Below are 72,089 nucleotides of genomic sequence, written 5' to 3' on the forward strand. Positions count from 1 at the left end.
TTAAATGATTCAGAATATAGGAAAGCCCCCTTTTTTCCCCATCTTATTCTGAAATGCTAACAAGACCCTAAAACAAAAACAAAGATACTATAATCACAAGAAACTAATATCATTTGAAAACTGAAGCAAAGAAACCATTAGCAAAATGAAATGGCAGTATATTTAAAGGATACTTAACTATTATTCCAAGATGTCAAATCTGTTAGTGAAGTATATTACACTAATAGAAGAGGGAAAAATAACTCTTCCAAAGTTGAAAAGGCATGTAATAAAATTTACTGTCACTTCATGACTAAAATAATAAGCATTCTTTGGAAATTGGGCAGATGGTACCCATCAAAAATAAAAAGTATTTTTGACTAAGTTCAAACTTTTATAGCTTCCCTGTAGTCTATAAATTATTAGATTATATAAAAATTAGGACAATAAGGACTCACATTTAGATGTAGAAACAGGATTATGCCCTTTACCTGGATTATCTCATTTAATCCTCACAAAATCACAGAACCTGGAGGGCTATTATTGTTTCATTTTTCCAGGTAAACAAATCGATACTCAAAGCAATTAAACATACTCAGAGTCACAGAACTAGTATTAGCTGATAGACCATCAAATAGAAGCCCCCGTCCTTAGAATTAAGCAGGCCAGAGAAAGACTTCTAATTTCATACCAATTTCAATACTGTATCACTAATAATTACATAGAATACTGTCCCTGAATTCTGCAGCCATTTTTGCAATGGCACTCCCATTAAAAACCTTAGATGAATGTTCCTGTAAAATTGAGTTCCACTTACTCTTTGATACCATCTGTGATCATATCAGGAGGTGTTAATTGTTCTTTTGTTAATATCCAAACTAATCCTATTAAGGCTAACAGTGGGAGTGTGGCCTACTACAATTTAGTAGGAAGGTCCAGAACATAAAAAGAGATCTGGTATCCATTTACGCCTCTAAATAATACACTTTTTAACTGCAATGAAGTGGTCAATTCCCCAAAGACATTCTAAGCATCTGCCTGAAGTGTTAAATGAGTTAGTTCCCCTATCAAACCAATTAGAATAGACAAATTAACTGGAAAGGAAATTCATTGTGTAATATTATGTACAATTTACTGGCTTAAATAAAACCCTACCTGTAAGATAAGAGAGGCTTCTCTTCTGTGTAGAAAGATGGAATTTCTGTTGGTTAAACATGGCATACACCAATTAGGAAAAATAAAAGTTAATTGTATTCATTCAAAGACCTCTCTAGGCATTTGTAAGCAATAGACTTGAACCTTTCCCTTTATGTTTTCTTGGAGGCCGAAAGAAAATCCAGGGAATAAGCTTTTATAAGGCTTTTAAAAGAGGACATATACTTTACTTCCTTTTGCTAGACTGATAAAAGCTTGCCAAAAAGAGGATTTGGGAATCAAAATATCAAATTTGGCAATTTAGCTTGAATTATAAAGTAATCCTTTTTACAATTTTTACGCAATTGAAAATAACATATATCTATATGTACCTATGGGAATTTGTGAGTATAAAGAGTATAAGCAGCAAATTTTAATATACATTATGTAATTCATACTTTGTATTTATGCTAAAATTAGGTTCATTAAATAAATGGGGATTACATTTATTAGAAATGCACTGCTACCAAGTTAAACTATCATTAGAGCCTAGCAAATTGACCAGAGAGCTAATCATTTGTTTTGCTGATCTCTCTTTTGATGTGCTAAGAGCCCCTAATAAGGATAGTTAAAGCATTAAGCTGAGAACTCAAGTGTGAAAACTAACATTATCTCCTAATTTGATGATAGACATTAATTGTGGCTTATATTTCACTGTTAATGATTGAGAGAAATTTCCACATTTGCATAGCTTTTTAGTTGCCCACATAGTAGTCCTCTAAATTACACCCCAATGAAAGTTGAGTAGAAAGTAGCTACACATCTAAGGCGTGATTCTGGAGACCCGGGATGGAGTCCCATGTCGGGCTCCCTGCATGGAGCCTGCTTCTCCCTCTGCCTATGTCTTTGCCTCTCTGTGTCTCTCATGAATAAATAATAAAATCTTAAAAAGAGAAAAAATATAGGATAGACTTTTAAAAAGTTCTTCTATTTATATTTAAATGCCTGCAACAGATTGCATACAGATCTGTTTGTTTGGGTTGTCTTCTAGAAAAGAAGGCCACATGCTCACAAATAAGCAAAAACACCATATTACCTAGGGAACAGGGAAGGTTTGAATTGTTAAAGCTTAAGTGTGAGCAAACATTTTTTTTTCCATTCTCCCAAATGTATTCACAAAGGTAAGTAATCATATTCATTGCATTATTATTATTTTTTTATCTTAGAATTAAGTTCAGAATGTTGTCCTGATGCATTTCCAATACTAGGAGTACATATGTTCACACACACACACATGCTCACACATTCCTCCATGTGTATATACCCACATAAACCCCATCTCTACATTCATGCCCACATATTCTTTCTTGCTATGCAATCCATTCCATTCTTGAGCTAGGATAGCAATAGAAACATGCATCTGCTTTTTAAAATCCCTACATTCCATATAGGTCAAAATACTAATTAACTTCCTTCAGCAATCTATATATTCTTAGACATATAAAATGGGTATTTTTGTCAATTTACTGCCTTTTTGCAGTATGCAAACTGAAGCAGAGCTCACATAATCAATTTCTTTTATTCTATCCACTTTCAGTGAATATGTGAATGTATCCTATAATTTCTAGAAGTCTTTATAATCTTAGTAATATTCTTCATAATATTAGACTATTTCTTATATTATTTTAAAAATAAGTTTCATGAAGACTTTATATTAAACCTGAATTACTCTCAAAAGTAAATAGGAAACATTGTTTGGGACATCACTATTGAAATTCTATAATTTTGATTTTTCTGTAACATTTTCAAAATATCAATATCATTGTATTCATTCCTTTTAATACTCATTATATCTACAATCTATTATGTGTCAGATACTTTGCTTGATTCTAGGCATACAAATATGAAGAAAGTTTTCTCTGTTTTAACAGAGCTATAAGCTCCACTGAATGAAGTGGACTAATTTTAAATACCATTTATTAAAATAGGAGGACCATGGATAAGGACATGAAAATGTGAAGACCTACAAGATAGCTCTACAATTGACTGATTACCTTCTGAGCACAAGGAAATGCTGGAATGATGAATGTTAGAAAAGTTAAAGCTAAAAAAAAATTTTAAATAAAAAAATAAAAAGTTGAAGCAGACCTTCAAAGACACAGTCTAAACTGGAATCCAGAGTCCTTTGCAATTGTTTGTGATAGATCTAACTAGTACAATTTTCTAGAGTCTCTTACCCATATTCAAGCAAGCTGAAAGCATATATGTGAGTATGTGTATGTGTTCATTATTATTTAGATTGCATTTTGGGATTTTAGTTGTTACGATAAAGCAAATGCTTTGTGTTAAACAAATGTTCATTAGGATAGCTAATACCTGTACACATTGTATAATACCCTATATGAAAGTGTTTATTTAAGCGAATTTTGAGGCAGTAGCAACTCCTTCCAATTTCTCTTGGCTCTGATATGAGGTCTTTTCATAGAACATTCCTGAAGACATTAAGGGGGCTAAAAAGCATTTGACTTAGGTTTTCTTAGTTGGCGTTCCTATGTAGCTGATGGTAACCATAATTCTGGCTCTGAAAAAGAAACAGTGAAGAAAAGAATAGAATATGACTTACTGAGTGCATAGAAAGAAAACAATTTTTATATTAGTTAAACGATATGACAAATGTACAAGTTCCTTTCTAAGAGTGAAGATATTATAGTTATAGAAAAGATGGTAAGAAAGTGCTGAGAATCTGGAGTCTACAATAGTTTTTACTCTGATTCCCTTTACAAGAATGGATTATTTTAAAGATTATTTTAATGAATCTTTTAGTGTACATTAAATTATTAAAATCTAACACATAATATTTTTATGGTACAAAATAGGGATTCATAAGTACAACAGTAATATTTCCCTTAACACATGAATCTGGTTGATTTTCCCAAATTGAGCCCCTCACAGAATGAATACTAATGTCATATTCAGTATGACACTATCAGTACTCTTGAAATTAAGGAATTCTTTATCTTTAGCCTTAACATCTCCCATATACCTCAAAGCACCCCTTGATGAAAGGCTCAATTTACAATTTTGTAAGCCTAATTTAAATGTGTTTTATTTTGTTGTTGTGTTCTATTGACATAGATAATAGCTGATTACAGAGCACATATGTGCTAGTGTGCATATAATTTTATGGAATTATAAGAATATTGATTCTGCATTATTGATTGAGATAACAGGTAAGAGATCTTTTTATGTGTGTTTCTCATAAAATCATACTCATTTAAACTGCTTTGATTATATATCCTGAAGATTAGCTAATGTCATAGTATATTTTTCTAAATCATGATTTTAGATAGTTGTACAGTATTTCAGCATATAAATATAACATAATTTATTTATTCAATTCTCTAAATTTTTAGATTACCTTTCAGATTTTTTGGATTTCATTCTTATAAATAATGATATAATGAACATCTTTACATATAAATTTCTTGTACGCATCTGATTATTTTATTAAGTTAAGGAACTATATTTAAAGGTAAGAACATTTGGATAGCAAAATGATTCTTGTCAAATAGCTCTCCAATATGGTTGTGCAAGTACAAGCACAATGTAGAAGTACACCATATCTAGGTTATTGTGTTTTCCATACTTTTATTAACAATATGTATTAAAAGCAAACTCGTACAACCACTGTTGAAAACAGTATGAAAGTCCCTCAAAAAGTTAAAAACAGAGGGGCATCTGAGAGGTTCAGTCAATCAAATGACTCTTGGTTTTGGCTCGGATCACAATCTCAGAGTCCTAGGATTAAGACCTTTGTCAGCTTCTGGCTCAGTGCAGTTTCCTTGTCCCTCTCCCTCTGCTCCTCCCCTCGTGCTCTCTCAAATAAATAAATAAATAAATAAGTAAATAATTTTTTAAAATATTAAAAATAAAACTACCCTAAGGTCTAATAATCACACTACAGGGTATTTACCCCAAATTACAAAAACACTAACTCAAAAGGACACATGCACCTCTGTATTTATAATAGTATTATTCACAATAGCCAAGTTATAGGAGCAACCCCAACTTTGGTTAATAGATGAATAGATAAAGATATGGTATATACACACACACACACACACACACACAATGGAATATTACTCAGCTATAAAAAGAATGAAATCTTGCCATTTGCAACATTGGGAGCTAGAGAGTATAATGCTAAGTGAAATAAGTCAGACAGAAAAAAACAAATACCATATGATTTCACTCATAGGTCGAATTAAGAAAAAAAACGAATAAGCAAAGGGATAAAAAGACTGAGAAAGACAAACCAAGAAACAGACTCTTAACTATAGAGAACAAACTGAATGTTACCAGAGGGGAGGAGGATGGGGGGATGGGTGAAAAAGGTGATGTTGATAAAGGAGCGCACTTGTGATGAGCACCAGGTATCGTACAGAACTGTTCAAACACTATATTATATTCTAAATCTAACATAACACTGTATGTTAACTTTACTGGAATTAAAATAAAGTAAAATAAAACAATAGGTATTAACATTTATAATTATCAATACGACAAGCAAAAGGTATAACTTTTAAATTATGCATTTTTTCAGCTCTAAAAATGTTGATAACTTTTTTATTTTTTGTGTGTTCTTTCACATCTTTACTTTGGGGTAGTTTTATCTTTTCACAATGTTCCTTAATTTGGAGGCACTAAATAACAAAACGGAAAAAGGAGACACTTTTACAAGTCAGGGAGAAATATATATTTTTCCAATTTACTATATGTATGTATTTGGGCTCACTGCAAGCATTCAATAAATTGCTGTCAATTTTTGGCCTTAAATGAAAACTTTAACACCTTTATCAAGTGATAATTAATAGCTGTAGGTCCAAACCTAATTCTAGTAAAATACTTACCACAGATTAAGCAATAAACATAGAGTTCATCTAAATGTAATTGAAACCACATATTTCTATGTATCTTTCAAAAGTACCTGAAGATATTATTTATAAAGCAAGATTAAATGTAGAATTAAATGACATTATTTAAATTAAAAAACATTTCCATTTTAACAAATATTTTCTTTCCTCTGAGAATAGAAGTGGCCATTTTAGCTTACTCATTGTGTGTTAAGAAAGAAGCTCATATCTGAGGGACACCTGGGTGTCTCAGCAGTTGAGTGTCTGCCTTTGGCTCAGGGCATGATCTTAGGATATGGGATCAAGTACCACGTCAGGCTCTTTGCAGGGAGCCTGCTTCTCCCTCGGCCTATGTCTCTGCCTCTCTCTCTCTCTCTCTCTCTCTCTCTGTGTGTGTATCTATCTCTCATGAATAAAATAAATAAAATCTTAAAAAAAAAGAAGCCCATATTAGAAGGAGAAAATTAATCTGTTAGAATATAGATTACATGATGCATTTCAAGTAAAGATATGACCTCTGAGTTTTACTCCAAGGATGGATGAGAAACCACTGAATGGTATTAACCATCCAGAGGATTCACATTAGCTGACTGGACTTTGGAAAGATCATACTCTGATCCCTGTCAGGAGAGTAGATTGTCAGGCTAAGTGAAAGCTGAGAGATAGTTTAAGAACTTACTACTAATGTCCAGAGAGAAATAGCAATAGAAATAAATAGCAATAACTTGGACCAGGATGGCAGCACTAGAAAAGGAAAAGGAGAGAAGTAAATATCTTAGTCCTAGTCAATCAGTCTTGTTGATGGGTTAAACATAATAGGAGAGAACTTCACAACAACTCCTATACATTTTTGGCTTAGCACTGATGATGTCATTTATGAAGATAGAAAAGACTCAGGAAAAAGTGAGTATGGAAGTGTGAATAGGTGTAGGTTAAGTGCTCATTTCCAAGAAGAAACAAAAATGGCTGTTGAGTTATTCTGAGTGCAAAGTCAGATACTATGATTCCAATAATATGGCAGATCTAAACAGGAATTTATAAATATTATCTTATATGGAAACAGGGTCTTTGCAGGTGTGGTTTAATTAAGAATTTTGTGGGGTGCCTGGGTGCTGCACTTGGTTAAGCATTCCACTCTTAGTTTCAGCTCAGGTTATGATCTCAGGATCCTGGGATATAGGCCCCCTTCAGGCTCTATGCTAGGCATGGGGTCTGCTTGGGATTCTCTCTCCCTCTCTCTCTGCCTCTCCTGATCATGCTCTCTCTCTAAAATAAATACATAATTTTTTTTTTAAATTTTGTGATGGGGAGATTTTAAATCATATATATCCTTAGGAAGGGGTAGGGGACAGAGGGAGATTACACATACATAGAAAGGAGAGGTGATGTGAAGATGGAGCTGACAGAGATTGAAAAGTGTTGGTCTTGGAGAGTAATGTGGCCACAATCAAGGAATGTCAGTAGTCATCAAAAGCAGAAAGAATTAAGGAAAAGATTCACCCCAAGAGCCTCCAGGGAGTATGGTCATGCTCACAGCTGGATTTCAGTCCAGTGATAATGATTTCAGACTTCCGGCCTTCAGAACTGTTAGAGAATAAATTCCTGTTGCTTTAAGTCATTGAAATGTGTTGTAATTGGTTATATCAGGCACAGGAAACAGAAACAGATTTTGATACTGAGAGTAGGGTGCTGCTGTAACAAATTCCTGAAAATAGGGAAGTGCCTTTGAGATCGAGTAATGGGTATAGGCTGGGATAATTTTAAGATACATGATAGAAAAAGCCTAGATTGCTTTGAACTAACTTTTGGTAGAATTATGGATGTTTAAGGCACTTTTAGTAAGGGCTCAAAAGAAAATTAAGCACATGTTATTGAAAATTGGAGGAAAGATGATCCTTATTACATAGCATCAGAAAGTCTAGCAGAAGTATGCCCTATCATATAGAAAGCAGAACTTATAAGCAATTAACTTGAATATTTTGCTGAGATGTCCTAGCTAAGTGTTTAAGCGTAGCCTCATTTCTTCTTATGGCTTATAGAAAATGTCAGGGAACAAGGAAAACTCAGGTAAGAAAGTAATAAGCAAAAATAAACCAGGGGTTTGATTTGGGAAATTCTCAGCCTCTTCTGATTGTAAAAGATTCTAAAATTATGAGATTTACTGTGAGGAAAATGAACTCTGAATATAAAGCTATGGGTATTGCTGGGCAACCATTGGCCACCGCCTCAAAACAATCAAAAGTTCAGAGTAGTCTCTCACAGAGGGCTCTTAAAGAGCATAAGCATGTGACTCATGGACCAATTCAATCATTTCAGCAGAAGCCACAAATAAAGATGGGATTATCCAGAAAAGATATATGGAGGGCTCTTGTCTATTGCTGGAAGTCCCTGTGACATAGAGGATCCTAGAGACCTACAAGATTTGAGAAATATTTACCAGCAGGAAACACTGCCATCTTTGCCTGAAAGCGACAAAGAGAAGATAACATGAAGGAAATTCAACTCCAGATATAAAACCAGAGATCCAAATGCCAGAGCCATGGGTATGAGTAAAGGCTAAATCTATGTATGCAGAGGCCAGAGTCGTGGGCCAAAAGGCAGAGCCTCAAAACACAGAAGATTATTCTTAGCCCTTGAAATCTAATGAACACTGCCTGTTTGGATCCTGAAATTGCTTTGGAGCTAGTGACTCATTTTTCCTTCAGTTTTACCCCTTTGGGATTGGGAATGTAGATAGCTGTTATTCTAGGCCTGCCCTACCACTGTACTTGAGAAATGGATAAGTTGATTCCTAGTTTCACAGATCTAGAAATTGAGAGGAATTTTGCCCCAGAATGGATCATATCTGGACTCTAATTCATTTCTAAATCAGATTATTTAGATGATGCATTTTAAGGCTTTTGAGTTCATAATATTTAGAAGAGATTTTACACTTGAGATGATCTTTCATGACTTGAGGCTTCTAAAAATGTTGGGATAGGATGGATATATTTGCATGTGGGATGAATTTGAACCTTTGTAGACCAGATGGTAGACTATGGTAGGCTAAATAATGTCCTCATCCAAAAGATAGCCATATCCTAATTCCTGGTGTCGTAAATGCTACCTTTTATAGCAAAAAGGGACTTTTGAGATTTAAGTAAATTAATTAATGGAGAAATTATTCTGGAGTTTCCATAATGGTCCTTCAGTGTAATCACAAGTGTTCTTATAAAAGAAAGACAGAGATGGGCAGCCCGGGTGGCTCAGCGGTTTGGCATCTGCCTTCAGCCCAGGGTATGATCCTGGAGACCCCGGATCAAGTCTCACATCAAGTTCCCTGCATGGAGCCTGCTTCTCACTCTGCCTGTGTCTCTGCCTCTCTCTCTCTCTCTCTCTCTCTCCTCACTCTCTCTCTCTCTCTCTGTGTCTCTCATGAATAAATAAATAAAATCTTAAAAAAAGAGAGAGAGACAGAGACAGAGATAAACTGGAGACTTAAGAGAGGAGGGGATCCCTGGGTGGTGCAGCGGTTTGGTGCCTGCGTTTGGCGCAGGGCGCGATCCTGGAGACCCGGGATCGAGTCCCACCTCGGGCTCCCGGTGCATGGAGCCTGCTTCTCCCTCTGCCTGTGTCTCTGCCTCTCTCTCTGTGACTATCATAAACAAATAAATTAATTAATTAAAAAAAAAAAGAGAGAGAGGAGACAATGTGACCATGGAGCAGAAATTAGAATGATGTAGCCACAAGAAAAGGAATGTTAACCATTAGTGGAAAATTGAAAAGGAGGAAACAAATTTTTCCCTACAGCTTCCAGTGGGAGGTGGCCCTGCTAAGATCTTGATTTCATCCCAGCAATACTAATTTTGAATTTTCTGACTTTCAAAACTGTGAAAGAATAAATCATTGATTTCAGCCACCCACTTGGTGGTTGAGAAATTAGGAGGAAAGTTTTTGGTTTTTTGTTTGTTTGTTTGTTTTGTGTGTGTGTGTGTGTGTGTGTGTTTAATAGAAATTAGGGAATAGAAGTCTTAGATTATCTGACAAATGAACACAAATTATTTACTCATGCTACTCTTCCTTCTTGCTTTCTATCATAATTCCAACAAATGTTTTGGTAGATGCCATGTAGGGACATCTGAAAAAGGGTTTTATTTGCCCCATGGAAGTTAACTGCAGCATTTAAAAGAAATATAACTCTATACTCAAATTTCTAAAGTAATATCAAATATAAATTTGATCACATTGTGACTACTTCTCTCCAGGTAAATAATTCTCAGTCTTCTATATAAAAGGATACATTTAGTCAAAGGAATTTGTTTGAATGAGACACAATCAATTCATCATAACAGCAAACTAATGTGCTAAAAAAAAAAAAAAGGCAATGTGTTTATGACTGGCACATCCACCCACTGGCATAGGAAGAAGTCTTGAAGTTGGTCAAATCATCATTTAAGTCATTTGGCTGACTGGCTAGACCCAAATTCCAGTAAACACATCCTTGGACTCCGTGCATAAGGCTTTAAAGACTTCCACTCCTGCTGGGAAAGCTGCAGGTCATTACCACATAAAACTGCCTCTGCTGTTACATATTTCAAATTAGTATTTTTTCTTCTCTCCCCTCCATCCGTTTCCAGACTATTGGTGCCCTTCCCACTGTGCATAAAATTAAGCATTAGATGGTTGCTTAGTAATCATGATGTGGTTTGTTTGTTTATTTTTGGAAGTGCATATAGGGGGTGCTTTTACAATTATCTTTATTCTCTGTAATTAATTTCCAGAGCATTAAATGTAAATTAGCCCTCTGTGTGAAGAGTCAATGCTATCACCTAAGCATGGAAAGAGGTTCAAATTTCCCAACTATGGGGAGAATTTTCTCTATCTCATTCTATTAACTCATTGTGGAGAGAAACACTAATGTTAAAAAAGAGAAAAGGAAAATTTTATGAAGGTAATCTTGCTTTCTCGGGCTTCATCTCTTCCCAAACTCATAATTGCTTTCTATAGCTTGTGGTGAATCCTTGGAGGACCAGCACAGGATGTTGCAGTACAAAGTAAGCTAAGATCCACATTTCCAATAGGTCAGAAAGCCCTAGCTTGATGACTATTAACCTCAGTGGTCAGTTTATTCAGAGCAGAGCATGGAGCAATTTCAAATGCACAATGAGCTCAGGTGCCTGAATGTGCTTAGAATTTCTTTGGCATTTTAAGGCCGACTTTAGCAATTTCCACATGAAATCCACATAGTAGAACATTATTGGAAAAGCAATGTGAAAATTTTAGTCACTATGCTGCCCTTTCCTTTAGGATGAACTGATGTGAATCACACACATTTAGTATGATTAATGTACAACATATCTTGTTGGAATATGTCATGTCACATACAAGTTTCTGTGGTAATCTTTTTGTTTTAATCACCAGTATTTCTTTTTTTTTTTTTAAAGATTTTATTTATTTATTTATGATAGACACATACACAGAGAGAGACAGAGAGAGGCAGGGACACAGGCAGAGGGAGAAGCAGGCTCCATGCAGGGAACTTGATGTGGGATTCGATCCCGAGACTCCAGGATCACGCCCTGGGGCAAAGGCAGGCGCTAACCCATTGAGCCACCCAGGGATCCCCCTAATCACTGTATTTCTGAATCTAAAATGGAACTGTCTACAGGAAGAATCCAAATTAGTTACTCCCCCACGTTTTTCTCTTGTCAATATACCAAATATGTTACTAAAATGTATATTTAGAAGAAGAGATAGCCTTAAATAATGTGAACATTTAAAGCCCACGTTTTTTTGCATTAGTCATGCGGCTAAGAGAACTCTTTGGTCTTGCTGGTAAACAAGTGTCAGCCTTACAATCCCAGGACCAGTTTCATAAAAGTATGTCACTCAAATGCTGTATTTATTTTACAGATATTTCTAATTCTATTCTAAGTGTTTTGTAACATTTTGATGCACAAATCAATACTGGAGTTCTGATAGAAGCTTATGGAAAAGAATCTTGTATCAATTCTCTGCCTTTTTACTTTGCTCTTACCTTTATCTGAATACATTTCAATTATAAAAATAACAGTAGGCCTATGGGGTGCCTGGGTGGCTCAGCAGTTGAGGATCTGCCTTTGGCTCAGGTCGTGATCCTAGGGTCTTGGGATTGAGTCCCACATCGAGCTCCCTGCAGGGAACCTGCTTGTCTCTCTGCCTGTGTCTCTGCCCCTCTCTGTGTGTCTCTCATGAATAAATAAATGAAATCTTAAAAAAAAAAATAATAGTAGGCCTAAAAATACAGCAAACATTACAAGTAAAAGATGACCTCTTTGTTTCCATGCATGCTTCTTCAAAATTCAGGTATATTGAGAGACAAGGTAGAAAGTGACTAATGAACTATAAAATATAGATTTCATATCTCTAGTTTGAAATGTGTTAAGATCTTATGTTCTGGATTGCAATATACTAGGATCCCTGTCCTGCGACTTGCTGACTATGTGTCATCAGGGCAATCATTTAACTTTCATAAACCTCAGTTACTTCATTCATTAGTAAAAGAGAAAGACAGTTATCTACTCCTCGGGTGGTTGTGAGGATTTATATTATGTGCTGTCTGGTACATAATAACTCAATAATTGATATCAGCCATTAACACTGATTTTCCATGGTACCTAGATAACTCTTGCATATGTTAAATTTAGATGTCACCTTAGAAATAATTTAGAACAGGAGACACAAGCCCAAATGTCTCTGAAGCCCAAGTGCGTAACATAAAAAGTAAAACAACTAGTGTGCAAAACAGACTGCCTGTTCTATCTAAAAATTAAAATACTCCCAACTCCCCCCTTCACCTTTATCCTCCTCCTCTAATATACATTGGTTAAAGAGAATACACAAAAAAGCCAAATTAGCCAACGGCTATTGGTATAGAGTCCCTGATTTAATTTCAACCCTCTCATCTCACAGAGCGTAAAATGGAGACATAGATAGATGGTCTTCCCCAAATCTGTATGTTTAATTAATGGCAAGAGTTCATTCATTTGCAGGGCAATATTCTTCACTATGAATAATCTGACCACATATACAAAATTTTATTTGTAATTTTAAAGAAAGAACTACTTTATATGCTGTATCTTTCTCTGAAGCCTACAACAAACTACTCCCCATAATTTTCCCAGAGTTAGGACATCTCTAACAGCAACTGGAGGCAGCAATCTAATAAACCTAAAGGAAAAAAAGTGGCCCTATTCTAAGATATTGTTTAGTGGGTCACTTGCTATTAACATCTTGGATGTATACAATGTATGGTTCTCAACTTCACTAAAGACTAAGGATGAAACATTTGCCTAACGATACTGTTTCAATCTGCTTTAATCACCAAGGACATATCTTTTGCTCAAAGTAACTTTGCCACTCAATTTACACGTTTAATGCAATCCCTATCAAAATACCATGGACTTTCTTCAGAGAGTTAGAACAAATTATCTTAAGATTTGTGTGGAATCAGAAAAGACCCCGAATAGCCAGGGGAATTTTAAAAAAGAAAACCATAGCTGGGGGCATCACAATGCCAGATTTCAGGTTGTACTACAAAGCTGTGGTCATCAAGACAGTGTGGTACTGGCACAAAAACAGACACATAGATCAGTGGAACAGAATAGAGAATCCAGAAGTGGACCCTGAACTTTATGGGCAACTAATATTCGATAAAGGAGGAAAGACTATCCACTGGAAGACAGACAGTCTCTTCAATAAACGGTGCTGGGAAAATTGGACATCCACATGCAGAAGAATGAAACTAGACCACTCTCTTTCACCATACACAAAGATAAACTCAAAATGGATGAAAGATCTAAATGTGAGACAAGAGTCCATCAAAATCCTAGAGGAGAACACAGGCAACACCCTTTGTGAACTCAGCCACAGTAACTTCTTGCAAGATACATCCAGAAGGCAAAAGAAACAAAAGCAAAAATGAACTATTGGGACTTCATCAGGATAAGAAGCTTTTGCACAAAGGATACAGTCAACAAAACTCAAAGACAACCTACAGAATGGGAGAAGATATTTGCAAATGACCTATCAGATAAAGGGCTAGTTTCCAAGATCTATAAAGAACTTATTAAACTCAACACCAAAGAAACAAACAATCCAATCATGAAATGGGCAAAAGACATGAAGAGAAATCTCACAGAGGAAGACATAGACATGGCCAACAGGCACATGAGAAAATGTTCTGCATCACTTGCCATCAGGGAAATACAAATCAAAACCACAATGAGATCTCACCTCACACCAGTGAGAATGGGGAAAATTAACAAGGCAGGAAACCACAAATGTTGGAGAGGATGCGGAGAAAAAGGGAACCCTCTTACACTGTTGGTGGGAATGTGAACTGGTGCAGCCACTCTGGAAAACTGTGTGGAGGTTCCTCAAACAGTTAAAAATAGACCTGCCCTACGACCCAGCAATTGCACTGTTGGGGATTTACCCCAAAGATACAGATGCAATGAAACGCCAGGACACCTGCACCCCGATGTTTCTAGCAGCAATGTCCACAATAGCCAAACTGTGGAAGGAGCCTCGGTGTCCATCAAAAGATGAATGGATAAAGAAGATGTGGTTTATGGATACAATGGAATATTCCTCAGCCATTAGAAACGACAAATACCCACCATTTGCTTCAACGTGGATGGAACTGGAGGGTATTATGCTGAGTGAAGTAAGTCAATCGGAGAAGGACAAACATTATATGTTCTCATTCATTTGGGGAATATAAATAATAGTGAAAGGGAATATAAGGGAAGGGAGAAGAAATGTGTGGGAAATATCAGAAAGGGAGACAGAACATAAAGACTGCTAACTCTGGGAAATGAACTAGGGGTGGTGGAAGGGGAGGAGGGCGGGGAGTGGGGGTGAATGGGTGATGGGCACTGAGGGGGGCACTTGACGGGATGAGCACTGGGTGTTATTCTGTATGTTGGTAAGTGGAACACCAATAAAAAATAAATTTATTAAAAAAAAAGTAACTTTGCCACTAGGTGGAAACCTTTAAAAGATGATGGCTGTTTCTTTTTCAACATTATCAGATTTAATGCTAACATGGATGTTAGAAAAAGTTTAAAATCTTTGTTTCCTTTAAATTAAAAAAGGGGGCTTTAAGAGGCTCTGAAACAATTGGAAATGTAGTTCAATTTAAGTCTAAGTTATCTTTAAAAGTATTTTTTTTGAAAGAAGCTATTCAGAACATAGATAAGCTAAATGTTTACAATGAAGTTTATTTCTAAAGCATTTGGAAAAGCCTTATTGCTTTTGTCTATTTTCCATATCTTTTGCTATGCCTTAATATGAGTTTATTTTGCACTTTCTAGTAACAATTTTATATAATAGTTGGCATATTTAAATTGTCCACATCTGCTTCAGAGATTCATTAGGCATTTACCTATATATTTATGTGATTTAGCACTTGGTACTCTATCTCATGAAATTGTCTGTTCATGCTCTGAGCTAGATTCAACTTTAGAGAAGCCAAAACAAGCACCCTTGGCTGTGGGTATAGATTATACTGCCATGATTTTAGCTAAAAGTCTGCTTTGCCCCATTATTAAAATGCAAATAAAACTTTTAAAAAGTTTTAAGCATATAAACATGTCCTTATGTATTCATATTCATCCACTCAGAACCTAAAGCTACTTGGATTTATTTCCTAACCAAAACATCAAAATCTCCATTTTTAAAGTTGAAATCCATTAAAACATTTTAGTTCCAGAAGCAGGAAATAGCTGACACAGATTCCAGAATAATTTCTTGGTATTATTTAGAACACACAGGAACATATATCTGTTACTGAAGCACATAAGCTAACTGTGGGGCTGGATTCTTACAACTTATTTGCAGAGGATTTGAGGGTAGCTGATCCTTATTCTCAGAGCCACACAACTAAAAGTATAAAGCTAATAGTTCATAATGTCTGAGTAGAATCTGGAGGAACAAGGGAGAATTTCCCCACAGTTTTGTGCAGCTAAGTGGTAGTATTCAGGAATGTTCTGGTCATTTCTGTCTAGCATCTGGCAATAACTTCTGCTGACAGCAAGGGAACAGATTTGATGGATCATATCGTATCTGGAATGGAAATGTTATTTTCCCTAACGTGCCCGGGTCCCTTTCAGGATGTCTGATAAAGCTTTATTTTGGGGATGGGTTATATAAGCTATCTTTAACTATCCATTAATCTAGTACCTATTTAAGGGAAATCTGTCATATTAAGTCCATGTGAGAATATTGATTTAAATAGCCAAATGAAGGAGAAATTTGAATTGTGTTTGATTTTAGAATTATGCTATTTTAGAATGACAAGGATTTTTTTAATTAAATGCAAATTAGGGCAGCCCGGGTGGCTCAGCGGTTTAGCACTGCCTTCGGCTCAGGGCGTGATCCTGGACACCCAGGATCGAGTCCCACGTCAGGCTCCCTGCATGGAGCCTGCTTCTCTCTCTGCCTCTCTCTCTTTGTCTCATGGGTGAATAAATAGAATTTTAAAAAATTAAATGCAAATTATTTTATTTTTCTAAATGATAGGAGATCTACAAAATTCAAATTGTTTTCACAAAATTCAGAATTAGAACCTAGTTCTTTTGAATCTTAATCTAGAGACCATTCCAGTGTACCTAAATACTTCACCCCATTTGGTTTCTGTGATTTATATGCAAGACCATTTCAAACCTAGTTGCATACAACAAAATGCTGCACACAAAAACTATTTTGCTAGAGCAATTTATAAAATGTTGTTTGTATCTACTAAAGTTTTAATGTATTATTTTGCCCAGAAGTATTATCATTTTAGAAGAAAAAAAAAAGAAACGGAGCTTCAATTTAATGGGAAGTTTTTAGATAGATCAAAGATGGCGAAAGTTATTTTAGGTGAAAGACCTTCCTAGAACCTCTAAGATGATGCCATACTTACGAATGTCTACTCTACAATCCTGATCATTCCAATGTATTTTTACTGTTGTTTAACTTGCTACCATCATATGAATACCCTTTTTCATATACGCTTTTGATTGTGATAAGGTACCAATGATTAAATGTTTATGTTGTAAGCACCGCATTTAATCATCACAGTCAATCTTCCTTCCTGGGAAGCAGATGCCATTATTCCTATGTAAGATATGGAAACATCAATAAAGAAGGTAAATTGGCTAAAGTCATTCATCTACTCTGCAGTAGAACCAGGGCTCAAAACAATTTCTATCTAATTCCACAGCAAATGTACTTTATGATATCATGCTTTATGAAGTCCAGAATGATCAGGATCAAACAAAACAAAACAAAACAAAGCAAAAATACCTATATGGAGCCAGAACACAAGTAAGCTTGACATTCCCACTGCTTACTGATTTGATGTATGCCTTTAGAAGATTTCTATCAAAGTTTAAATATTTCATTGGCATTAGACACACAATAGTCAACACCTTGGACAAACAATGCTATATTTTTCCTAACACCTTATAAAATAAAACTACTACATACTGTTTCTGGAGGAGCAGTTTGGTTTTCACACGTAGCTCTGTTAACATTAAATCCCTTGTTTGTCCTAAGAGAAATTTCCAAAAGAATGGTGCATTCCCAGAAAAACAGTACTTTAACAGGGCAGTCAGGAACACACTTCAAAAAGGGCTGTGGTACTTCCGGCACCTCTAGCATAAGTGATGACCCCCTGACCCCATGCTCACCTAGGGACCCAGGTGTCATGGAGATGACTTGATGGATATCCCTGGTGTCAAACTCAGAATCTGCAGTTTGCATGTCGTACTTTTTCTGGTCTTTGGCCACCAACATGCTCACTGTGAATACAGATGACATCTTGAAAGTGAAGAAATCCTCAGAAAACTTTGGATACAAAAGTTAAAAGGTTCTTCATTTGTATGATGATGAAGGTGGGAGATTGACTGGGATAAGTCCATGGCATTCTCGATGTCAGTAGCCATACAGGGTTCTAGGTCTCGTCCTAAAGTCATTACACTGGCCCCTTAGCCATCTGGCCACCAGCCAGGCACAAAAACAAAGGGCTTCCTTAGCCACAGGAATGCAGCAGCACTTAGGCCACACAGTGTATACTGGCTCTTCTGGGCACTTGAGCCACACCGTGCAATACTGGCTTTCTCTACTTCCTCCTCCGCCTCTTCTGCATGTTCAGCAATGCTTTACCTGCCTCTGCTTGTTATTATTCTTTCTCCTTCTTTTTCTTTTTCTTTTCCTTTTTCCTTTTCTCCTCCTCCTCCTCCTCCTTCTTCTTCTTCTTCTTCTTCCTTCTTCTTCTTCTTCTTCTTCTTCTTCTTCTTCTTCTTCTTCTTCTTCTTCTTCTTCTTCTTCTTCTACTACTACTCTTTCTCCCCTAAATTAATTTTGCTTGGATTGTTGTCTTGTTTATAAAATTAAAATCACCCAGGGGAAAAAAAGCATTTTATTCTTCAAAATAGTATTTGATCTACAAGATTTACATGATAAAATTTACAAAAAGCTGATGTAAGAAATCAAAGAAAAAGCTTGCAAGAAAATAAAGAGAAAAATACCATCTTTATGTATTGAAATACAACATAGCAAAGATGTTGATTCTAAGATTTATCTGGAAAGGCACAAACCTTAGTATAGGTAAACAATTTTGGGAAAAGAAAAGAATAATGTCAGAGGAATCACTCAATCTTATATTAGGGTCTACTATATGGCTACATGAATCAAGTTAACAAGTATGGTGGAGGAATAGACACAAGGATCAAAGGCAGAAAATAGAGAATAGAAACAGGCCCAAACAAATGGGCCTAACTGATTTTGGACAATAGATCAACAGCAATTCAACAGAGGAAGGATGGCCTTTTTTGACAAATGGTGCTGGAACAATTAGACATCTATAGATAATCAACAACCAGCCTCAATCTAAGTTTCACACTTTATACAAAAATTAAGTAAAAATGTAAAAATATAAAACTATAAAACTTTTAGAAAAAATAGGAGAAAATCCTTGGGATCTAGGGCTAGAGAGAAAGTTCTTAGATTTAACATCAAACCATTACGCTTAAAAGGAAAAATAAATAAATTGAACCTCTTCAAAATTAAAGTTTTTGTTCTGCAAGAGACCATATTAAAAGGCTGCAAAAACAGTCTCTCTTTTACACACACACACATACACACACACACACACACACTAAAGACAGAAGGACAAGAAACAGACTGGGAGAAAATATTTGCAATTCATTTATCCAAGAAAAGACTATTGTTTAGAGTATATAAAGATTTCCCAAAACTCTGTAGTAAAAAAGAAAGAAAAAGAAAAAAAGAAAGGAGCAAAAGACATGAACAATGAAGAGATATTTCACCAAAGATGATGGCAGATAAACACACTAAAAGGTATTCAAATTTATTTGCTATTGGGGAAACATAAATTAAAACTACACTGAGATATTATATTTCAGAATGTTTAAAATAAAGAGTAAGACCAAATCCTGGGGAGAATGAAGAGACACTAGATCACTCATAGGTTACTGATAAGGTTGTAAAGTGCCAGCCATTTTGGCTAATAATTTAGAAGGAGTTGAAATATAATTGGCAGTCTCTTACTAAATTAAATATGTAGCTATCATATGATCCAGCAATTGTACACTTGAGAATTTATCTCAGAAAAATGAAAGTTGTTTTGATGCTAAAACCTGTGCATGAATGTTCCCATCACCTTCATTCATAATAGCCCCAAACTAGAAACAACCCAGACGTTCTCTAAATGGTAAATGGCTCAAAAAACTGTTTTACCACCATACCAATAAAAGAGAATAAACTACCAATACACAGAACAATTTGGACTTTCCAAGCAATTATGCTGAGTGGGAAAAAAAAGGGCCAATCCCAAAGATTACATGCTGTAGGACATACATGCTGTATGACCCCATTCATATAACATTATGGAAATGACAATATAATAGAAATGGAGAACAAATTAGTGGTTGTCAGGCATGAGAGATAAAGTGGAGAGGTATGAGCAGGAATGTAGGACTGGCTATAAAAGGCCACCAGAAGGGATTGTGGTTGTGCACCTGGGTGGCTTAGTTGGTTAAGCATCTGCCTTCACCTCAGATCACGATCCCAAGGTTCAGGGATGGATCTCTGCACTCAGGTGCCTCTTTCTGTATTTTTTTCTTATAATTGCACATGAATATACAAATATCTCAAAATAAAAAAGTTTAGTTTAAAAAATTATTTTTCTGCTCAAAAGTAAAGCTATTAAATGCTATCATTGATAAAAACATAAAATGTGTCTATATAATTTTTTAAGGTTTTATTTATTTATTTGAGAGAGAGAGACAGAGATAGCCTTAGAGAGCACAAGTGAGGAGGAGAGGGAGAAGCAGACTCTGAGCTGAGGGCAGAAACTTAACCTACTGAGCCACCCAGGTGCCTCTATCCAGTATGTTTAATTAAGAACTAAAATACCTTTTTTATTCATTTATTTTAATCATTTTTATTATATTTAAAATTGTAGAGGCATAATATTTAGTAAACTAAGAACACTTATAAATAATTGAGAACTCCCTGCTTAGCAGGGAGTCTGTTTCTCCCTCTGCACCCCACCCCCAACTGATCTTCTCTCTCTTGCTCATTGTCTCTCTCTCAAATAAATAAAAAATAAATAAATAAATAAATAAAATATTTTAAAAATCAATAGTTGAGAACTCGAAAGAAATAGACCTGAAATTGTAGCAAAAATTCACTTTTTATTAGTTCTATGTCCTTAGGTAATTGGTTGGCATCTAACAGATTTTCAAATATTTGAGGAGGAAGTTGAGAATGAGAAGGAAATAACAGTGGGGGTGGCGGTAATTATAGTGATAATGTTAGTGGTAGGGGTGGCAATGGCCATGTATTAAATTTTGGTATTAGGGATGTAGGTTTTATTTTGGAAATCAAACCTTTTTTGTGTATGGTAATGAGGTGACTAGAGTCTAGAATTAAGATTCTAATTGTATTTTTATTGTTATTTTATTTACAAGTGTTCTTCACTTTGAAATATACTTCATGATCTTTCCTTAAAATAGAAGTGTTTTGTGATATTTGTATATTTTTGTTTTATTCTTAAGGTACCTTGTAAAACTAATTGCACTTCTGACTACTAACTCAGCTTCAGTCTTAGTGGTATCTTTGCTATTTTCTCTTTTCCCAACTCTCTTAAAATATCATATGGCTATGCTGAGGTCTCTTTAAAATATTGACCAATTTTTATGAATTAAAATTTCTTTTTTTAATTTAATTTTCTTTATTTTTTTAAAAGACTTTTTTATTTATTCATTAGAGACAGAGAGATAGAGAGGTGGAGACAGGCAGAGGGAGAACCAGGCTTCAGTCAGTGAGCCTGATGTGGGACTTGATCCCAGGACTCCAGGAATGATCCCTGGGCTGAAGGCAGGTGCCAAACTGCTGAGCCACTCAGGATCCCTGATTTAAAATGTCAAGAAAGCAATAGAAAGTCAATTAACCCATAGAATATGTGTGTATATAATGACTCTCAGGAAACTATGTCTTTTTAACATGTATTGCCAATCTCTATTGAAGGATCCAACTTCCCTTAGAGGAAGAAACAATAACGATTATAATTTTATAATCTTGGACAAACTAGACATGTTTGCTTTAATGTGTTTAAAAATGTAAAACAAACATTGTGTATTTGGAAATAACTTTTTTTTGAAGTAGGGTAATAGTACAATATTTTTTCTTTTTCACACAGTCATTGCCACACAAACCTCCAGTACCAAAGCGTTTTTTACATTGTATGCTAATTGAGAATTCTCAGTCTATCAAAGTGACAGAAGTGTTCTGAGTTCATATTAATTATAGCAAAATTATACCTAGAGGTAAACTTATCCTTTTTATTAGTGTCTGATTTTCACCTGCTGCATTGTTCTGGTATCTGAGACATGAACCAACACATGATGTGTTGTAAATTTGGTTTGCAAATATGCACCTAAGGTGGGAAACTCAGCAAGGTTTGATAAACTGTTTTCTCTTTAAACATAAATTTCATGGTGGTATTTAGTACAACGTGAAATGTCTATAAGGTGCCCTTGAGCAGGAACTCTTTGTTAACAAGCTATCAAGCTTAACTGGGATAACCTGTAGGAAATCTTCACTAAACAAACACAAGCCAGTCATTCTCAGGAGATGCTTGCATGTATCAGCATGACACAGTCATCGTCATCTTTAAAAACTAATCCCTAAACTACTGCTGGTTGTATTCCGATTGTTGTGCGTCAGCTCAAATTTTCTAAAACATCCCGTTGTCTTCCTAGTATAAATCCCATTTTCTTACACCTGTTAGGATTTTTTTTCTTTTATGCAAAAACTAGTCTCCCTTGAATTTAATTTAAAAGCTGTGTGCTCTCCAAGTTCAATAGTTTGAAATGGTAGAAAAACATGCAGTAATTTTCAGCTAACTTTCAATAAACTCTGAATGATAGAAGCATGCTGAGTTGAAGGCTATATGAAACATGAGAAGAATATTGATCATTTATCTGTTATCTGGCTTTTCCAGCAATTCTTGGGAAGCTTGTTGCTTAGGTAGAAGCAGGGTGGCAGTAGGAGCCCTATTTTTGAGTGAAGGTTTGGTGAAATGCTGACCTCTCTTCTCTTTTCTGAACATCATTAAAAAGTCCATGAAAGTGGAGTCTCCTCCACTTTCAGCTGCCCTAGGAGAGTACCCTTCAGGGGATGACTCTGCTTGACAAAAATCATTAATCAATGTTAAAAGTATCAGTTTCTGCTGCTCCTGACCCTAGTGTATAGTCTATGGAATTGCCCACTTGGAAGGTGTCTGGGTTTCTAATTAACACATGCACATGTTCTGGAGGGTGGATGCCTTTTGATGGTCGCCCTTGCAGTTCTTCAAAGTGATTGTCATATGTATCACATTGACTATAATCTAATTCCAAGCATCACAAGTATCTTCGATTTAGTGCTACTTTTACTTGATGCAGATACAGATAGGAAACCTGATTTTATTTGTATTGGTTATATAGATCTACATACTTCAGAATAGATATTATGTAGGAAAATCAAATATTTTTAAAATACTTTGGTACAGTTGTCTATTTTCTTGTAAAAAATGTATAGCTTTGTACCTTAAGGAAATTAAATACAATATGTTTAATTTTGTTTACTTCTTTTACAAAACTGAAATGTGACTAAATCAGATAGCCCTTTATTGTGAGAAATAGTCATTATTCTTCATATTGGGAAGAATACTTTAATGAACATTAACATAAATAAATATTTGCATTACCTTCATATTATAGTAAGTCATCATAGATTCACATTACAAAAATATCATGGCCTAAGATCATATTCTAACATGTTCTTGGAGGCTAAAGAAATATTAAAGTAGGATGTTTATATAAAGAATTTACATTACAAATACAATTTACATATTTGGGGTCATTTAGAATCCTTTAAATATGCTTTTAAAAAATAAGTAATTATGCTCTTAAGTTACAAGATTGTCAAATTTCTAAGTTGAAAGCTAGAATTTCTAACTATGTCAATGAAAGCTTAGTACTTATCCAGGTGGCTGAGTTTTCTGATAATGGTCTAAGAGAAAATAATGTTTCATTATTTTACTTTATTTTTAAAAAGATTTTATTTATTTATTCATGACAGACAGAGAGAGAGAGGCAGAGACATGGGCAGAGGGAGAAGCAGGCTCTCCGCAGTAAACCTGATGCCTGACTCCATCCCCGGATGCTGGGAGCATGACCTGAGCCAAAGGCAGATGTTCAACCACTGGGACACTCAGGCATCTTGAGTTTTAAATAATGTTTAAAATATCTGTAGATTTTTTTAGGCTCAAGATATTAAATAAATTTTTAATATCCATATTAATCCTGTAATTTAGGGAAAATATGAAAAATATCAAACCAAAGTTATATTAATGTTACACATTTTAGAAAAATAGCCAATAGTAAATAGAGTTGCTTGGACCTTGGACATGTTGATCTTTAAAATTTATAGAAAGTTTATAGAAAATTAAAATGTCACTTAAATAATAAATACCTTTCTCAACCTTAATCTATTATTCAGATAAGATTTGGACAGTCATTTTTGTCATAGCAATACCTCACTAATTCTAATCTGACTTTAATATTTTCCCTAAGAAAAAACCTCATTGTTTAAAGAATGCAAGAAATATTATTTTCCAAAGTCTCAATCACAGCCATAATGCCCCAGCTATGGGAAGATGAGAGTGAAATATTCAATGTAAGGCAAAAGTGCAATAATTTTTTTTAATTGCAGTTGGATATACACCATTTTTGCAAAATGAATTGTAGTAAAGCTTGGCTGGTCAAAAAAATTACTTATAGGAAATATCTTTGTGTAGAATTGTACATAAAACATTAGCCAAAATATGTATTATGCTAATAATTATAATATTGTCCATATATTAGGTTAAGAAATCTAATAGACTATTTCTAGACTGCAAAGAGCTATAGTATACTTTTTTTCAAAGTTAACAAGTACCTCATTTGGGAACTAGATCCTTGACTTGCTCTGACTTTGGGTTCTATTTAGAACCATAAGGTTTGCTTAATACCAACTTTTTCAGAAATTTCCTGTAATCTAGCAGAGCAGGTATTTAGGGGCAGATGATTCACACAATAAATATTTATTGAACTCTTTCTATACAACTGGTATCAGGCAGTTGGTCCAGGGGTGGAATTAAATATGTAGAAGAAAGATTTGTCCTTCCTTAATGGAGTTTCCATTTTAATGTAGAAGTCGGCCTTAAATAATCATACAAATAACATTTATCGTATTTTTAAATTATATATACAAACTAAAACTGGAGAATATATGAGAGAAGATAATAGAAACATTGATATTGATATGGAGCTAGGGATGCATTGATATGCCAGCTGGAGTCTGGACAAGGGCATTTCAAGAAAAGGGAATGACTGCATGAGTTTCTTGAGGCAGGGAAGAGCTATGTCCATTTGAAAGCCCAAGAGCAGAATCAGTCATTGGAAGTGGAATCCCTCTCATTCTGTAGGTTGTCTTTTAGTTTTGTTGAATGTATCCTTTGCTATGCAAAAGCTTCTTATCTTGATGAAGTCCCAATAGTTCATTTTTGCTTTTGTTTCTTTTGCCTTTGTGGATGTATCTTGCAAGAAGTTACTGTGGCTGAGTTCACAAAGGGTGTTGCCTGTGTTCTCCTCTAGGATTTTGATGGACTCTTGTCTCACATTTAGATCTTTCATCCATTTTGAGTTTATCTTTGTGTATGGTGAAAGAGAGTGGTCTAGTTTCATTCTTCTGCATGTGGATGTCCAATTTTCCCAGCACCATTTATTGAAGAGACTGTCTGTCTTCCAGTGGATAGTCTTTCCTCCTTTATCGAATATTAGTTGACATAAAGTTCAGGGTCCACTTCTGGGTTCTCTATTCTGTTCCATTGATCTATATGTCTGTTTTTGTGCCAGTACCACACTGTCTTGATGACCACAGCTTTGCAGTACAACCTGAAATCTGGCATTGTGATGCCCCCAGCTATGGTTTTCTTTTTTAAAATTCCCCTGGCTATTCGGGGTCTTTTCTGATTCCACACAAATCTTAAAATAATTTGTTCTAACTCTCTGAAGACAGTCCATGGTATTTTGATAGGGATTGCATTAAATGTGTATATTGCCCTGGGTAACATTGACGTTTTCACAATATTAATTATGCCAATCCATGAGCATGGAATATTTTTCCATCTCTTTGTGTCTTCTTCAATTTCTTTCAGAAGTGTTCTGTAGTTTTTAGGGTATAGATCCTTTACCTCTTTGGTGAGGTTTATTCCTAGGTATCTTATGCTTTTGGGTGCAATTGTAAATGGGATTGACTCCTTAATTTCTCTTTCTTCAGTCTCATTGTTAGTGTATAGAAATGCTACTGATTTCTGGGCACTGATTTTGTATCCTGCCACACTACCAAATTGCTGTATGAGTTCTAGCAATCTTGGGGTGGAGGCTTTTGGGTTTCTATGTAGAGTATCATGTCATCGGCGAAGAGGGAGAGTTTGACTTCTTCTTTGCCAATTTGAATGCCTTTAATGTCTTTTTGTTGTCTGATTGCTGAGGTTAGGACTTCCAGTACTATGTTGAATAGCAGTGGTGAGAGTGGACATCCCTGTCTTGTTCCTGATCTTAGGGGAAAGGCTCCCAGTGCTTCCCCATTGAGAATGATATTTGCTGTGGGCTTTTCGTAGATGGCTTTTAAGATGTTGAGGAATGTTCCCTCTATCCGTACACTCTGGAGAGTTTTGATCAGGAATAGATGCTGTATTTTGTCAAATGTTTCTCTGCATCTAATGAGAGGATCATATGGTTCTTGGTTTTTCTCTTGCTGATATGATGAATCACATTGATTGTTTTACGAGTGTTGAACCAGCCTTGTGTTCTGGGGATAAATCCTACTTGTTCATGGTGAATAATTTTCTTAATGTATTGTTGGATCCTATTGGCTAGATTCTTGTTGAGAATTTTTGCATCCATGTTCATCAGGAATATTGGTCTGAAATTCTCCTTTTTGGTGGGGTCTTTGTCTGGTTTTGGAATTAAGGTGATGCTGTGCTGGCCTCATAGAACGAATTTGGAAGTACTCCATCTCTTTCTATCTTTCCAAACAGCTTTAGTAGAATAGGTATGGTTTCTTCTTTAAACGTTTGATAGAATTCCCCTGGGAAGCCATCTGGCCCTGGACTTTTGTGTCTTGGGAGGTTTTTGATGACTGCTTCAATTTCCTCCCTGGTTATTGGCCTGTTTCAGGTTTTCTATTTCTTCCTGCCCCAGTTTTGGTAGTTTGTGGCTTTCCAGGAATGAGTCCATTTCTTCTAGATTGCCTAATGTATTGGCGTATAGCTGTTGACAATGTGTTTTTAAAATTGTTTGTATTTCCTTGGTGTTGGTAGTGATCTCTCCTTTCTCATTCATGATTTTATTAATTTGAGTCTTCTCTCTCTTTTTTTTAATAAGGCTGGCTAATGGTTTATCTATCTTATCAATTCTTTCAAAGAACCAACTCCTGGTTCTGCTGATCTGTTCCACAGTTCTCATCTCGATTTCATTGAGTCCTGCTTGAATCTTTATTAACTCTCTTCTTCTGCTGGGTGTAGGATCTATTTGCTGTTTTTTCTCTAGCTCCTTTATGTGTAAGAATGGGAGAAGATATTTGCAAATGATGTATCAGAAAAAGGGGTAGTTTCCAAGGTCTATAAAGAACTTATTAAACCCAACACCAAAGAAACAAACAATCCAATCATGAAATGGGCAAAAGACATGAAGAGTAATCTCACAGAGGAAGACATAGACATGGCCAACATGCACATGAGAAAATGCTCTGCATCACTTGCCATCAGGGAAATACAAATCCAAACCACAATGAGATACCACCTCACACCAGTGAGAATGGGGAAAATTAACAAGGCAGGAAACCACAAATGTTGGAGGGGATGTGGAGAAAAGGGAATCCTCTTACACTGTTGGTGGGAATGTGAACTGGATCAGCCACTCTGGAAAACTGTGTGGAGGTTCCTCAAAGAGTTAAAAATAGACCTACCCTACGACCCAGCAATTGCACTGTTGGGGATTTACCCCAAAGATACAGATGCAATGAAACGCCAGGACACCTGCACCCCGATGTTTCTAGCAGCAATGTCCACAATAGCCAAACTGTGGAAGGAGCCTCGGAGTCCATCGAAAGATGAATGGATAAAGAAGATGTGGTTATGTATACAGTGGAATATTACTCAGCCATTAGAAATGACAAATACCCACCATTTGCTTCAACGTGGATGGAACTGGAAGGTATTATGCTGAGTGAAGTAAGTCAATCGGAGAAGGACAAACATTATATGTTCTCATTCATTTGGGGAATATAAATAATAGTGAAAGGGAATATAAGGTAAGGGAGAAGAAATGTGTGGGAAATATCAGAAAGGGAGACAGAACATAAAGACTCCTAACTCTGGGAAACAAACTAGGGGTGGTGGAAGGGGAGGAGGGCGGGGGGTGGGGGTGAATGGGTGATGGGCACTGAGGGGGGCACTTGACGGGATGAGCACTGGGTGTTATTCTGTATGTTGGTAAGTTGAACACCAATAAAAAATAAATTTATTAAAAACAACAACAACAACAACAAAAAGGAAGTGGGATCCCTCATAAGAGGGATGAGGCTAATGTGTTACAAAAGTTAGAACATGGCCAGGTGTTACAGAGCCTATTCTCCAAGTGTAGTGGAGGCCATCAGAAGGTTATGAGTAAAGACTCAGTGCAACTGGATTAATATGTTACAATTCTGCACTATTCAATTAAATTAGCTATAGCGAGTTTCACCATTCTTCCTGAGTCCTATGAAGGGCAAACCTAAGATACACATGCAAAAGGAAGGGAAATAAAGTTTATAAGTATCATTTGGGTTATTAGAAGTTAGAACAGAGCTGGTGAATCATCATTTCCAACCCTAGGGGTTGGGAGATAGGCAGGGATTTTGCATCTGAGATATTGTTTTTTAAAAAATAGTATTTTTCCACAATAATGATTGTATTTGCATGGTGATACTTTACCTTGCTGCACCAGTCTGCATCACTTACATATACATTTCAATTAAAAATTTAGCCTACAAACTGATGTTTTAAACTGGTATTTTAGACTTTAATTCTTAAGGTTAGAATAAAGCATCTTTCCAATAAGTCTTCCCTGTTGCCATGGGGAAAAAAACTGCAATATTATAAATAAACAAACAACCTGGGAGCTCATGCTTCTAAACAGATTGAAGACAGATGCTAACATGTCAGCAAAATCAGAGTACATATCCAACATCATTCTGTATATCAAATGTTTACATAGATGTCATTTAAATGAGATTCTCATTATATTAAATGAATATACAGCATCATTTCTCAGTACATGGCAAGCAATAGAAAACCAAGTATTTTCTATTCAAACTCTTTTATCTTGAATGAGATTACAGTCTTTTGGTTATCCAGTACTCATAGGAGCACTTAACCTGAAAATTCAGTTTCTGTAAGATACCAGTTTGCTACAAGACATAGCTTTCCAAATTTAATGTACAGAAAGTCATGTTTCAGTTACCTTCAAAAGTATCTTTCTAATTGGTATTATTTCAATAAATTTTTGATATCATAAATAGCATAGCTTAACTATATTTGAGACATATATTTAATTAAAATGGTCATTCTTGGGGTGCCTCAGTGCCTCAGTCTGTTAAGCTCAGTTGGTTAAGAGTTCAGTTCAGGTCATGATTTTAGAGTCCTGGGATCCATTGGCCTGCATCTGGCTCCCTGCTTATCAGGGAGTCTGTTTTTCCCAAAGCCACTTCCCCCTGCTTGTGCTCTTTTTCCCTCTCTCAGATAAATAAATAAAATCTTTAAAAAATTGGTCATTTTTTGCTATAAAACAATATTACTCATTATAACTTTGCACCATGATCTTTATATTTCAAAGGTATATGAGAGAGGGCCTAAACTTTTTTCACTGTACAAATTAGTCATCAGTATTTTAAAAACTGACTTTATCTAAGAGAAATTCATTCCAACAAATTAATTACTGTCATTTTTTTTATGTCTAACCTCTGTTCATGAATTTATGTTATTAATGAAGTAGCTTTGGTTTGGAACTCAAACTGAAATTAAAACCCTGACACTCTCCTTAACTATATGTGTGATCCTCAACAAGTTACTAAATCACTCTCCATCTAATTTTTTTATCATTAAGATGATAATAATAACATACTTGGAAGTGTTACTGTGGAAACTAAATAGCCTAGGGCCAATGTGGCCCACTATAAATGCAATAAACTGTTGCTGTTATCATTAATAATAATGGGGACATCTGCATCTGTACTCCCTGAGTGATTTTCGGTATAATCAACTAAGTTGTTTGAAAATCACTGTTTTAGTGTGATCATGTGATTTGTATGATAGTCAAAAAAGCATGTAACTGATGCTGAGAATGAAAATAAACTGGAGGGATCCCTGGGTGGTGCAGCGGTTTGGCGCCTGCCTTTGGCCCAGGGCACGATCCTGGAGACCTGGGATCGAATCCCACATCAGGCTCCCAGTGCATGGAGACTGCTTCTCCCTCTGCCTGTGTCTGCCTCTCTCTCTCTCTCTCTCTCTCTGTGACTATCATAAATAAATAAATTTAAAAAAAGAAAAAGAAAATAAACTGGTTGTCACATGCATGGTTTATGAGAGTACAAATAGTACAGCAATTCTGGAAAATAGTTTAGCATTTCTTTAAAAACTAACATACCTACATGCACCTCACTAAAACAATCATAAGTATGCATCCTACAGAAATGAAAACTTATGTTCACAAAAAAAGTCTGAATACAAATGTTCATAGTAGATGTCTTTCGACATATAAGTAGCTAAAAGAGATAATACATACATATAATAAGATACTACTTAGCAATAAAAAGCAACAAATTATTGTTACTTGCAATGACTTTGAACCAATATTATGCTGAATGAAAAAAAAAAAACAATTTCAAAGAGTTTACATATTGTATTATTAGTCCATTTACACAATGTCCTCAAAGTGACAAAGCTATGGCCCCATAGAGAAAAGGTCAATGATTGCCCAGAGTTAAGTTTAAGGGAGGATGTAAATATTAAGGGCTAACATTAAGTGGTATCTTTGTGGTGATGGAATAGTTCTGTTTAGAGATTGAGGAGATGGTGACTCAAAGCTACTCTTGTGATAAAATTTTCTAGAGCATATACAAACACAGCCACACAGAAACACACTCAAAGACTGCATATAAAAACTGGTGAAATCTGTTTAAGGTTCATACTTTAGTTAACAGTATTATACCAATGGCATTTTCTTGGTTCTGACAATATACTACAGACACATAAGAGACCACTTTGAAGCTGAATGAAATGCAAATGAGTACATGTAGGGATTCCCTGCACTGTTTTTGCAAAATTTTTGAGTCTTTGACTATTGTTATTTTTTAAAGATTTTATTTATTTATGAGAGAGAGAGAGAGAGAGAGAGGCAGAGACAGAGGGAGAAGCAGGCTCCATGGAGAGAGCCCAATGTGGAACTCAATCCTGGGATTACATCCTGAGCTGAAGGCAGATGCTCAACTGCTGAGCCACCCAGGGGTCCCAACTACTGTTATTATTATTTTTTTATAAGGCATTTATGTGAATGCAGCATCCAGAGTTTCAGTTTCATTTGCTTCAGTGACATCTTTTTTAGCCTAGGTAAATAGTGTGATATATTTTTAATGCTGTAGACATTACTTTGATTTTTTAGAATAATTAAGAGTTAAAATTGATTTAGAATTATAATAATTTAAAAACACCTAAAAGAAAACATTTATTTTTAAGAACCTTATTTTTGTTTGCAGTTTTTTAATCTCAAAGTGAGATTAAAAACTGTTTATTTGCACCAAAATTAGCTATAGATAAAAGAATAATAAAATAAAAACTGAGATAAATTCCTTATTGCTCATACTCTGCAGTCTAAAAAATATAAGAAACTACCAATAAATGATATCAGTGCAAAATTCACTTATGTTCCAAATTTGTTTCTAGTTACAATAAAATTTTTCCTAAATTATCCTCATTTTATTTATTGAAACTTACTAGTGGACTTTGAACAGGAAGAGATGCTGACTATAAAATGTGACCTCAATGTACACAATAAATTATTTCTGAAATATAATCCAAAATTGATGGCCAGCATCCCATCCTGATGATGATGATGGTGAATTATGTAAATTTATATCTACATCTATATCTAAATCGATATCTATATCTATATGTATATCATCTATTTATATCTTAGTTTGGTTTCCTGAGAAACAAATTCTAAGGCAAGGATTCCAGCACAAGTAGTTATTTTGGAATGTCATCATTGGCCAAAGCACTAGGGAAATGGGAAACAAAGTAGGGAAGACAGATAGGGTTTATTTTTTAAGCAAGTTACTGTTGGGGGTAAATGAATCTGAATCCTTCTAGAGAAATCTAGTTAAAACATGTGCTCAGAGTTATCCCAACCTGAAGGGTAAGAAGATAAATACTTATTTATCAATTTCTATTGGCACTTGGTTAAAGCTGCCTCTGGGAGACAGTGGTCCAGCTTGTCCCATAGATAATAAAGTAGCCAAGCAGCCAGAGAAAGCCTTCAGACAGAGAATGCAAGTGCTGATGATAGATAGTTGACACATGTGCAGTGAAATGATCAAAGCGCGGGGATTTCATTAGGTAGCATCAGTTACATATGTCTTATCTTATTCTATATATATTGGGCACTTAATAAGTACTCATTGAACTTCTATATTAGTTATGGTTGCAGAATGAGTGATACACTTTTTTTGTATTATGGAACTTAAGTACTTAGGTTTAATCTAATTTGATATATCTTTTTTTAGTTGATGTGACTTTTTGAAATACCTTATAAATCACATAATATTTGTTGCTTTAGTCAATCATCAAATAATTTCTCATTACTTGATACTATAGGGATAAAGCTGAGAAATACACTATCCACTAATAAATATTTTTAAAAATCAGGAGAAAATAGGTAAATCTATAGTTGACAGGTCTCACATATTCATATTTATTTAGAGCCCAAATATGTTAATACTCCATGGTGAAAATTAGCGAATCTTCCACCCATCTGTTAGATTTAGTGGGTTAAGGACATAGTAAGGTTATAGTACTCCCAGAGCTAGCACTATTACTTCTTACTGAAAGTCAGTCTGCATAAGTCAACTTCATCCTTTGGAAAGACTAAATTATCAATGATCTGAAATGTAATATCAGTGGCTTTTACCTGAAATACAAAGACTTCATGATTAATATACTTATTTGAAACACTAAAGATGTTGTTTTTATTTTTAAAAAATATTCCCCCCCAAAACGAAACTTAATGTTAGACTATTCAAGTTAGTGAGTAACTAAGAGTTTATGTCAAAGATAAGCTAGAATGTCTATGAAAGAAAATGAGTTACAGAAACTGGCCATTTCCCCATATCTATCAGTTAATAAAAAGAATGGTAGGCATAACAAATTTTCTGATACTACAGAAAACCTCATGTAAGAAATGTCTAATGTGGTTCAATCATGACTCTAGGAAGGAAGAGAGAGGCGAGGAGGTTGATTAAGGCAAAAAAAAAAAAAAAAGAATATTCCTCCTTCCAATTTTATCTCCCTTTATTCATCATGACCATCTAAAGGGAGACAAACAGGAGCAAACTTGGGCTTAATTCACACACAGAACAGAATGATATAATTTAATTCTCCATTATTTTTCCTAAGAAAATTATACTTTGAAACAAAACTTAATAATCTTGTTAAAACTTTTGCAAGTCAGGTACAGTCAAGAAACTAAAAATCAAATTAATGTGAAAAGGTGAGAAAATAGAACTGCCTAAATTTTAAAGTGGAAAATGGTTAATTATATTGTCTTTTGTCATATTTGTTAAATGTTCAGTTTGGCACAGCACACAAAAAAGTGAAAGGGACTTTGATAAATTACTACAGAAAATGTAATGGATCATATTTTGATTTAACTGGAATTTATTGTACCTTCAGTGATAATCCAATATTCATATTTTAATTTGTAGGTATGATCAGAACATACCTTTTATAAGCCTTTCATTTTCTGTGAAAGAAATAGGCAAGACAGAGAATTTAAAGACGACTTATTATTCCTGGAATGGTTGGCCTGAGAAGATGAATAGAATGTGTCTTTTGATTTTTCAGCAGTGTTATTTTAAAATTCTCATGTAGGTCATTACTTATTCTAGAGCTGGATCAATCAAAGGGAGGTGAATCAGCAAGGCGCAAAAGAGGAAGCCACCTTGAAATGGATTAAGTGAAATAATTGTGTGAACATATGGCCTGGAAATTAAATTGATTCAGCTAAACAAGTTATATTAAATAGATCAGGTAATTTTCAGGCATCTGGTCAGATGATCACAACTTAAAGCAATTATACAATTGGAGACTGAGAAAAAGAGAGGGGCCTATTAGTCTACAAAATAGAGACCATAAAATAAAACTCAAATTGTCAGTGATCTTTTCAGAGTTTGCCCTTTTAAAAAAGATGCATGTAAAGATAAAGTCCTGGATAAAAGAATTCAGAGGGGTTTTCTAAATGAAAGTTGTCAGATATTTAAATTGTCGATAAATTATTCATTTATTTATTCACTTAAAAAATATTTATTGAGTACCAACTCTCTTTAGGCTTATTATAAAATGTCCTAGTTCTCAAATTTCCTATATTTTATGAGTTTATATATTTAGAGCAGAAAAATAAGTGCTTTTTTAGTTGATAAAGTTCTATATACAGAATCTTCTTTGCCATTAAAGATTTTTTTCCCTTGGCTACCGTCTTGATTGTTTGAGTTCAATGTTCAATGTAAAATATACGTTTAGATATTGTCTCTCTTTACTTTTCATACTGTTTCCAAATATATAGGTATATGAAAATACCAAGAATACAAATGTTAGGTAACTTGCAAAACATAAGCAATGTGTATTATATTCATAGGCCATTAATGGCTACTGATTTAATTTTCCAAAACTTAAAACATGAAGTATAGTAAGACTTTTTTCATTTTAGTGTGATAAGTAACTTCTAAAAACTGTTTTTACTAAATAATGTAATAAACTTATGGATAATTTTTTATGTACTGAAATATATACATTATGATTATCATACATTCTTATTATAAGGTTGTTAAAATTGAGATTAAAACTGTATGTATATGAACTACTCTAATATCTTAATCATAAAGGTTTTTGCGTGGATGAAATGTCCTTTAGTTTACATTAGATTTAATGTAAATAGTCTGGGCCTGCTGTCTTTAACACATAAGAAATTCACTCATGTTAATTTTTTTCCAAAGTTTATTCAACAGAAAATATTTGTGTAATTCTTCAGGATAATATATCCCCATGGTTACAATACAAATGAGGCAAACAGTATGAAATTTTTATGATTGTAATAGGCAGTTTTGTTGGTTTGGTTTACAGAAAACTATATCATAGATGAGAAATGAAAGGACTTTAACCACAGTAGGCAATGACAGGTATAAGCATTTTGTAAAAGCTTTGTATTTTATGAAATGTCTTTTCATGTACTCTTATTGAGCTTTACAATAACCAGGTGATAAAACTACACTATCCTGCATATAGATTTTTTTTTAATTACCCAAAGCTTAGAAATCCTTGATTTTACCAAGGTTGCACAAATAAATATGACAGATAGATAGGATAGAAATAAAAATGCAGTTTGAAGAATGTATTAGAGAGGATATAAAGGGAACTTGAAAAAAGCCAGTTGAATGGCTATAATTATATATTCCAGATGGAGATGATGAAATCCATAACAGAGGTAATGGCAATGGGTTGAAGAAGCATAGATTAATTTCAGGTATATTGATGATAATTGAGAGGTTGAATGACTTATTGGGTAGCACAGCATGAAATTGTCAATATTTACCTGTTTTGACAAATTAAAAAAAAAACTTTACATTGTTTAATCTCATAGAAGTTAAGCATAAAGAAGTAATTACACAAGATCCTCAGATTTGTGATTTGAGTAGCTGAGTGGTTTGTGGAATCAGTCATTATGATAGCAAGCATAATAGAGGGAAGAAGAAAATGTGTGTCCCATCCCTATAGAATTTTAAATGTATCTGAAAATACAAGTTGTAATATTCAGACAGAGTAATTAGATAAATAAGGAGAGGATTTAGAGAGTGACTGCATCAGCAGCAAAGCATTTACATGTACATCAAAATCATGAGAGTTCAGTGACAGTTTGAAGAAAACATGTATAAACCGAGGAGGAAAAAAAGAATTGAGAAAAAAGATCATTTAGAAGAACAGAATAAAGAGAACTAAAAGAATCTAAAAAGGAACAGTCAGAGAGGAGGGGAGAAAGATAGAGATTGGTGTCAGAAAAGTCAAGGAAAGAATTTCACAAAGAGGAATGGTCTTTTATTCAATATTATACTAGAAACAGTACCCACTGAAATAAGAAAAGACACATAAACTGGAAAGGAAGAAATAAAAAAAAAATTGCTGACTGTATGGTTATCTACATAGAAAATCCCAAAACAGTCTTTGAAAATGATAATATAACTTATAAGTAAGTTAAGCATGGTAGCAGGGTATAAGATCAATATATTTTTTAAAGATCATATATTTATATACAATGATCAGAAATTAAAATTATAAAAAGTATATTTACAATAACACTGAGGACACCAAGTATTTATGTGTATAGCTAAAAAAACTATGTGCACTATTTACTAAAAACTACAAAACACTTCAAACAAAAGAAATGGAAACATATTGTGTTGATTAGCTGGAACATTTATTATTAAGTTGCCAATTCTTTCCAAATTGATCTATCAAATGCAATTTTGATAAAAATACTAGCAGTGTTATTTTTTAGAGATAAATTGGTACTACAATATATAGAGAAATACAAAGAAACTAAAATAGTCAAATTATTTTTTTGAAAAAAAAAACATCAAAGACAGAGGACTCATAACTAGAGTTGCTTTCAGGACAAACAATAAAGCCATAGTAATCAGGGCAATGTAGCATTGGCAAAAAAAATATATAGATCAGTGGAACAGGACAGTCCAGAAATAAAACCACAGAAATAAAGTTGATTGTTTTTCCCAAAGGTACAAAATCAAAAAGAGTAAAGTAGTCTTTTTGACAAATGATACTAGAAAAATTGATTATTCAATATACAGAAAATAAGCTTTGATCTATACAACACATAAGAAGAAAGTGGAGGAAGAGGAGGTGAAGAAGGAGGGGAAGAAGAAGAAGAAGAAAAGAAGAAGAAGAAGGAGAAGGAGAAGGAGAAGAAGAAGAAGAAGAAGAAGAAGAAGGAGAAGAAGAAGGAGAAGAAGAAGAAGAAGGAAGAGAGAGAGAGGAGGAGGGAGAAGGAAGAGGAGGGAGGCAGAGGAAGAGGAAGAATGCAGTCTTCAGAATTGATCATAGAGCTAAAGTAAAACTTAAAATGACAAAATGTCTAGGGGCACCTGGCTGGCTCAGTTGCTAGAGCATGCAACTCTTGATTTGGGGTTGTAAGTTGGAACCCCATATTGGGTGTAAAGATTGCTTAAAAGTAAAATCTTTAAAAAATAAAATAGCAAAACTATAAAATGTCTAGAAGAAAGATTAGGAGAAATTTTAAGTAAAAATTTCTTAGCTATGACACCAAAAGCATAATTCATAAAAGAAAAAAATAATATCCAGACTTCATCAAAATTAGAAACTTCTACTCTTGAAACACCTTTAAGATAATGAAAAAATGATCCAGAGATTTAGATAAAATATTTGCAAACATTATATCTGATAAGGGACTTTTATCCTGAGTATATTAAGAACTCTCAAAGCACTAATAATGAAACGACCCAATTTTAAAAATGGTCAAAGTATTTGAACAAATGCTTCATCAAGAAGATATTCAGATGGCAAGTAAGAACATGAAAATGTGTTCCATCACATTATTTTTTAGTAAAATGCACATTAAAACCACAGTATGATATCATATACTTACTAGACTAATTGAGAAAGAAAGAGAAAAGTAATTAATTGATAGTACCAAATAATGCCATGGTATGGAACAACTGGATTCTTCTAATATGCTGATGGTGGTTCAGAAAGTACAACCTTTTTGAAAACAGTTTTACAGTTTCTCATAATGTTAAGCATACAGTTAGTATATGACCTAGCTATCCCAATCCTAGACACTCACCCAAAATATATGAAAACTTATACTCACACAAATATCTGTATCTGAAAGTTTATATAGGATTTATTGTTAACTGACCTAAACTAGAAATAACCCAAATATCCTTAAGTTGATGAATCATTAAAATGTGGTATATCCATACAGTAGAATACTACTCACCAATAAAAGGATATAAGATACTGATACACACCATAACATGATGGTAAAGTGCATATCAACTATATTATATTAGGTAGAAGAAGCTAGATTTTTAAAGGTTATATATTGTTGGACTCTGTTTATACAACATGGTGGAAAAGGTAAAATTATAGGGAAAGAAAAAAGATCAGTGGTAGGTAAAGTCTTGAAAAGGGGGAACGGTTGGTTATAAGGGACATAGGGAAAATTTTTAGGACAGTGGAACTATTCTATATATTGAATTTAATGATGGTTATAATTGTATGCATTTTCCAATTCAGAAATGTACACCAAAAGGGCCAATTTTACCGTGTGTAAATTTTACCCTAACTTAAAAATGGAAAAAAATGATCATTTATAACACTTCTGAGATATGTAAGCAAAGAACAACATCTTGTCTCTTGGATTTGGAACATAAGCATTCTTGTTGAGGAAAACCTTGAAATACCAAAGAAAGATAAAATAGGTTTGTAGTTGTTGAGGAAGCCAAGCAATTGCATCCAATAAAGGATAAACAGTGAGTATAACTGATTATTTCCTCAGGAAACTTCACCCTCAGGAAAATAAAGGGGAGGGGGGAGACAAAGTGTTGTCTAGAGCATGAATATAAAATTGGGGACAGTAGTTTTTATTTTTATTTTTATTTATTTATTTTTATTTATGATAGTCACACAGAGAGAGAGAGGCAGAGACACAGGCAGAGGGAGAAGCAGGCTCCATGCACCGGGAGCCCGACGTGGGATTCGATCCCGGGTCTCCAGGATCGCGCCCTGGGCCAAAGGCAGGCGCTAAACCGCTGCGCCACCCAGGGATCCCGGGGAGAGTAGTTTTTAAAAGATGAAAGAAATTTAAACATTTTCCCATGTATGGAAAGAAGACAATAAGAAAGAGGTTGAAGATACTAGAAAGAAGGGAGATGTTAACAGTGTGAGATCTCTGAGGGGACAGAAGTGGAACAGTAAGCCCGATGGGGACCTGAAGCTGGAGAAATAAAAATGATGCCACAAAGCATCATTTGTTTTGTTTTGCTCTAAGAGCATTAGGCAACTCAGACACAGTTCAAGAAAGGATAAACAGTTGAACTTATCCAAGGTCTGCTTTTATCCCCCAGAATGATGAGTTGGAAAACCATATGAAGCACAGGAATTGAGGATGTTTCCCAAAGGTGTGTATTTTAGACTAAACTACTTAAGAAAGCAAGTAAAAGTATGGAGAAGAAAAGGAGTCAGGAATTTGTAATCTTTTTTTTTATTATTATTATTTTAAATTTTATTTATTTATGATAGTCACACAGAGAGAGAGAGAGAGAGGCAGAGACACAGACAGAGGGAGAAGCAGGCTCCATGCACCGGGAGCCCGACGTGGGATTCCATCCCGGGTCTCCAGGATCGCGCCCTGGGCCAAAGGCAGGCGCCAAACCGCTGCGCCACCCAGGGATCCCAGGAATTTGTAATCTTAAAGAAGTTGAATCATTGTGATGGATTGTAACAAAAACAACAACAACAAAATTGATATGATTGGAGGCTTTCATCTGAGGGTGGGATTTCAGAGCCTGCAGGTTGGTGAAGTAGGAAGGGTAAGAATAAAATTCATCATGTGACGCAAAGAGGGAAAACTGATATTGAAAAAGGGTCATGTCACATGATATAAAATGTTGGGATACTGCGTAGATTTTCCATAGTCATACTTAAAACACTGAGGACATTAGATTGATTTAGAAAAAAAAAAAAAAAAAAAAAAGGAACTGTGGAACAGGTACCAGAGTATTCAGTGAATGAGGGAGAATGACTATAAAACTGGTAGATGCGAAATTGTGTAGAGTAAATTGCTGAGTGCTATGGCTCTGGAAGCGGGAAGAGCTCATGTGAGGATGTAGTCTGACAGCCTTGAGTAGCTCTGGTGAGTGAAGCGGATGCTGAAGCTATCACCTTTTCCTCAGCTCTGTGAGCCACTGGGGAATGAATTAAGTTTCCCTTAAGAACTTGATGCAAAAAAAATGTCCTAAGGGAGTCAGGATTCAGTTAAGCTAAGATTCATATATTCTCTATACAAATAGAACTCATTTCTCATGAAAACAAAACAAAACAAAACCTATGCCCAATGCACACAATAGAAAGGATGCTTTTGAGCGTGCTCTGTGCATGTGTGTGGCAAGGAGACACTTCTGAGGAGATGAGGGGCAGGGGGAAAGCTGAGGTGGGAGAAGTATGAAGATCAATCTCAAAAAAGACTGATAACCAAAAGAGCTTATTATTGAGCGGTAATCAAGAATGATAGATAGGGAGACATGTTCTTTATGTTACGTCTTAATGACTCTACAAATATTACAAAAGTAGTCAGTGTCCTGGAATTTCACAGAAAAGTAAAAAGGGCTAGACTAGAGTGTATAATACTGGACAATAGAAAATATATGGCATTGTATGCTGCTCCTTCCCGGTGCTGAGTCCATGGCAGGTATGACTGGTTCTGGCACTCTTTCCTACTAATACCAGATTCAGTTCCAAAGGCATTCCCAATACACCTATCAAGGTATAGTCATTTCCAATTGGCCAAAAACAGCACATTAATTAAATCAATTTTTGAAATTTATCTTTTCCCCATTTCTCCTGTTTGAATTTTCTTATGGGAGACCTATCCCCACATTCCAGAAAGAAGAGAATAGCATTTCCTCTTTCCCTTAATTATGCTTCCTCTCAAAAAAGGGTTCTTCTATTCATTACTGTCACCTAATTCTCTCAGAAATACTGGTCTTGTCCAAGATTTGATGGAGGTTTTTAAAGTCCATCAGGATTTTCCAGGACAGTATATTACAGGAGATTTAGATGATTCTATCTCAAATTTAGATGATTGTGTCTCAAATTAATATTCTTGCTCTGTTTTACAAGAAAAAAAATAAATTTATGTTAATTCTTTATCTCTATTAGGGTGCTCAGGACAAAACAAGTGAAGTCCTTTGCTTTGGTGAAATCATATTAGGAATGTGTTTTTATTTTATTATTTTATACAAAGAATATCTATAAAATTGATCTCATCCATGTGACTGTAATGCTTAACAGTTTGGCCAACAGACTATGTTGCCATGGTTTAGTTCATATTGGCTGTGTAATTTGGGTCATCTTGCGATTTTGTTTAATTTGTTTGTTTTTGCATCTGTGACCTAAAATAATGTGTGTGGGTAAGGTGATGATAGTACCCACCATTAGAATTAATGTGATCATTAAATGAGAGAATAAATACTTGTACAATTTCTGGCTCAGTAATAGTGATAGGGACTCCTGTAAGGACAAAGATGCAAACTGCTTTCATTCAAGAGACAATGAGGCTTATGTTTAGTCCAGAAAAGAAATAAGTTAGAGGACAAGTGATGGAGCATTTATATGGAATGATGGGCTGAATAAAGTCACACAGAGCAGCTGTATGTTGGCTCTCCCTAAGTAAAACTATCAAATACTTAGAGCTGTCTAAAATTGGATGCCATACCTCAGATTTGGTGACTTGTTTGTTGATGGACCATCAAAAGCAGAGTCTCGATGAATAATCATTATAAATGTTTTGAACTGAGTTTACATAACAAGTATGACTAAAGGATATCCAAGATCTTTATATTCTAATGTTGTGTTTTTTATACCATAAATAAGAATTAGTTTAAGATTGTTTAGCTCTAATGAGCCAGCTTAAAAAGAAAAAAAAAGGAGAAAAATAATTTGAGGGGTAATTGGTTATTTAGTCAAGACAGCACAGAATAGGGACACCTGGGTGGCTCGGTGGTTGCGCGTCTGCCTTCAGCTCAGGACATGATCTTGGGGTCCTGGGATCAAGTCCTGTATTGGGCTCCCCACAGGAAGCCTGTTTCTTCCTTTGCTTATGTCTCTCATGAACAACTAAATAAAAATCTTAAAAAAAAAGACAACAGAGGATATAGGAATCAAAATTTAAAGTTTATATTAAATAGTAATTATAGCTCTTTTAAAAAACTTGAACACAATAATTAAAATCATAAAGAGTTCAGAAAAAGGAGTGGATGAGTCCTAAATTTTAAGCCTAAATTTATGACACATATTTGATTGACATAGCTTTGAATCATCATGAAAATCTTATGTGATTGGCCTTTTATGTGACTGGTAGTAAAACTGAACCTCAGAAAATGTATTTGTCTAAGGGTGACAGGAAGCTGAGACACAGACCCAGATCTCTGACAAAGTTTATGTTTCATAACACTATTATGAAAAGACAAATGAAGACACACACATATCTGTATTGTTATATATAATAATTGAGTAGTAGTTTCTAAAGAATATATAAATTATTATCTTCATATGTGATAATTAATAACATATCATTTACAATACATATACAGTGTAATGAAGCATGAGATAAAATCTACTCAGTCCTCTTGAAAGTACCCTTCTGTTAAAAGTTAACACGATAAACTATAACTAGTGTTTGTAAAACAGGAAAGACTACTGTTATTGAACCATCCAACCAGTGACTTTGTGGATGGCTAGAATCCTTTCATTATTGAGGCACCTGGGTGGTGCAGCTGGTTGGGCATCTGACCCTTGGTTTTAGCTCGGGTAATGATCTCAGAGTCCTGAGATGGAGCCCCACATCTGGCTGCATGCTTAGCACAGAGTTTACTTGGGTCTTTCTCTCTCTCCCCTTATCTTCCCCCCACCCTGCCTGAGCTCATTCAACATAAGCTCTCTCTCTCAAATAAATAAATAAATCTTTTTAAAAAAAACTCACTATTGCTGATGATTAAAAAAAATGACTTAATTTTTTAAGGAAAAAGTTTGGCTTTTTTTTAATCTCTAAGAATCGTAGAAATGTTGATAGCTGCATCCAATTTATTGAGAAAATATAACTGAAGACATCACACCATGGAAAGGGAATTGAAAAAAATGTTTTCAAAATAAAACAATTTTCTTTAACCCTAAGCATATTGATACTTTTCATATGAAGAAAATACATAAATGCATAAATTCAATCTGATTTTCTATCACCTCTTTCACTTCCTCCTTGCCAAAACAAACATTTTTTTAAATCTCTCTCAAATAGATTTATAGAATGAAAAAAAAAGTGAGATACAGATTTAATAAAGAAACCTATTAAAATAGGCTTGTGACTGACAACCAAGGTTAGGAGAACAACTTCTATATAGTATTCCATTGTCAACTAGAAGCTGAAAAATAGCAGCTAATTCATCCTTGAAAATCTATATTCTAAGCTAAATTAAAATAGAATACACTTAAAAAACGTAATAGGTTCAGTATTTCTACAGATACCTAATTAATTCTAAGTGATGAATGATATTTGGACACAAAGTATGAAAAGAGTAAAACCACTACTATCATGTAGTGGCTTTACTCTGAGTGATATTTCCCAGAAACCTCAAATGACATTGCCTTAGAAACAAGACTTGATTATTAGGCATTTAGAAACTCGAAATATAATTTTGGTCAACTAACACTCAACACTTGGGTTCTTTTTTATCTTCTATGATATGTAAATGAATGATTTATCTACAGAGACATGAGGTACACATATTAATATAAGTATGCATATTAATATGAGATATACATACATGCACACATATGCACACAAATATCTTCACTATATACATTATCTATCTTCATATGTATACGTGTATATGTATACATATATGCATGTGTGTATGTATGCATGTATATATATATAAAATTGTACTGCCAATTTGAGATATATTAAAAATCATGAGAGAAACCAAAAAGATGGTAAAGTTTATAGACTTGGTTTGAGGATTTAATTTGATGATAGTCTTAGTTTGGCAAGATTTTTATCACTATTAGTGGAAAGTCTGCCAATTCACTGAGGAATGAAAATTATTTTATCAAGTACAGTCCAATTCTAAACCTATTTTATTGTTTCATGTACTTGTGACTCTGTAAAGCACAAACTAAGCTTTCATCAAATGTATTAATAAAGGTTAATTTTTTGAGCAGCCGTCATATAACTTGCTTTACTGTGAATTGCCTACTCATCCTCATATTGCATAGAACATACTATTAAATCTTGTTTATTAATTTATCAGCTCAGAATGATCATAGGCAGATAGAGATTTTCCTTAAAGTATACTAAAACAACTAAATAGTTATGGAAGCACAGAAAAAGAACTTCTTACTTTTTTGTTTGTGTAACACTATTCAAGTCTTGTTTCTGAGGTATGGACTACATCTTCTCAATTTCTTCTATTCCTAAACTTCCTCCATCATTCAAAAACCCGCAAGGATTTTCTCCATCACCGCCCTCAGGGTATGGATAATACAGAAAACAAGGACAAATTTTTGGCTTTTTTGAACACTTAAGTAGATTTCATTAATGTATTATGGAGATAATATTCAATTGAAGCTAAGTCCTTCAGTTTTAAGAGCCAACCACTTAAGTTTTGTTTTGCTTTAACATATTCTAAAAGTTTATATGTACATATAAAGAGCAGTTTGAAGACTCAGAGAATATCATTTATGTCAAAAAACTTATTCTGGAAATGGTAAATATTTTAGGCTTTGTGGGTTATGTGATCTCTGTCGCAACTACTCAACTCTGCCATTGTAGCTCTAAAGCAGACATGGACAGATAAACGAATGCATATGCCTGTGTTCAAGTAAAACTTTATTATTGACCTAAAATTTTGAAATCTATGGATTTGCCTTGTGTCCTGAAATATTCTTTTTATTTTATGACCATTTAAAAACGTAAAAATCATCCTTTTTAAAAGATTTTTATTTATTCATGAGAGACAGAGACACAGAGAGTGGCAAAGACACAGGCAGAGAGAGAAGCAGGCTCCACGCAGGGAGCCCGACGTGGGACTCCATCCCAGGTCTCCAGGATCAGGCCCCTGGCCAAATGCGGCGCTAAACCGCTGAGCCACCTGGGCTGCCTTAAAAATCATCCCTTTTTTAAAGATTTACTCATTTATTTTAGAGAGAGAGAGAGAGAGCATGAGTAGGAAGGGAAGAGGAAGAGGAAGAGACGATCTAAAGCAGATTTCATGCTGAGTGTGGAGCCCTAGATGGGGTTTGATCGCAAAATCCGGAGCTTATGACCTGAGCTGGAACTAAGTGTCAGACGCTTAACTGATTGCACCAGCCAGGCACCCAAATGTAAAAACTATATTCTTGAGGACCATACAAAAACAAGCAGCGGCTACATGTGGCACATGCACTAAGGTTTGCTGATCCTTGGTTTACACTGTAAATCATGAAGAAAAAAAAAAGATGTCATAAAAACTGCATCCTCCCCAGACTAATAAGAATTGTGGAGTGTAATAGTCCATTCTACCTCTCTAGGAAAGTTATATTATAATGACATGGAAATTGATTTTGGTCTTTATAAATGTTGGCATGATCAGTAAAGAGAGATGACCAAATAAACTATTTCAAGTTGAAGGTACCGATGCTAGACTAATTACTGCCCACAAAATATGCACTGTCTAGTCCATGAAATCAGTGAATGTTACCTTTTATGGAAAAAAAAAAAGACTTAATAGATGAGATTCATCAAGAATTTTGAGATAGGACATTATCCTTAAATACCATCATAATTGTGTTTATACGAGAGATGCAGAGGTAGACTTGACAACAGAAAAGAAGACGAGGGGACCAAAGAGCCAGAGATTGGAGTGATGTGGTCACAAAGCAAAGAATGTTGGCAGGTACCAGAAGTTAGGAGAGGAAAGCAAAGATTCTCTTGCAGAGCTTCTGGATGGAGCCCTATCAGAACTTAGATTTCAGTGTGGTGAAACTGATTTCTGATATCTGGTCTCAAGAATTTTGAGAGAATATATATATTTTTTTTTGTTTTAAGCCAGGAAGTATGTGGTATTTTTTACATGATTTACAGGAAACTAATACAGTACTCAATCAATAAGAATCTATATCCTTATTGGAGGAAATAGTAGTCTGTTAATTTTTACATCTTTATTTTCTATCATTAAATATTACAGAATGAAAGGGATATATAGGTGACTTATTACCCAGGGTTGGGATCTATATTAAAAAGTCATGACTCTTTTGTTGTATTATTTTTTATTATAAAATACATCCTTATAGAATGATTTATTATGGAATTGGACAGCTAGTTAGTTAGAAAAAAAATTTGATTCTAAACTTAACTTTGCTTTTCTGTAATTTCCAAAAGCTGGTCCTAATTGTGTTCTTTCAGGCCACCCTAAATAATTCTAACCTTTCTATTAAATCATAATACTTTAACATATTTAAAAAAATCATGTTAATCCCTAGACTCCTCCCTACCCCATCCCAAAGTATCCTACCCTAGTCTATAAATCTTTTCAAAGCAAATTTATTTGGTTTCATTTACTATCTTGTACATAACAGTGATTTGTGTAAACCTTATCATCTGAATTCCAGAAAAATGGTAGGAAACTATCAAATTGGTAATAATGGTTCATTTATTATGAGTTTAACACATACTAGGCAGAGTGATTTGACTGGAAGGACCTTATCAAGAGGAATGCTACAAATCTTCATTTCACAGAATTCACTTTAACCTTTCAAAACAGAGCTATGGTATTCAACTAACTCATGTTGAGCTTATAGTTAATTTAAAATTCCATTTTTAAACAGAAATAAATAAATACTTGTGAAATCAGGACCCCTCTTTTGTATTTATGAAAATTCTTTCCAAAAATTAAATTATTATTAAATATTAAAGTTTTATTTAAGGTATTAGTAAAATTATGCAAATTATTATATTAAGCATAATATAACTTTGTGTTTTATTAATTATTTAATTGCCTAGATTCACAGATTGTATTAACATATAATTCTTGATTCACATCTTCTCATTACTAATTAGTTAGCTATTTTTAATAATGTAGTACATACCTGTGAACTACACTCCATGACCCAAAATCATGTTGGCCATTTTCTTCTTCTCCTTTTAATACAGTCTGCTGCACTTATGGATATTGTCTTTGTATTTCAATAATATTGTATTCGTGTTTCAATTTGTTGTTCTTAAATTTTTGAACTTATATAAAGACATCATGCTATATTTAGTTGTTTGAGACTTTCATTTAATATGATATTGCTAAGGTTCACCTGTTGCTGATACAACTTATTTAATTTCTCTGCTGGAAATAATATATTGTATAAACATTACTTTATGTTCATCTACAATGGGAGACATTGGGGCTTGTGAACATTGAAAACACCTATGTGATGTTCTAGCTAATCAAATTTCATTTGAAATCATGTGTATCACCTCCAGACAGAGGCAGCAAAATGCTCATTCTCCAATCTCTCTTTTCCCTTCTCACAATGTCCAATTAACTCTGTGTTTCAAACAGACAGTTTGTTAGAGGGCCAGACAGCCTGGATCACATTTCTCTATGGGACATGGAAGGTGAATGAAAAACACATTATATGTAAGATATTTATGTTTTAAAGTTGCTTGTCACTGTATTTTGTAATTTTAAATTCAAAACCTTAGATAGTAATTTACCAGGTATAAAGAAACAACAAAAATTGTTTTTAATAAATATCCTTTCACAGTAACACTAACATGAATTAGGATACAAGGCTTCTTTATATCTGTTATTTATTTATAAATTGATAGTTTAAGATTATCCTCCCTATCCAGTAGTTTAAAGTAAATGAACTTTTTATTTAAGAAATAAAATTGTAAGAGAGCATGAGACAGCAGATGGGGAAATTGAGAATCTGATGCTTTCCACATAAAGTATCAATACTCTTGCCTGGCAAGAGTTTTACCTTCTAAAAATGTGAAGTTGACTGTTTTAAGAAATATGGGCTTTATTCCTAAACTAGGATCCCAAAAATTAGGAAAAAAAGGGACAAGAAGAACATTTTCAGTAATGAAAGATTAAAATGTGCCACAAATAAAAGATTACAGAATGGTATTATGTAAGGTTTTGCCCTCTATAGAAGTTAAGCTGTTTCTTTTGCCTTTCTTTGCCTCTACTAACTTTGCCTCCTTCTAACTGATTAGAATACTATAGATGAGATTTAACTAGTAAGTAAAGGTATATTTTCTGAGTTAAATGTCTGGAAAAAGTAAGAGTCAAACTTTGAGGTGCATCATGGACTAAAAAATAATTTACATGATTGACATAGTTTAAAAGGATACCTTAAAAAAAATTAAAAAAAAGGATACCTTAGCAACTAAATTGGTATATTAGATATTTATCAAGTATTTTGGTTTTAAAAATTGAATACTTATAGATTTATGAATGGTTATGATACTGTCGTTATTGTAAAAATTTACCTTTGTGATCAAACAACAGTAGTTTCACAATAAAGAAATCTTTTATTGTTTTCAAATGTTCTGAGTTGAAATTTTTCGACACTTCAGGATCTGTACTATAAAAATCCTATTGCCATAATACTTGCCTGCAGCTAGATACTTAAGTTATCACACTAAAGATTGATTTAAATTGAGTGTAATTATCTGCCTAGAATCTTTTAAAAATTTTCCCCTTTTTTAACCATTAATTTTCAAAACCATGATTATCCACAATAAGTTTAGTTGGTGATCTTTAATTAGTGTCTATTAAAATAAAACCTATATGCTGGTTAATTTAATGTGATTAAAAGAGAGTCACATGCATAATCACTAACATAGTGAACAATTTTGTGAATTTGAAATGGGGTCTCTTAACTTTTGCAGCTGAAAGATGTGCTTGATTCACCCATATTAAAATGTTGTTAAAATTCTTATATTCACCCATTAGCTTGGCATTTTAAAAAATGTAAATGAGATTCCACTTTTCGCCTACCAAGTTGAAAAAGGTAAAGTTGGAAAAGTTTGAAAATACACAGCATTAGCAAGAGTATAAAAAAGTAAGACACTTTCCCATACGTATTGTGGCAACTGTTAATTGAGACAATTTTTTGAGAGTGATTTAATAAATTTCAAAAATTTAAATAATCAAATCATTGGCCAGTAATTTTGTTTCCAGGAATTAATCCAACTGATTGTCTTCTTTAAATATACAGAAGTTTGTACAAGACTATTCATTTTTTCGGAAGTGGGAATAATTAATGTCCTTACGGGCATAATGAAATTGGGACAAATGAATATAATAGAGCATTATGTTACTCTTCAGTTATTCAAAAGAAACCCAATAATCTGTGTGTTGCTATATACAATTGCTGCAAAAATAAAATAAATGGTGTATATATTCTGCTTTGAGGAATGTATTTTAGAAAAGTGTTCCCGAGGGTGCCTGGGTGGCTCAGTTGATTAAGCATCTGCATTTGGCTCAGGTCATGATCCCAGGATCCTGAGATCAAACCCCACACTGGGCTCCCTGTTCAGGGGGGAGTCTGCTCCTCTCTCTCATTCTTCCTCTCCCTGCTTGTGCTTTCTCTCTCTCTGGCTCTCTCTCAAATAAAATAAAATAAAATAAATAAAATAAAATAGTAAAATAAAATCTTTAAAAAAAGTGTTTTTGTACATATACCCACATATTTATGTTTGCATGTGTAGACAGTTTTCAAAATATACAAAAATAATTTTTAACAATGGTTGCGAATTGGAATCTGAGTAAGGAGAACTTATCTTTCATTACATTGTTAGGCTTTCTATCTTTCTTTCTTCCATATACATATGTTAATTGTTCATCTTAAAAAATGATGCAAATAAAGCAAAGGCAGAGCATGTTAGCATGTTGGTCTTTTCAACACGCAGCACTAAAACATAACACTGAATATAAAGACTGTCCTGTGTATCCTGCTGGGTGCTACAAAGATCCTCTGTACCCTGTTATACTCATTCCATCTAGTTTTCAATGACTTAGCAGTGACCTCAATTCCAGAATGAATATCTGAGCAAGTCTGGTAAAAAAAAAAAAAAAAAGAGTCCTGACTCTCTCTATAGAAAGCTATTCCTATGTATATAATTTCATAAGTAATTCTAGGCAAGGCATCAACTTTTATTCTTCAGCAATTAGATAAATATGTTTACCCTAGAGCTATTCATATCTTTCCAACTCTTTTCAGGTATCTGATCATCTACCATTGATCTATCTCCCCATGGTTTATTTCTTTTTATTTTGCAAAAGAATATGAAAGGTTTTTATACAGACAATATTACGGCCAGGAACCAATGCTGTGAGACTGGAAGCCTGCTCCTTGTTGTAAAATAAGATCATATCATTAAATAGGGCTCTCAGGTATTTGCCAACCTGGGTAATGATGTCTCTCTGGGATACCTGCCCTTTTGGCAGCCTCCCATCCAGGCACGAGTCAGCAATCACAATTAGTGTGAAATGGAATCAGAGTGCCAAGTCTGCAGAATGCAGAGGAAATGCAGCAAAGTCTGAAATGCAACTCAGTGAGCAGTCACAATCCTCAAGGCAAAAATCGCTCCATTCTTAAATGGGAATAAAGCAATGACGGATTGACTGCCAAATTATATTCTCTGTGCTGGAATGCTGGATCGTCCTGTCAGTCTCTCAACCATTTCTGAGTGCTCCCAATGTGATTCTTTCCTCCCAAATAGTCTCATACACCTCTCCCCAGGTACATGTGGCAGAGAGAAGTGACACAGAGTTAAGGACTCCTGTTGAGGACAGCCAGAATGAGCTTTATCCTTTACTGAAGAGGTTGGGAAAAGATTGCATAAATAGATAGCAGAAAATAAAATGGTTACAGCTGTTTGAGTAAATTCATACAACGGATTTATCAGGTGAGAGATAGCTCTATGATCCTAAAGTACACTTGGGAGGTAAGGTGGAGAAATTTCAAATCAATATATGTCTTCCTTTAATTACGCTTTCATGCTGGCCAGTCACCTTGAGGTTATATCTCTCAGGATATAGCATTCTTAAACTCCTAAGTACTTGTTTGTGCTACATATTTTTGACTGTGTCTCTTATGGTTGCATTCCCATAGCAGCTAGCAGATTGCCTTAATATGATAGGTATGCAGTGAAGGTTGGGTGGCAAGTTTAGTCTTATTTGTTGATTGTTATCAATGTTCTCACTTACTTTAAGTTGTAGTTTGAACATATCTGGAGCTATGAAAAGGTATGGTATTTTCTTATTTACATTTAGGTATTAGTTGAGCCACATAATTATCTGGAAACACCTTTTAGGGTGCTGGCACACTGCAAAAATCAGACACAGAATTGTATTGTGTCTACTTTGCTTTTTTTTGTTTTCCTGCAGTGACTTAATATGGATTATATAGAATCACATAGCAGCCACAATTGCATTGACAATTAATAGTAGCTTCCCAGTTAGATTTTTCTCTCCATCCCCTCTAAAAAAAATACATAGAATGCTGCTACTCCAGGTCATATACGGTTTTAAGTTCTGTTTAATGAATCCCCCAATGAATGTAAATATCTTTTGTTTCTTAAAACATAAGTGCCATGACTGAAACCCCTTAAATTTACAGACACCAAAACCATCGATGAAAAAACTCTTGTCAAAATGGGCTTACAGGTGGACATTCTACTTACTCTCTCATGCATTTAATTGAATTTTGTGCAATTTCATGTGCATTATAATAGACTTCTTTTACACCATCAGGAAACAAGTTTTAAAACATGTGCTGTGCATTAAACATCACATAAATATTCAGCAAGGGAAAGAAAAACAGTTCTGAAGAAGTATAGTGATTTTACAGTCTCTGGTTTCTAATAAATTTTTACAGCAATCCTAAACTGCATTAGCAAGTCCCAGTTTATTGTCAGACTTCTGCACAACATCCCTCAATGACATGTCAAATCTTTACCACAGCAGTGGAACTCCTAAAGCTGTCCTCATTGGCAAGAATCTTGTCAGATTAAATTGCCAGCTCTTGTCAAGTAAAGATATATGATCTGATCGTATTCTCCTGATGATGACGAGTTGTCCTTTCACTGTGGCTGGTTTGTAAATTCCCAGGACATCCCAATGACCACAGATTTTGAGAATAAAAAGAATTTATTGACCTTTCAAAGTGACAGTTCTCCCTTAAATAAAATGTCCAATCATTTAACAAGGATTCATATTTTTGTTGTTATTGTATACCATTTAGCAACACATTTATTTGATAACTTAGGATATTAATATGCTTTACTTCCTGCCTATGCACTTTTTGTCATTTCCCAAATTAAATGTCATGAATATATATCTGTCAAGAAATTATTTTTTGTTTCAGGTGTTCAGGATTTTATACATGTACAGCAGAACTTCTGGATTCTCTTTGGTATTTTGGATTTTTTGTTTAAAACATAAAAAGCACCCCAAAAACATTGTCAGCAGGCTGCAGTGACAATCCATGGACAAGAATGGCATTCATGGTGCCAAATTTTAAACACCCCAAGTAAAATCAATTGTTTCTTTGTGTGAGGTATGTCACTGTCAACTGCAGAAAATTTTACATGTTATGAGGTAGGATGAGATATCCTATGACTTTCTACTTAAATTTAGGGCATCACATGTTTTTTTAAACAAATGAATTGAATATTTATCACAATTACAAAGAATGGCTTGGCTTTTAGAAGAATACAGGATTCCAGCTGTGGGATTTTACCTACTTCGGCATATGTCACAAGTGCAGTTAGATTTCAGAAATTGAAACTCTTTCTGTGAGATAGCAGCCATCATTAACCTCAATATTTACAAGAAATCTAGATTTATCCTTTAAATGGTAATTTCAATAGTCAGGAAAACATTGCTTTATAAAGACAGTATGAAGTCATGTGAAAAGACACATACTTTCTCTGTTAAAATTGTTCCCACCTCAAATATTTCATTAAACAATGCATTCTGCTTAAATCATGACAAACATAATCTGACCCTTTAATTAAATTTCAACATTAGGCTGACTACTAGTGATATTTTCTTCTGAATCATCCTAGGAGTATTTTATATCATAATGCCTCATATTATCAAATAACAAAAGTTTTCATTTTAAGCATGCATTTTAAATACATTTTTATATAAACTTCTTCCACACACAAAAAGATTTCATATGCATAACAAACGAGTCCAAAAGAAGATTTAAAACAACTTGTTGAAATTTAGATTTATCCATAAATTGGGCTTAGTGTCATTCTATCCTATAACAGTGTTTGGTCCTTATTCAAATATCCATCAATTGCCCACAAAAATGTCATTCCAATATTTAAATCACTACAAGCTTGCCTTATTTATGGAAATTGACTATATACTGGATTAAATTACATTAATTCCTCATTTTGGACTAGAATTCTATATTTTTAAAAATCTGATTTGGTCTTGGTTGAGTTGATCAAACCACAAAAATAAAATAGCATATATTTCTACCTCATAGCTACATAAATATAAAACTGACCTTTTAAAAACAATGCCTGTTAAACATGTTAAAAATAATTATTTTTAAGTGGGCAAAGATAAGCAATTTCTTTCCCAGACTCCTATAAATCCAGATCACAAAACCAATAAAATTTTATTACAGACATGAGATTTAGGTGACTCATTTTCTGTTTAAATATTTTTAAAGATACTTAAGTATCACATTAAAGATATGTTAAATGTTGTATAATAATATTATAATTCATAATATAACTTGAAATAGTTAAAACTCAATGTTAATTTAATATAAATCATCATTAATTTGTAATAAATATCAAAGTAGTATCAAATAGTCTATTTAATACCTTCTTTCAGTATAATGTTAATATAATTCTGACTAAACTGAAGAGGTAAATTTCCTCTGTTATATTTCATCTATTAAGATGTGAAGTATTATATTTCTACTCTTAAAACTTTAATAATAAAAAATACTGAAGGTAATATGCTAACTGAAATATCAGAAAAAGACAAACACTGTAAGATATCAATTATACTTGAGATTTAAAAAAAAAAGTAAAATCCTGAACTCATAGATCCATCAGATTGTTGGTTATCAGAGGAGGGTGTTGGAATATTGGCAAAATGGGTGAAGGGGGTCAAAGGATACAAGCTTTCAGTTATAAGATGAATAAGTCCTGGAGATGTAGTATACAGCATAGTGACCATAGGGAACAACACTGGATTGCGTATCTGAATGTTGCTAATAGAGTAGATCTTAAAATTCTCAACCCAAGAAAAAAATTATAATAATGTGTGGTGATGGATGTTAATTAGACTTGTGATCATTTTACAATATACACATATATCCAATCACCTAAACTAATACAATGCACATCTAAAACATATAATGTTATATATCAATTATATGTCAATTAAGAAGTAATTTTTGAAGTTCCATTACTATTAAATACACACATGCACACATGTATATATATATATATACATGTATATATTCTATATATATTAAAAAACTGCGTATATTTTTGTGCTTATAACATAAAATCAAATAAACAGACCTTAAAAATAACCAGAATCTCCTTAATAAAAAGTGTCCACTTAATAATTTAACTTCTATAAAGGTGAAATATATACATACCTGTAATAGCAACCCCAAGTTAAGAACAGAATTTAGAGATGTTTTCCCTCCAATCTATTTTACCTACACAAATGATAGCTATTTAGCTGAAATAAAACTTATGTTTATTTTCTCCACTGATACCATGTTGTTTCTCATTTGTATTTTTAAAAAATCTGCTTCAATTGAGCATGAGAACAAGATTTAGATAAATTCTTAGTTTCTTTATGGATCTGACATTCTATTTAAATATGTGTGTTAAAGATTAAGGAATTTGTTACTCTTTACATTGCTAAAAAGAGACTTTTTTCAGAAAGTCTAAACTACCTACATTAATCTCATCCAAAAACAGAGGAAAGTGATATATCAGAAAACCAAAGCAACAACAGATTAATGTTGCTGTATTAAAATCCTATTTACATAAAATTAACATAAATATGAGTTAGTATGCCATATGCTACAGCATCTGCTCTTCACTGTATTAATAACAAGACTGTCCCCTATAGGGATCTTAAAATTAATACATATTTAAGTTGTATTTATATACATATTTGAAATTTTGACAATATGATATATATGAAATGCTGCCTATTGCAAATAGGAGAGTTTATACTGAAATTATATTGTCATCAGCCGTATTGTGACCATAGCTTATGATAGGTGACTTTTGAGATACTCATTTTTTCTTGAACAATTTTTAAATTAATTTTAAGGTAAGTAAAAGCTTTATCCCACATAATTACTCCTACTACCCCTAACTTCCCGTTATAAATTATTAGCATAGTATGTTTGTCTGTGTATGTGTGTATATGCATATATGCATATGTATATATGTGTTTACATGTGTGTATACTGCATATGTGTATTTGTATAGATAGATATAGATATGATTCCGGTGCTACAGCCACTTATTTTCTTCCTGAAGTTCGCAAATGAGTAATCAGACTTCAGAATCTTTTCAGAATCTTTTTGTTATAGTCACTAACATCTGGGATCTATGGTCCTTCTCCCCTAAAAAATGGCACACATAGTCATGATGCAATCCTTCAAATATTTTTGGGGAAACTACAAACACTTTGAAGTTCATCCTTGGAAGCCAGGATGAAGAATGATTGAAATAAAAATCAGATGCTCAATGCCTCATCCTTTAAGAGGTCCACAAGCATTTGTCCTCAATTTTTTATTCTCTGTAAATATTGAGTAGCAATTCAGTAGCACAATGTATAAAATTTGCATATTAGTATTTCGATGTTTACTATGTTCTTATATATTTTTATTACAATCCTAAAATTTTGTTTTGTCTCTTTCATTTAACTAGTTATGATCTTTGTACTTAATCTTGTGTATCATACAACACATTTTTGAATTGAGTTTTCAAGTTGTTTTACAAACTGTTGCTATTCAAAGTGTTATGCAGAGATCAGCATGTCAACAATGTTTGACTGGAATCTCAGGCTCCCACCCAGACCTATGGAATCTGTATTTGCATTTTAGCAAGATGCCCCAGAGGATATGAGTTCATATTAAGTGTTAAGAAGCACTGGATTAAGAGATGCTTCAGAATGAAAAAATTATAATTTTTCAGTAAATATATTTTGGGGTATTTAGTTTTTGTTGTGTTTTGTTGTTTTAAGATTTATTTATTTATTTATTTATTTATTTATTTATTTATTTATTTATTTATGATAGACGGGGGTGGGGGGGCAGAGACACAGGCACAGGAGGAGGAGGGAGAAGCAGGCTCCATGCCTGGAGCCCGACGTGGGACTGGATCCCGGGACTCTAGGTTGGTGCCCTGGGCCAAAGGCAGGCGCTAAACTGCTGAGCCACCCAGGGATCCTCGGGGTATTTAGTTTTATACATGATTCACATCTACTTTATTACTATAATATTTCCCTTTGCATTTCTTAATGCTAATCGCTTCTATTTAGTTATATTTTCGTTTTCCTTTTTTAAACTCTTCATTGATAATTATCTGCTCTCTTGTGCTAGATAATATTGATACATTTTGACTAAAATAAAAATCAACATTAATGATGATCATAATTGTGCTTATTTTCCTTTGTAGGAAGATGATCATTTTGACAGGAAAAGATAATCTCAACTCAAGTATTCAAAAGAAAAAAGCAACTAAATTTGGAAAAATAGCACTTGGTGATTCTTTCTACCTGTCTGACAATTGCTTGATAATATAAAATAAAACATACTGTGAAATACTGATCCACTAAAAATTATGAATTCTGGCTGTTTATATAGTAGTTAATTCAGGCAACCCAGAAAAGTATTTCTAGTTGTTGTTGTTGTTGTTGTTGTTGTTGTTGTTTTAACAATAATAGGAACAGATTTTTGGATTCATTGTTTTCTGCATTCGTAATTTGGCTAATCAATGCTTTAAGTTCTTGCTACAAAATTAATGCTTGCCTAGAAGAATTTTATATGTATTCAGTGCATAGTATGTCTATAAAATCTATTTCTAAAATTAACATTACTGTCTATGGAAGAGAATCTTCAACCTAAAATTCAGATATTAGAAAATTCATTGACCTCTGAAGCATTTTTCAAAAGAAAAAGTAGAAATGATTATGTTGGCTCAATATTAATATGACTTACAACTATACATAATGTTTTTTACTTATAGTCCCAAGTTCATGCTTTACAAAGAATCAAGTCAAAATTTGTTTCCCATACTGTAAATTTGTTTTATTATACTGTATAATTGAAGAAAGGAGTTTTACAAAGATATTTTACATTATAGGAATACTCTAATGAAATAATGCTTTATAGTTAATTTTTTAAAAATCCCAAAACTCTATAACATGCCCCATTTGAGTCAGAATGCTGTATCATTGAAATTTTGAAGGTAAATGAACAAATCAAGTGTTTCTGCTTGGTTTCCCAGCCTTGGGGTAAACTCAGGCCTATCCATCCTGAAAATGAGAAGAAAGAAAAAAAAATATTATGTATATTATACCCAGAGTAAATTTAAAAATGACCAATGGCATTCCTAAGATATTGCAAATCTCTTCTAATTTTAATGAAGATTCTCCTTTACCTTGGCATGAGGGGCTGTAATCTGGTTAAATCTCTGAAAAATATTCATAAAAGGCAAGATTACCTAAAATCCAGCTAATATTAAGATTCCATATTTAATAAAAATATCCACAGGAAAACAGAATTTAAGGGATATCTCTCTAATACATGTAGAGATGTTAAAATTGTTTTGTTTCATTTATTTGAGGCTTTTATTTTCTTTTTAAAATTGCCTGAGATAAATTAGAGAAATCTGGAATTTTTTCATCAAAAAATAATATCAAAACAAAACAAGATACCATCTGGACTCCCTTGTTAATCTGATCATCTGCAGCTTTGACCCCTCTTTATTAATAAATCTAAGGGAATTCCCATCATTTCTTATAAAGATTTTATTTATGTATTCACGAGAGACAGAAAGAGAGACAGAGAGAGAGAGACAGAGAGACAGAGAGTCAAAGACACAGGCAGAGGGAGAAGCAGGCTCCATGCAGGGAGGCCAACGTGGTATTTGATCCCTGGTCCCCAGGATCAGGCCCTGGGCTGAAGGCACCACTAAACTGCTGAGCTACCCAGGGATCCCCCCATCACTTTTGATGAGTAAATAAATGTCCTAATGATAGCGACTCAGTCACAGCTTTATAAATTAATTCATTCAATTAAAATGCATTGAACATCCACTATGTACCCAGAAGAAGCACAATTTCCATCTCAGTCCCTCTTTCTCCCTTTCCAAGGGCCTAGGTTTCTGAGAACTGGGGAGATGCCAAGTCTAAGGGACTCTAACATTGAAGTAGAGGTAACTATGGGAGGAGACTCAGAGGAACAGGAAGAAACAAACAGGTAGAGGTGATGAGACTTGAGAAGCTGATATTCTCCCTGGAAATCCTGGCTGCTATTAACACATTGTTTGCAGGATTTCTCCAAGAAAAATCAATCAGGTGTAGTCACTTCTCAAGGATAACTTAATATCCAAGAGAAATTAGATCTTAAGTGATGACACATCTGGTTTCCATAATTATGCTATCCATTTAATTAATTAAATAACCATTATAGATGTGCTAGCCATACCTTTCTTCCAAAGAACCTCTACCATTGAATAGTATACCATGAACTCCTACCTCAAAAGAGAATAGGTAGACATGCTTGTGCCTATTTGTCCTTCTGTAGTAAGACCTAGAAGTGACCTCATGAGGTACATTTGTACCAGTTTCTATGCTCTTCTATTTTAATATGATTTATATTGAAATTAAAAATTACCAGCAATTTAACCTCTAAACTACATCACTGGTAACACAGTTTTACCCAACAAGTTTCACTGAACTCAACATCCCAAAAAAGAAATCTTACACCAATATCTGTCTTTAGATTTCTATCCCTTGTCCTGGTAACTAAGAAGCTGAAGACTTAATGTACCGGTGTTCCAATTTCCCTGGTAACCATCCCCTCTAAATCCCTTTTCCCACTCATTGACCATGGTGTTATTCTCTGGAAATCACTTTTCTTCTTTCATGCTATTTCCTACCAGATTAATTGACATTGGTGTTATATTCATTCTTTACATGGGAATTCTATCAACCTAGATTTCTTTTAATTAATCCTTGTTTCCCTAGGCCTATCTTTTTTTTTTTAATTTATTTCTATTGTGCCCTTGGTTTATTGGTAACTCTTTTGATGATCACAGTCCTCCAAATTGATTTCCATTCTCTAATGTGCAGTGTGAAGAAAGCATGTAAAAGTGTCTTTACAAGTCTTAAGGATCTACATTAGTATTTTTTAGATTAGATTCATCTAATAAAATGGATATTACCTGGTCCTACTTCCATGTTGGGGATTGGCTAGAACTGGAGTAGACCATAACAATCTGAATTTGGTAATTTAGAAAAGAGCTGGAAAACATTTATCCAGGAAATTGCTATGCATATGATGAATGAATAGCAATTCTAAGTGTAGACATAAGTAAAAGTTTTACAAGCCAAAGGTAATATTCCCCACCTGTGCTTTATAAAGCACTAGAATATGAAACTATGTTAACATATTTGAAATTATGTGGTATGGAAAAAGGGTTGTATAAGAAAGTGCATTTGCACTTAGACCACACTAAATAGAAGTTTTCACTAGAGTATTTTATGAAGATTTTAATATAGTAATTTGAATTGTGATTCTTCAAGAAGGGTATCAAGTATACATTTATTTGCTAAATATATTTCATGCAAATATACACTTTTTAAAAGTTTCTTATGATTCCTCATATATTTTTAAGCACTGTGAAATAGTGGGATGGGAAAATAAAGAAAAACTGATATAGCTGATGAGAAGTTGAACTTTGGAGAAGGATGTGTGACAAGCTAATATTGAAACTTTTAATATCTGCCAAACGTTCACAGTAGTATGATTATTATCTATATAATTACTACTATTACAATGAATTGTGCAAATGCTGTGGCAGACACCTTAAGTAGAAATAAATTTTACAGGAAATATGCCACAGATAATTTTTATATTATCTGCTATCTTGGCTTTATAGGCAGTTATATGTTTGACTTCTTATAGCCTCTAGACTTTATCTGGGATTATTCTGTTGATCAAAAAGAATAAAAAATACCCAATGAACGTGATATTATTTGGTACTGACACACTTATCTTAAAATCACAAAGTTTTCCATATTCGGAGAAATATACTTGGGAAATACAGTATATTTTCAACGGCCAAATGGTATTGGGGCAATGCTTTCTAACGGACTCATCTCCAAATAGTATGTATCATAAAAATTTTATCCATTTTCATTGATATACATGAACCTTCCAAACTATATAAAATATAGGAAGTTTTTCTAAAAAGATGTAAAAATAGCTATTCTGCTAGGATATAAATATTTTTATAATATCTGTATTAACTGTTGTCCACTCATGTTTTATGCTGTCCATATATCCTAGATTGAGAAATACTTTTATATCTGTCATGGATTTAAAGCAATTGTGGCCATCTGGTATGTATTTCATAGAAGCATTAAACATATTTTTGAAACGTGCAACCTTCTTATGCAGTGTTGTGTTTTAACATTTTAGTGATTATATTTATTTGTTTCATGGCACGTGGCTTTTCTGTTCACACTGTTAATAATTAATGCCCCTAACCTCTTACTACTAAAAAGTGTTAAATCAGAGTTTCCAATTTATGTGCCATTGACCCTTTACTTAAATGTGATCTAGATCTAAATATTATAAACATGATTTAACAAACCATATGCTCACTCATCTGTTCTTTATTGTATTAATGTGTCCCCTTGAAAGGACTCAAAGTGAATGTATAGTAGCCATGTGTAGTATGGCCAGTAGCTAATCAGGTAGTCCTGACTTATTTTTAAGATAAAAATTATAAAATAAAAATAAATAATAAAGTAGTAAAGTAAAAGCCAATCGTAAGATATATAAATTATAATGTAATAAAGTATCATTTTATGACAAAAAAAACAAAAATCACGGCATATTAAACTGTCTGGTAATTTAGTATGTTTGGAAAACTGAATCTACTCAAACTTAAGTGTGGAAATCTCCACATTCCTGTGTATATTCTTGAATAGGTTTTTGACTTGACTGTAATCTACAAATTTGTGAAACAGCAAAGTAAAAGGCAAAAACTTAAATTGGTTCTTTCTGGAACCAGCTTCAATTTAAACTTTCAAAAAATTGACTTTTATACTTTAGAATGACTTGACGCAGTACACTATTCTAGGGATTAACTGGTTCTTGACTTATTACTTATTATTATCATATTATTTATGATAACCAACCATCCTGGATATATTTTCATATTTAGATTTTATGTATTCTTCTACTATTTTTTGTATTCTGATCTTTTCATTTCTATTAAAACCACAGTTACTTTCTTTCTATGCTTCTTCCTTGAACTGAACTTCCTTGCTTCCTTTTTTCTTTTAAGATTTTATTTATTTATGGGAGAGAGGGTGCAAGAGTGAAGGGGGAGGGGAAAAAGCAGGGGGAGAAGCAGTTTCCCCACTGAGCAGGGAGCCAGTTGTGGGGCTTAATCTCTGGACCCTAGGATGATGACCTGAACTGAAGGGAGATGCTTTGAATGACTGAGCCACCCAGGGTTTCCTGAAAGCCCTGCGTCTTAAATAATATTTGAGCTAAATGTGGGAATTAGACATTGGGTCTTATCAATAGATAATAGTCAAAACAAAACAAAACACAAAAATCTACCGGGCTATCAGAAAGTTTACTCGCTAATGATATCTGCAGACATTGGCTCGGGACCTTGTATGAATTGAAATAATTTTCTTTAATTCAGAAGGTAATATAAACTATAACATCTCTTGACTCAGGTGATTTAGAACAATCCGTATAATGAGCACAATAAGAAAAGCTGGAAAAAAGGATATATGTATATATCCTTTTATATATATACATATATATATATTTCACATACAGATATATATTTATGTGTTATATAAAATATCCATTATATTTATTATATTATATATAGATATTTATATTTCCCTCAGGATACCATGGGCAGGACATGGGGAAATAATGAATTTCTAAGCAATGTGCCAAATATTTGAGGATTGCTTTTCCCTTGTGGTCATTTACCATGTATGTGGGGATTGCTAAGAGGTTTAGCAATGCTTTTGAGGGCATCTGGATTTAAGAATAGAATATTGGTCAATAGAGGAGCACAGGTGATATTGGTCAGTAGAGGAGCACAGGTGATCCTTCTTACTTTGGGCTTGTCTCTCAAATGACTATAACTTAGTAGTAAGAAAGAGAAATAAGGGCTCAAAAGGATTTCAAGCTCAACTTTGAATTATCTTAATGATTAAGATTTAATCTGTAAAATGCGATTGAGGTGCTTTGGTTCCAGATACCAGAAAGAGCAAATGAAAATAATGAATAAGACAAGGTAAGATAATTATCTCAAAAAAAGTGTCATCTTAGGTTTCAATACTTTTAAAAACAGTTTTGCAAATACAAAATAAATAATAAGCATGCACACAAGGAAACGAGACAAACGCAATAAAACAAAAATCTAACAATCCCCCCAAAACCTAGTAGAAATAGCAGACAATTAAATAGACACACAGAAACCATGGATATTGGAGCCCTCATATCCCAACTTTAAAGTACTTATTTGTGCTATTTTTAAGGAGATAAAAGACAAGATTGAGAATTATGGCAAAAAATCTTCAAGAAACAGAAATTTCAGAACTCAAGAGTGAAATAGGTGAACTAAAAATTGAAGTTATGGGATCATGAATACACTGGGCAGAACTGAAGAGATAATTAATGAACTGAAATAAAAGATGTGTTAAAAAAATCTCCCCAAACGAATGAAAAATATGATGGAAAGATGGAAAACACAGATGAGAAGAATAAGAATACAAAGTACATAATAGGAGGGTTTTAATCTATAGACATAGGGGGGAAAAAGAATGAGATAAAAATCCTTAAACAGATAATGGCTAAGAATTTTCTGAAATTAATTAAACACATCAAGCCAAATATTCACAAAACCTCCTGAAAGCAAAAAAGAACAAACAAATAGAATTCCACATGTAGTCACCGCATAGTACAACATCTAAAGAAAGAAAAGATAAAAATTTAAAAACTGCTAGAAGGGAGAAAAATAAACACTATGATCAAAGGAGCAACAGAATAACAGTGGTCTTTTCAACAACAAGAATGAAATCCAGAGAACTTGGATTGATAGCTTTAATGTGTTGAAAGAAAATAACGCCAACCTAAAAAATATACTTAGTGAAATATGTATTGATTAGGAGGTAACATGAGGGATGCTTTTGGGTGTTGATATTCTTTTTTGATGTGGATAGTAGTTATACAGATATTCACACTGTGAAAATATATTAACCTGGGCCATACATGGTTGCTACTTAGGCTACCTAGTCTAGTCTGATGCTTTTAAATATAAATGATATGCCGATGAATTCCTAATTACATCTGGCTTGGATATTTCCATGAACTCTACACTATATTTATATCAAGCTCCCTATTTTACATCTCCACTTGGGCTTTCAATAGGACTTAGCACATTCCAAACTGAGCTTCTGATATCCATCTCTCCTTCCCTAAATTATCATTTCAGTGAATGGTAAATCTCTTCTTCCAGTCTTAAAAAACTGTTGTTGTCATTCTTGACTCTTTTTCTCACACTCTAAATACCATCTGTTAAAAAATCCATTTGATTTTTCTTCTAAATAATTTGGCCAGCTTCCTGCCCAAGCCACCACAGTCTTTCTTACCTCAGTGACTGCTATAACTTCCTAACTGGTCCCTACTTTGCCTTCGAACCTTTCTATTACATACTCTCTAGAATAGCCAAAGAAGTTCTGTTAAAATATCAGCCAGTAGCTCCAATGGCTCCCATCTCCAGGTGCCCCACTGGTCTTCCTTTCCCTTCCCATTTCTCCTCTGACTTCATGTCCTATTTTTCCTTTAGTTCATTATACCTCAGTGATGGCAGACTCTATTCTGATCCCTGACTTTGCTCTTCACTTAGGATCTCAGCACTCGTTATTCTTCTGGCTGGAATACTTTTCCTTATAGCTAGCTCCAGATATCTTCATAGCTAGCTCCTTGACATTCTTCAGATTCTTTCACAAAAACCACATCTCAGAGTGCCTAGTAACTTTATCTAATTCTCCCCATTTCTTACACAGACACATGAACATCAACATATATCATCCTTTACTGCATTATTTTTTCCTCTTAGCATTTATCTATATCTCATTTACTGGTATCTTATCTTTTCATTGTCTCCACACTAGAACGTAAGTCCTATGAGAATAGAGACATTTGTCAGTTTTTAACATTGTATTTCCCATTTAGAACACTGTCTAGTACCATGGTAAGTATATAATATTTGTTGAGTAAACTTTGAATAAGCAAAAATAAAGTAAAATAGTAACTTCCTCCTACTTATATCTGTAAATATTTTAAATAATATTGAAACGGCAAGTTAAAATAAGACAACTGAAATTTTTAAAAAATACCTTAAAATATGTTTATCAAAATTCCCCTTTGAGTACTATCATTAGACTACTTGGCCATGAAAAAGAAAAGTTTATCAAAATAATCATTTTTTATATCTTTTAATATATCGAAGTAATTTTAAAAACAGCTAGGTATAAAAGTAACCTAGTGATTTAAAACACACCGTATTAATAGAAAATTTGAGGTATAGTAAGTCCAACAGATCAGGAAACAATTGCCATTAAAAAGAGAGTTCATGTCAGCTACGAGGCATAGAGAGAAGAAAGAACTGGTATATGAACCTTTACTGTGATTTCCATGGGAAGGGATGGGGGAGATAGGGTTAATAAGATAGAATTGGCTAGTTTAAATAATTTCATCTAGCTCTGGGGCAGAGGGGCTATCCCTCAGCCATCTGATACTGGACCATACAGCTATTAGAGTAGGTAAATGGTGGCCTGATTGTGAAAGCATAATAAGATAGGTGGTTGGAGGCAAGGAATACGGATCAATTGGTTTGTATCTGAAAGGTATATTGCTAGGAGAGGGACTTCTGGTGGGGAGGACAGGGGAGGCAGGAGGCCAAGGAAGCATTTTATTGAGTTGTCCAGAGCAAGGCTTACCAGTATTTTCATGTAGAGTAGGTATCTAAAGCACCAATTTCATAGAAGCCAGAAACATGGTTACTATACCCAGTTAATTAGCCATCTAGCACAATCTTATATATGAATTATAAATTTTCCATGGTTGGACCAGAATTGTCCACTTGATCCACTTGATGTGAGCTTCAAAGTAATTGACAAAATTTATAAACACTAACTATAATATATTGATAAATGATGGTAGACCCTAAATTTTTATTTTTCATGTTGCATGTCATTTAATTAACCCTCTAGAACCTCTAGTACCTTTTCTATCCCAATTTTCATGAAAGAGGGAACTGTGGCTCAGAAAGTATTTCTGTCACCCAGGTTTATAAGCTAGACATTGCTGTAGCCAAATCTCCTACTCCAGCAGTCTAAAGCCAGATCTTTAAGAGCTGTATCATGAAATCCCTTAGCTGCAACCTTCCTATAATTTAGCCTGTTAAAAATAAATAAATAAAAACAAGGAGCCATTTTCTATTTACAAACTTGTGTAACTTCAGCAGTTAATCATTGATGCCACTAATCCTCAGAAAACATAGGTTTTATATTTTCTTTTTGCTACTACTTTATATTGACAAGTCTCTGGATAGTATTCAGAAGGCTGGAGAAAGTTCAATAGTTAAATGATAGGATTTAACCCACAGAGAATTACACTCACATCCTAAAGCATTTCAAATGCAGAGACAGAGTCAATATTTAAGCTCCCTGAAAGCCTGCCTTCCAAAGGACTTGCTGATGTAAGTTATAGCTGTCATTTTACATCCTACCTTCTGGTGTCCTTATTCTCACACCAATACATTAGTATTCCCCAATGCTTTTTTGTTGTTCTTGTTGTTAAAATAAATTGAATGTTAAAAGTAAAATGTCAGGCTTATTTGGTAAGCTGCAACATGGATCTCCTATTGTACCTTTCTTCCCTATTTCTGTGCCCATTTGTTGAATCTATATGGGAATTTGGGTCAGACAGACTATCAATGTAATTTGGGGATCAAAAGTACTCATTTAGTTATCTATACATAATATCATAAAACTAGATGTTATCCTAATCAAATAAAATTGACTACAAGATAAGAAATATACTGAGTATAGATTAATGCAACTTTTTCTTCATCCATAATTATAGATATTCTAAATTCCAGGACACGAGAGAGTTTAAATATTCTAATCCAAACAACTCCGTCAGGTTAAACATCTTCACTGGATTGACTTTACTGATTGAAATGTCTGGTCTCAATTGCCAGTCTCTGTGTTGTGCTTTCTTTAGATGACATAAGGAAACTTCTCTTCCTGACAAGAGACGAAACATTTCTGCCAGCCGAGGTGACATTGTGTTCACTCAATAATGATATAAGACCCTGAGGTCCCTCAGCAAGAAAGATAACAAAGAAATCCTCATTAGCTAACTAAGGAAGAATAAAGGTCATTCCATAGAGAGAATGGCATGCTTACATGTCACCTAGAACATTTATTCTTCATTAATTCTCTAAGTCCAAGCTGGGCTATCATCTAGTAGCATTTAAATACTCTGTCCTCTGTCAGAAATAATGCGTAGGGTGTTTGTTTCCTCTGTAATGTACTTAAGAGAGCATTTAATGATCATTTGCCTTCACATCAATGAATTAAAATAATGTTTTAGGACATAATATGATTAGATTTAATATTGGTATTAACAGTTTGGATTTCTCAGATGAAGTAAATGAGAACTATAGTCATCTATCCTAAAGAGCTCATTATACAAATTTATAAAACTACTATCATTCTTAGTGATGATATCGTAGAAACACTGGTTTAGTTATAGCCTTGTATTTAAAAAGTGCTTATTTAGAAGAAGACACTTCTAAGTTATTTTATTTCTTAGAGTAAAACCTAAATTAATTAGTCCATTAGTTATATGATAAATATATATTTTCTTCTTGCTACTACGTAAGTCGAGAATCTTCTCATTATTAGAAAACAGCAAACACAGGCTTATACTCTAAGGAGTGTTGCAAAAATAATTTTTTAAAAAAGACATATTGTTTCTTCTGTCAAGAATATTTGGTAATTTATCTTAATATATCTTATGCTATATATTCATAATTTCTATAAACTGAGATGACATATCTTTGACATGTGATACAAAGCCCTCAAGTTTTCAGTAAGAAACATTTTCAATAAAAACAAAAATATTATTAAAGTGATGTTTCTCTTCATGGGAACTTATGCTTTTAGCAATTTTCAAGTAATCTCAATTATTGAGTGTGCTAAATAGGCTTATATTAGCAAGTTTAATATAAAAATATCATCTTGGTAAGTACTACAGAAGTCACATTCTTAAAAGGAAAATAACTATGGTAACACTATGTATAATAAGAACCATGCATGACTACTGAGCTAAAAAAATTTAAAAGTCATTAATCTACATAATTGTATTAAAGATTTAAGATGGAGACAAGTAACAATTCTAATAAGATTTGATATCCGAGTATATAATATTAAGGTCAGTATTTTATTATTATCTCATACAAGCATTTAGTTCTTTCAGCTGTAATTTCTTTGAGAAACACAAGTGGGTCAACAAATAGATAAGGACAAAACTATTTTGGTTTGAGAGGTTAAATTAGGTCAAATTTTGGGAATAAAAAAAATTGACAGCAAATCTCCAAACGTATCTTTAAAAATGTATACTTTATTAATTTTAATTACATTAATTTAAAATAATGTAACATGAAATTAATGTGAAACTCATTTCATGTGCAAAATCCAAAATAATGTGAACAATTCCAGTTATCACATAATTTCAAATTACACAATGTGTTGCTACTAATCACTAATAACCATTGGCTGGTGAATAGAAACCTCTCAGTTGTCAGCATATATCTGGTTTTATGCAAGATGTGAATTACAAAACTATTCCAGGAGTATATTTCCATAAAATGCCAGTGCCTAAGACTTAAAGGTGGATACTTACTTATAGAAAAAAAAAACATATATATATATATATGCATGTCAGACTCATGTATTTATGAAACAGAAATCCTTTCCCTGAAGATGAATTTTTATTCTACTGAAACACTGCTAGTCATTTTCAGGAATACAGTTTTGAGAATGATAAACTTGGTATCCTTCCCTCATTTATTCTCCTTGTTCTATAAACAATGATTTAGAGAAAAATTAACACTGTGTTTAAATATTTCTCTGATGTGAAGCTACTGAGCTCCCTCTCCTGCTAGTTCTCCTACAAAAAGACACTGCCAAACCCCAAGAAATAGTCTTCTCACTCATATATCAGGCTGCATGTCTAATGAAAGTCAATGAGAAATGTCTCGCATTAGTTTTCCATTGAATTCCACTTGCCTGTGATGCTATTTGCAAGTCAATTGCAAAAGACTAACTCCTCTTTCCTATGTTATATGTTGGAATACACTGGCTGATTGGCCATAGAGACAAGATAAGAGTATGTGCATTAAAGCCATTACTTTGCATTTATACTTCTCTTTTATTATGTTTTTGTTGTTATTTGGGACTTCACTTAAAAATGATTGGTCTCCTCAACCTACTATACAATTGCTTAGTCCTATCATTTTATGAAAAAAAATGTAAGGAAGTAAAAGAAGAATTCCAAAAAAACCCAGAGCTTTATTGTGCCATTATTACCATCCAAACTAATCATAAGAAGTTTTAGAGGTTGTCTAAAGTATGTTTTAATGAAAGTTATACATGTTTATATGTTCATAACTATTACTTTCATAACTAATATTTAATTCAAAGGAAGAACATAAACACTATAACACAATTTCACTTAGTGATTTGACTTTGACTTGTGACCTGTAATGGAGAAAAGGTTTTATTTTAAGCCAAGATCTCTATAGTAGTAAAAATTATTACTATTCCTCAACTTTCCTTGTTTCTTCCTTTTGAAAATTTAATGTGTATAGATTATAAAGTGTTCACATATGAAAATACTGCATAGAATTATGTTTTTATCACTTTTATCACTTTTTTCCCCTATTTTCACCACTAGTATTCCTCTTTTCCAAACAAGCTTGAAGATGCTCCCCAAAAGCTGCATATAGTTTAGGTGCAAAACAACTCCTCTTAACCAGCCAACAAAAAAATAGATGTGTCTTCTCTTCTTCCTCCTAGAATGAATTTTTATTTTATAAATATATATATATGTATAAAATTTATTCTGTTCATCTCTCTGTTTTCTCTCTCCTTCCATCCCTCCTCTGTCCCTCAAATACACACACTCCTATAATCACAAACTATTACCTGCCTTCCTTAATACCAATTGTCCCCAGAATGGCTCAGTTTATGTATCTTTTCTAGTAAATTCCATTGCCTGGAATGTTCTTTTTTTTTCTGGGGGCAGGGGGAGGGATGAATGAGAAGGAGCACAGAATGGGGCGCTTTTTCATCTTTTAACAAATGATACCAAATATCTTCTCCTTGTTACCATCTCATATGGTGTTCCTAGCCAATCAGATGCTCTCATTTTAAGTATAAAATGCTTGTTTCATATGTCTTTGTAACACAATTTATTGTAATTTTTCACTTATGTCTATGTCTACCCAGAGAAACTGAATATTTTTAGTGCTTTATATACTGTTTAATGCCATAAACCTAATAAAGTGCCTAGACTATGGTAATTCCTTAATAAATATTAAAAAAATAAATTTAGATGCCTGAGTCTTCTTTCCTGGTTCTCTTCTCCTCTATTGTTCTCCTGAAAAACATTTTTTTTCTCATTCTTCTTCCCAGTGCATCAAAGTCTTATTTTCTTCCAACTTTAGTGAATTGATTTTTGAATTCTTTTCTGAAAATCTGCTTTGTCTGCCAGCTTCTTCCTCTTTATTAATAATAGATTTTCAACCCTGCTATTGTAGTCTGTCATTTAACACAGAAGCTTTCAATTATATTCAATGCTCTAAAAGAAATGCTTTGTTGACCATCTTGTCACTAAATTCTCAATGTTTATCATAACTATATTTTGGTCTAAGCCTTAGCTTATAATTTGGTAGTTTTGCTCTAATGCTTTTCTTTCTTCCTAAATGCATAGTTTCTATGCACATATATACATATATATATATATAATATAGTATACATGTATACACACTATATATATGTACAGTATATATATATATACACACACACACTATTTGGGAAATAGATGTATTTATATATATATAAGCATTTAATATGGTAGAGTATATATATGTGTATAATATATATATACAAATAGTGTGTGCGTGTGTGTGTGTGAGTGAGTGTATAAGTATATACTATATGGGGAGCAGCTGCCACTTTCCTTGCCTAGTAGAATGGCTCTTCTTCCTCTCCTTCCCCTTCCTATTCCTCCTTTCCTCCTTCTCCACCCTTTGCCTCCTCTTCCTCTTTCTCCTCCTGCTTTTTGGCCATTTCTTTATATCTGTATCTTAAGGACATAATTTTAGATGATGAAACGACAAAAAGTATTTTTTGTAAAATGATACTACTCAAAGTATGGTCCATAGAACAGAAGCATGACAATACATAGAAACTTGTTAAAAATATAGAAATAGGGGCAGCCTGGGTGGCTCAGCGGTTTAGCGCCGCCTTCAGCCCAGGGCATGATCCTGGAGACCCAGGATCCAGTCACATGTCGGGGTCCCTGCATGGAGCCCACTTCTCTCTCTGCCTGTGTCTCTGCCTCTCTCTCTCTCTCTCTCTCTCTCTCTCTCTTTATCATGAATAAATAAATAAAATCTTAAAAAAAAGAAATATAGAAATATAATCAGTCTCATGCCCAACTCCAGAGCACAGAATCAGAATCTCAATTTTAACAGGTTTCCCAGGATATTTTCATGTTGAGTTTATTTTGACAAGCATTGACCTAAACTAAATCCATTAGTCCATGAGAACTACACTTAGGATAGTGAAACAAGGGGCACCTGTGGTGGGGGGGCTTAATTTGTTAAGCGTCATGATCTCAGGTCCTGGAGCCCTGTAGGGAGGCCCACTTGGAGCCCCCTTGGAGCACTCTCCACCCCCATACTCAGCTGGGGATCATTAATCCTCTCCGAACAAAAATATTCATTCTGTATTTGTCCACAGAATTCCCTATTTTGGCATTTAGAAAAATTAACATGATTATTAGCTTATGATTAATGACACTGCACAATAAATAGGTGTTAACTATGGGGCAAACACTGTGTTACATTATTTATTGTAATGTAACTTAAAACAGGTAGAATCCCTGCCATTATTAAACTAGCAGCCCTGATAAGAAGTGCAATAGACTCAATGATGATCATAGACAGTATGATACTGTACTGATACTTGGGGAGTAGGCAATACAGGGGAGCGTAAGGATTGATGGAAGGAACATTTTTGGCATGTACAGAATCAGGGAAGGCTTCTTGTAGGAAGTGATGACTAAGCCAAGACCTGAAAATGGAAGAGGAGATAAACCCAGAAAAGAGGATACAAAAGAGTGTTCTGGGCAATATGGATGTGCTCATAGTGAGAGAATACACGTTGCAGCTTCATGCAATCACAATACAGTAGTGAAAACTAAAAGCTATAAGTCAAACTTAGTTATACTATGACATAAGGTCAATCTCAATAGTTATGGATTACAAATATTTATCTTGGTTAAAGTTGCAGAGACATAAAAAGGAAACTTTTAATTAAACTAGATTCTTCAAACAGATTTATAACTGGTAATATATCTGTGCACAGCTTGAGACCTTCTTCAGAGGTAGGCATCAAGGATAACCTAGGAACAAGGGCAAAAGTCAGAGCTTTACATGCTTATATTGGAATGTTAGACATCTTTGGAAGATTGGTCCTCCTTTCTTTGGTAGGGTAATTAACATATTAATATCATGTGCATTGTTATGCAAATTGAGTTTTAAATATCCTCCTTTAAAATTTTCTTTTCCAGATGACCGGAACTTTGTGCCTTATGTATAAATTAAATACAGTAGTTGAAATTGTGTCAGTGCTAGA

At 33.9% G+C, this 72,089-nt stretch overlaps 1 long non-coding RNA gene across 1 annotated transcript; it reads right to left on the reverse strand.

Moving 5' to 3' along the window:
- Positions 1 to 3,173: 3,173 nt before the first annotated feature.
- Positions 3,174 to 45,673, reverse strand: LOC112651835 (uncharacterized). Its single transcript, XR_003131084.3, has 3 exons — positions 45,580 to 45,673; positions 44,166 to 44,290; positions 3,174 to 3,694 (listed from the first exon to the last, which is right to left on the reverse strand). It is a non-coding gene; the product is annotated as an uncharacterized LOC112651835 (long non-coding RNA).
- Positions 45,674 to 72,089: the final 26,416 nt, after the last annotated feature.

The sequence above is a fragment of the Canis lupus genome, chromosome 4 (genome assembly GCF_003254725.2).
Source record: "Canis lupus dingo isolate Sandy chromosome 4, ASM325472v2, whole genome shotgun sequence".
NCBI classification, from domain to species: domain Eukaryota; kingdom Metazoa; phylum Chordata; class Mammalia; order Carnivora; family Canidae; genus Canis; species Canis lupus.